Source organism: Gordionus sp. m RMFG-2023, chromosome 1 (assembly GCF_954871325.1).
Source record: "Gordionus sp. m RMFG-2023 chromosome 1, tfGorSpeb1-WG-v2, whole genome shotgun sequence".
Classification (NCBI taxonomy): Eukaryota; Metazoa; Nematomorpha; class Gordioida; order Chordodea; family Parachordodidae; genus Gordionus; species Gordionus sp. m RMFG-2023.
Genome location: NC_088775.1, coordinates 41,918,440 through 41,990,528, shown reverse-complemented (window position 1 = coordinate 41,990,528; position 72,089 = coordinate 41,918,440). Strand labels below are relative to the sequence as shown.

Here is a 72,089-nt window from a genome sequence, read left to right as displayed (position 1 = left end):
TCAATATATTTGCATAATTTCTTCTAAAGATTTTTAATGTTTTTCTGATATGAGCTAAGTTTATGTATCATTAAAAATGGAAGATAAATCTTTTAGAAATTTAATATCTCACAATAATTTTCTCGGCTACTTATCTAGCTTCCATCATATCATCTAAGAGGAAGCTCTAACCCCAATATAATTTGATGATTTGGAATGGTGGTTTGTATTATCTATTTAAAAGATGGGTTGATTTGGTTAGGCGTATAAATTTTTCATTATTTGTCCATTCTACAAAACATTGTCTAAAATGGTAACAAAGAGTTATATTAGTTTCATGAGCTTTTGTCAATGTAAGTTGCTAAGAATCTTATTATATTATGTGGTTTTTAAAAACCATTATCAATTGAAGCATATGTATGAATTAATTAACTCTTTTTATCACTTGTAATTCTTTAGACGTAAAATTTTTTATATCAGCAATCGAAAATATTTTATACTGTAATAAATAGATTATATATTAAAAAATATTATTTTTAGAAATGTCTTTTTATAATTAATTATATGCTAGTTAATTTTGTTATAATATGATAAATGACAAAATATGAAATTCAGAATAATTGTTCAGAGTTAGCAAGTTTTAATAAAGTTTGATATTAAAAGAAACAAGAAAGAAACAACTTTGTATTTTGGTTTTAAATTACTTTTATTTCTACTTTTAAAAAATAAAATAATAATAATAATATGTATAATAATCAACTAGTATATATACTAAAACATTTCAATAGATATTTAAATTAATACTCAATTAATATCAAAATAAATTATTTCACAAATTTGAATAAACAACACAATTAACATTCCCCTCCTCGACAAAGTATAAAGTTACTGCTCGGTGGGCGCATAAGTCTGTTTGAGTAGCGTGAGTCCATACGTTTTCTTAGGTTTGAAAAGTTGCTGTACGTTATCATTATCATAAGGAATAATTGATCAAATTTGAATATATGGAATACGGAATAAAATTTTAAATTTGGAAAAAAAGAATTTGGAAAAAAAGAATTTGGAATAAAAATTTTGGAATATGGAATGATAAATATTTAGAATTCCGTAAGAATGATATTATATAAAAATTTTGGAATATGGAATGATAAATATGTAGAATTCCGTAAGAATGATAAATCAAAAAAGATTATTATATAATATTTCGCGTTTTTTCAAATTTTGCGTTTTAAATATTTTATTTTAATAATTTAAGTTATAAAATCTTTTAAATAAGAAGATTTTTGTTTAATTCTTAATGGTCTGAAAGGTATCTTACTATTTTCACTTATATCTACACTTCCCTCCTTACAAGAATTCTTAGGGTCACTTTCATAATATTTAAATCTATTATAACATTCCCTTTTTCGTAACTGGTCTATATGTCTCCTTACTAAACCTTTATCCGTATTAACTTGGAACATGGTGTCACTCTCTTTGTGCCTGATGTTGCCTTTGCACCACGTGTCGTCACTCTGTTTCTTGTACCAAACGAAATCTCCTACATTAAAGGTTCGATTTCTCGGTAGCGATATGTTGACTTTGTCAATTTCATCCTCCAATGGTTTCAATAAGTCCCACTTTATTCTAATATCGCGGTTAAACACTCTTTTGGATGGTGTGACACCTGTAGTATCATTCGGAGTGTTTCTGTAGTTAAACAAGAATCTGTCCAGTGCAGTTTCTAAGTCAATTTTTATGTTTCTTTTCATGTGAGCTTTGAATGTTCTCACCATACGTTCAGCTTGTCCATTAGATTGCTGATGGTAGGCGGATGTTAGTACATGTTTTATTCCATAGTTACTACAAAATATCTCAAAGTCTTTGCTTGTAAAGTTGGTACCGTTATCTGTAACAATGGTTTCAATGCCAAATAGTGAAATAGTTCTAAAAATTTCTTTCAACGTGAATTCAGTCGTGATGTTTTTTACGGGAACTATAATTGGGAATTTACTATAGGCATCGACGATTATTAACCAATTTTTTGTAAAAAATGGACCCGCATAGTCTACGTGAATCCTTTCAAAAGGTTTAGTCGCTAATACCCATGGATTTTGTATTTTCTTTGAATTGTCGTGAAAAATATTACAATCGTCGCAACTTCTAACTTCCAAATCAATGTCGTTGACCATACCAGACCACCACATGCGATCTTTGGCTAAGGATTTAATTTTACCTGCTCCCATGTGACCTTCATGTAGTGCCTTTAATATGTTTTTTCTCAGACTTGTTGGAATTATTATTTTGTTGCTTTTGTACAGTCAATTTTTAATAATACTAAGTTCATATTCAATATTTTCATAAGTTTTGTTTTTAATAGGCACATTATTTCTTATATCATTAATAACTTGAGATAATTCAAAATCTTTGGACGTTTCATCGCGTATTCGATCAAAACTAAGAGGTATATCGCCAAAGTCATTTATAATTGCGATATCATCAATAACGTCATCATCAATTACTTGTGGTAGTCTTGAGAGGCAATCAGGAACAACAATGTATTTACCAGCTTATAGCTGATGTTAAAGTCGTAACCCCCCAAAATTATACTCCACTTCTGTAACCTCAATGACATAGTGCTATTATCTTTGAGCCCTTTGGTGAAAATATGGATTAGCGGCTTGTGGTCCGTTACAATAGTGAACTTAGTCCCTATCAAGTATTCTTGAAATCTCTTGATAGCAAACATAATGGCCAGAGCTTCACGCTCAATATTGGTATAATTTATCTCGGACTTTGCTAACGTTCTCGAGGCAAAAGCTATTGGCTTTTCTTTGCCATCCTTTTCGGTGTGAAACAAAACAGCTCCTAAACCTCTTTTAGATGCATCAGTCGCAATTCCGATAGGTAATTCAGGATTAAAGTACGTCAAAGCTGGAGGAAGACTAATCAACGTCTTAAGATCATCAAACTTTTGGAGTGTTCTAAATTCCACTCCCATTTTTTCTTGTTGACATTCTTGTATAAAGGATCAGCTATTTCAGCAAAGTTGTTCAAAAATTTTATGTAGTAGCCCACCATACCCGGAAACGTTGACAATTCGGCAGCTGATTTAGGTTCCGGCATACTAACGATCGCCTCGATCTTGTCATGGTTGGCGTAGATCCCATTGGCGTCGATATCGTGTCCTAAGAACCTCAGACTTTTTTTGAAGAATAAGCTTCTTGCAAAATTAGGCACTAAGCCATAAGATAATATTCTTTCAAAAACTCTTTTTATGTTGTTGAAATGAGCTTCGTCACTACTTCCCGTTATTAATAGGTCATCAATATAAAAGATGACATCTTTCATGTCACCGAAAATTTGATCCATAATCTGTTGAAAAACTGCAGAAGAAGTCTTTAACCCAAAAGGAAGTCTAGTAAACCGGTAGTATCCCCTGTGTGTAGATATGGTTAATATGTTTCTGCAGTATGTCGATAGGGATTTGTAAGAACGCGTCTTTGAAATCGATCTTGCTGAATTTCTTCCCCTCCTTGAGCTTAGCTATAAGATCGTTTATTCTTGGAAGTGGGTATCTGAAATCTTCAAGTGCAGGATTAACAGTGTCTTTGAAATCGGCGCAAACCATAACGCTCCCATTTTCTTTGTAGACGGCGGTTATAGGACTTGCCCATCGAACATCCGTCACCGGCTCAATGACTCCCTCGTCTAGTGTTGTTAAAAAGTCGAGTTCACCCGACTCCGACTCAGAGTCTGAAGTCGTTAGTCGTGAACTCGAGTCGAGCACATGAGTTTTCAACTTGAGTGAATTTAAGTCAACTAGAGGACGAGTATTTAGAATTAGTATTGTATTGTATTATTGTGTTTGTGTATATTTTTGTTTGTTACAATTAATTAATGATTTTCAAGCCCAAATTTTAAGCAAAATTTGCTTTGATAAGAATTTTAAATCTTCTTTTTTGTAAAATAAAATCTAATTTAATTTAAATATCTTTTGACTCAAAGCATTCATTCTTGGTCTTGAGATGATGATGATTTGATGAGTATGACTTGGTCTGGGGGGTGGTTGAAGAGGGGGGGGGGGGTATTTTGATATGGGTATCAAATAAAAGCTAATTTAAATATCTTTTGACTCTAAGCATTTATTCTTGGTCTTGATGGGTATGACTTGGTCTGGGGAGTGGGTGAAGATGGGGGGGGGGGGGTAAAAAATAAGTTTTTTTGATATGGGTATCAAATAAAAGTTAATTTAAATATCTTTTGACTCTAAGCATTCATTCTTGGTCTTGATGGTATGAATTGGTCTGGGGGGTAGGTGAAGAGGGGGGGGGTAAAAAAATAAGTTTTTTTTGATATGGGTATCAAATAAAAGCTAATTTAATGACTCTAAGCATTTATTCTTGGTCTTGATGGGTATGACTTGGTCTGGGGGGTGGATGAAGAGGGGGGGGGGGGAAATAAGTTTTTTTGATATGGGTATCAAATAAAAGGTAATTAAAATATTTTTTTATTGTATTAATGATAATCACTTTAAGCGGGTGGGTCTATGTCTTGGGGGGTCAGGAATATTTTTATAAACATAAAAATCGATATGGGTATCAAATAAAAGCTAATTTAAATTTCTTTTGACTGAAAGCATTTATTCTTGGTCTTGATGGGTATGACTTGGTCTGGGGGGTGGATGAAGAGGGGGGAGGGGTAAAAAATAAGTTTTTTTGATATGGGTATCAAATAAAAGGTAATTAGATATCTTTTTATTATAATAATTATAATCACTTAAAGGGGTCGGGTATAGGTTTTGAGGGGTCAGGAATATTTTTATCAACATAAAATATCGATATGGGTATCAAATAAAAGCTAATTTAAATTTCTTTTGGCTGAAAGCATTTATTCTTGGTCTTGATGGGTATGACTTGGTCTGGAAAATGGATGGAAGGGGGGGGGGTGTTAAAAAAAATAATTATAATATTTTTTTATTGTAATATAATAATAATCACTTTAAGCGGGCTCGTCTAGTCTTGGGGGGTCAGTAATATTTTTATCAACTTAAAAATGGGACTATTAAATAGAAGCTAATTAAAATATTTTTCTACTAAAATATTAGTATTCACTTTTGGTCTCTTAATGGGTTGGATTAGGTCCGGAGTAGGGAGAGTTAAAAAATAAAAATTTGATATTAAAAAATCAAATATAATATAAATGAAACCTCTTAAGACTATAATATTAAATAACAGTAAATGGTCGGGTCTAGGGCTTAGGAAGTCAGAATTTTTCTAAAATTTCTATAATATATAAATCGAATGTTAGACGAAGTCATACAAATCAAGACCAAGAATGAATGTTTCAGTCAAAAGATATTTAAATTAGCTTTTATTTGATATCCATATCGATTTTTATGTTTTTAAAAATATTCCTGATCCCCCCCCCCAAGACTGAGACCCACCCGCTTAAAGTGATTATTATTATTATAATAAAAACATATTTTAATTACCTTTTATTTGATACCCATATCAAAAAACTTATTTTTTACCCCCCCCCCCCTTCTTCATCTACCCCCCAGATCAAGTCATACTCATCAAGAACAAGAATGAATGCTTAGAGTCAAAAGATATTAAAATTAGCTTATATTTGATACCCATATCAAAAAAACTTATTTTTTTACCCCCCCCCTTCACCCACCCCCCAGACCAAGTCATACTCATCAAGACCAAGAATGAATGCCTAGAGTCAAAAGATATTTAAATTAGCTTTTATTTGATACCCATATCGATAATTTGTTTATAAAAATATTCCTGATCCCCCAGACCTAGACTCGCCCATTACGGGGGAGAGATTGACCACCAGTTGAATAGATCTTTTGATTAGCTATCGATTGATACCCTATGTTAGACATAATCTATTTCATAAGGTCAATAAAACAACATTGAAAATTAATAAATAACAATAAAATTAAAAAGAAATAAAACGAAACGCGCGTAAAACGCTTTTTAAAATAAGATTCCTCTTTATATCACGGTTCAAACTGAAGTAATTTTATTAAGGAGAGGTAAAGGTTATAGACACATAGGCCTAGACAGGGAGTTAAATAGAGAAATTCTCCTACTAAACCTTTTTTTTAAATATAAATTTAACATCCCCTATAGAGCAGTTCCTCCTTTTCTTTTGGTAATCGAGTCAGAAGTGTCCTGGACATGAAGATCCGGACAGAGTACCTCGGACAAAAGTACCCTAAAATTCATTGGACAAAAATAAACCCGGAGATTCATCCGGGCAGAAAGGTACCAAACATAAAGACTCTTGGATAAAAAAGACACCATTTAATCATTTTTTTTTTAAATGTTAAGAAAAATGGAAAGTTTAAAAAAAATTTATTAATTTTTTCCATACATTCACTAAAATAAATATTTGGTTAATAAGTTGTAGCAGTGTTCGCTGGTTTTAAAAGATGGTTCACATATGTGAATTAATGGGATATTGTTATTTAAAGTTTGTGACTACAAAATAAAACTCGTTTTAAAGGCTATAATCCAAAATTTTTAAAAAAAATTCGAAAAATTTTAAGATTGTATATATTTAAGTATTAAAATTTAAAAAATTGTCTAGTATGTTTTGTAAATGTTTTTATTTTTATGTTTAAAAATATAGACTTATCTTATTTATATTTTTCATTAAAGTTTCGAAAGTTTGTGAATTTAATTTTTGATAATTTAGGACACAACCAAATGAAAATTTTTTGCAGTTTGATAAATAATTAATAAAAAAGATATACAAAAAAGTTGTTATTTAATTGACATCTGGTAGGTAGTGAGTTCCGTCAGAAACTGTTTTTAGGGATCCCATTTTTCTGAAACTAGCCGGCACTAGCAGTTCCAAGGATTATCCTGAATTCACAGTAAGCGCGAATTCGTGGTGAAGTATACAAAAATATGCTATATAATTAATGCATTTTTGTCACGTGTTTAGAGGGTTATGAGCGGGTAAGCCTCCCACCCACAACTATAGTTGGGTAATGACTAAATGTCCGCTCAATCTATAAGCGCCTGCCGGAGAAAGTCCGTTAACATTAATGCGTTATAATTTATATTTTTTTCTTTCAAATCTGAGCCGCTATATTTCAAAGAAAAAATCCCAAGGTCAAAGTGATAGCTTTAGGCTAAAAACTAGGTTTAGCCGATTTTTTTAGTCTGCTAAAAATTGACTTAAGCTGCTATATAATTATTACCCTACAACCCACCGCTAACTTTGAACTTTGAAAAATCCTGGATACTCCTATTGTGGGCTAGGATAAGTCTGTATAAAATTTTTGGATGAGTTGACGGTAAACCTATTTCATTTTTTTGGTGGGTAAATTTTAAGATTGATTTGTTTTGTTTTTTTAAATAAATTTTTCCATACCTTGACATTTCAAATATTTTCTTAACAATTTTAAATAAAATTCTTAAAAATCATTTTTTAAAAAAAATAATGATTAATTTTTTTTAACCCCCTTCCAGAAAGATCATATATCAAAAAATAAATCATTTTTAAAAAACAATTATCAAAAAGAGAAATAAATTTATTACAAGGGGATATTTGAGTTAAGACCAAAAGCTCTTAATGATGGTTGCCTTCACGTGGCTAAGAGCGGAAACAGAAAACATTTGTAATTTAAATATTTTATGGCTAAAACTATCGAAAATATTTATAGATTATAATAAATAAAACAATTTAATTCGGATAGAAATCAAAAATTTAGAAAATTCAAAGAATTTTAAAAGAATTTTAAAAAATTAATAAACAAAAAGATAGGATTTTAAAAATATTATCTTCTAGATTAAAAAAATCTCTTACTAGGTGATCTCTCAAATTGCAGAAGAAATTCATGACATTGGTGGATATTTGCCTAAAGAGGTCTAAGCAGGTTAGTTAAAAATCATGGGAGTCGACAGATTATGTATCTATTGCACTTAGTTATTAAAAAATGAATAGAATAAGGCTAAATATTACATATATATACTAAGCATATAATATCTAATCTGAGTTCAATAATATAAATATATTCAAAATTACTTTTAAAATGTTAACCTTTCCCCTATAAATGTCTTTCGCGACAAAATATTTATTTTGTGAACCGGAAACGTAAAAAAATACACCTAAGCGGTTTTGGATAGAGAATTTAATTCTGAGTTCAATGATATAAATATTATAAAAATTACTTTTAAAATGTTAGCCTTTCCCCTATAAATGTCTTTCGCGACAAAAAATTTATTTTGTGAACCGGAAACGTAAAAAATACATCTAAGCGGTTTTGGATAGAGAATTTAATTTTGAGTTCAATGATATAAATATTATAAAAATTACTTTTAAAATGTTAGCCTTTCCCCTATAAATGTCTTTCGCGACAAAATATTTATTTTGTGAACCGGAAACGTATAAAAATACATCTAAGCGGTTTTGGATAGAGAATTTAATTCTGAGTTCAATGATATAATATTATAAAAATTACTTTTAAAATGTTAGCCTTTCCCCTATAAATGTCTTTCGCGACAAAAAATTTATTTCGTGAACCGGAAACGTAAAAAAATACATCTAAGCGGTTAAATTCTGATTTTAATGATATAATTATATTCAAAATTACGTTTAAGATGTTAGCCTTTCCCCTCTTAAATGCTTCAAATTAAAAATACCTTAAAAAATTTATGTTTCTCATTTACTTCTTTATCAAGTAATTACAATATATTTATACTTAATAAATATATAAAATCATAACCAAATATTAATTTAATTAAAAATATTAATTTAAAAATTAATATAATAAAATTAATTTTTAAAAACCACAAATTATTTCAAAGAAATAAAAAAATTGAAAAGATCTTAAAATTTCCATATTTTTAATATATTATAATGTAATGTAATTATAATATTTTTTCTCTAAAAAAAGCAATAAATCAATCAAATATCTCATTAGACATTTTCTTTGTTATTTTTATTTTCAATATTATTTTTTAGCCTTTCGAATTACCAAGCCTTTCGACTTATAGACCTTGCGGCCTTTCGACTTTTAGACCTTGCGTTTTATTTATATTATATATATTGTATCTTATTTATTGTATTATGTTAAAAAGTTATTTTATGTTTACAACAAAATAAATAAATATTGTGTAATTTATATAATTTGAAGATATATGGTAAAAATCTATTTAATAAAAGATTATAGGCTTTTTAACATCTAAGGTTTCACAAATTGTATAAAATCAAAAAAAAAATATCATAATGTTCAAATGAAGATATTTGATTATAATTTCTTTAAAATAATTCTTTGTATAAAGGGATCCCTTTAAAACCCGCGATGATCCCGGATAGTTCTGATCCCTTTAAAAATTACGACAATACTGGGGTTTTGAAATCTTTATGATTCTAAAACGAGAAACTATTTTTTTTTAATAAAATTCTGTATTAGTATATTGGATTCGAACTTTCATATCATCATTTTCTTTTGTAGAAAATTGAGTAAAATTTAACAAAAAATAAAATTACCTAAAACGAATTATTCACAATTCGATTTTATTTCATAAGATTCGTATTTTATGAATAAAAAAATTATTTGATTCGAATCGAATAAAGAAAATATATTATCTGTGGAATATTTTTTTTTATCTATTTATTATTCGATCGAATTTTTCTTATTATTTGAAATAATTTATAAATATTAGAAATTATTCGTAATTAAATATTCCAAATTATTTGTTAATATTTCAAATTATTCAGAAATATTCAAACCCAGAAATATTTGACATGATTCATAAGTATTTAAAAGTTCCTTGAAAAGTTTTTACTTTTTTTTATAACTTCTATAAATCACTTATTAAATTTTAATATCCTTTTTGAATATATTTTTGAAGAATTTAATTTTTGGCATCGAATATTCGATGAATCAAATCCAATAATGTTTTCATTATTCGAACGGATACAAATAAGGAATTATTTAATTCGTACTAATAAGAATAATATAATTATTCGATTCTAAAACACGAATTATGTAAATATTTGATTTGATTCGTATTTTTGTAGGAGATTCAAAGAATTTTTTATTTTTATATGTAAAAAATTTTAAATAAGAATATTAAATTTAAAAACTTTTTTTTTATTGAGGAAATATTAATTAAGCAGAAGAAATAATTATAAGAGTCTTCTTAAAAATTAAAAAATATTAGATAACTTTTTCATAAGTTCTATATCTCTTTTAAATTATTGAGGAATAATTTTGATCAAATAAATTTATGCTCGAATTTAAGCTCTTCACGAAAATTAGAAAGTATTAATAATAAATTTTTATCTGTTTTATATTAGCATTGTTGAACGGCCCAATAATTATATTTTGTAAGCCTGTAGATTTTACACATATATGGCAGAAAGTTTTTACCTCTATTTGCCAAATCTCTAATCTTGCATAATATTAATTTGGCTAAAATCTTAATCAGGCCGTCCAAAACATCACTATTATATATATCTCTTATATTATTCAGGAATTTGTTGATTAGACCATAATTACTTCTTAGATTTATTAATGTTTGAATCTTTGAATTATAGAAAAGTTTTTTTTTTAAATAAAAAATATTATAAAAAAATAATACAATAGCAACAACCAAAAATGATTTATATTTTAATTTCTATACCTAAAAAATAAATTCTCATCATGTACATAAAAAAATTTATAAACAAAAAATAAAATATTATTTGAAAAAAAAACATGATCTAACTTTGTCTGTTTATAAAATAAATAAAAAATATAAAAAATGTATCAGACAGGATTTTGCAAAAAAAATAATTATATAAAATAGTTAAAATTAAATTTTATCCACACCTTTATTTCATTTTTTCTGGAATTATTTAGAAGGGTAAATAAATGAGAAAGCCGTTTATTTTAGCTCGCTATAACACCTGGTTCTTAAGATATAGGGGCTCAAATCTGTAAAATTTTTAAAATGCTTATATCTCAAAAATAATTATATATCATATTGTAAGTAAAAATATTCTCTAAAGGGCTATCAAAAAATAATAAAAATTGGCGCCAAATTGAGTCTTTAACATTCGGTTTACCTATAATGCTTTACCTGTATTTTTAAGCAAAAAAGGGAGTTTGTTTTCAATGATATAATAAAATATATATTTATTAAATAATGTGAACAGGAATTCCATTAGTGTTGTTAAACGGCTCTTTTTGAGCCGATTTTTAAAAACGGCTAAATCAATATTTTAACCAGAAAACAATTGTCTAAGCATCGAGTTTTCGATAATAGATGTCTAAACCTTTGTGCCATCTATCCGGATCTGGACCTTGGGTCTGAACTCTGGGTCTGTGCTCGGGGTTCGTGCTCAGAGCTGGTTTTGTCGATATTTTAGACCCAAACACCGGGTCTGGGCTCTACACAACCAACCAATTAACAACACTACTTATGCAGGTAAAAATAATTTTATATGTAAATAGAAAAATATCAAGTGCAGAAAAGGCTAATTTTATGTAATATTAAAGAACTTTTCATTCACTTTAGAGAGACTCATAACGATATACAGTTAGGTCTGAGTAGATTTGCCTTCTTACGACTTAAAAACTGTGTAGCAGGTGGTCCAGGTACACATACCATGTGTATCTGCACATTACATTAAAATTTTAAGCTTATTTTAATAGGTGGAAAATTAAAACAGCTAACAAACAATATTGGTCATTATAATTATCCTGTGTAAAAACAGAACATATAAATTAATTAATAATAACTAATTTGAAATATTCGTCCTCTAGTCGACTCAATTATATATTTCGTATTCATGGTCATGAAAGTCTAAAGTAAATAAATGTAAAAAATAGATCACAAATATCTTAATTAATAAAATTTGAAATATTCGTCTTCTAGTCAACTCACGTTCATATAAGTATAATTATTCGTCCTCTAGTCGACTCAAGTATATATTTTGTATTCATAACTCAAGTTGGAAGTCTAAAGTAAATAAATGTAAAAATCAGAACAAATATCTTAATAAATAAAAACTAATTTGAAATATTCGTCCTCTAGTCGACTCAAGTTCATAGAAAACTATTTATCCTCTAGTCGACTCAAGTATATAATTCCTATTTGCAACTCAAGTTGGAAGTCTAAAATAAAAAAAAGTAATAAACAACAAATATCTTAATTAATAATAACTAATTTGAAATATTCGTCCTCTAGTCGAATCAAGTTCATAGAACTATTCGTCCTCTAGTTGACTAAAGCATATAATTCCTATTTAAATCTCAAGTTGGAAGTCTAAAATAGAAAAATGTAAAAAACAGAACAAATCTTAATTATTAATAATTAATTTGAAATATTCGTCCTCTAGTCGACGACAAGTTTATAAAAATATTCTTCCTCTAGTCGACTCAAGTATATAGACTTGAGTTCACGACTTGAGTCGACTTGTTCACGAATTGAGTCGATTTGAGTTCACGACTCGAGTTCATAACTCAAGTCAGTTTATCTTGATGTTAACTTTGTTGATTGGTTTGGTAGTCAGTTTAAATTCACAATCTTTTATTAATTTATTTATTCCATCTTCATAATTGATATCGATGTTTGCTATAAACTTGTTCAAAATATTACTAAAGGCATTGATCCACATTCGTCCCAATAATGCATTTTTATTAGACTTTACGATCACTGCTAGCAAGTGTTTGGCGATACCATCGTAGCTTACTTTAACTTGAGTTATGCCGATAATTTCAATTAAGTTTCCATCATAAGCTGAGAGTTGTAGAGTGGACTTTTTAAGATCTTTAATACCTATTTGTTTAGCTATTTCATGAGGTAAAATCGTGAATTTAGATCTATTATCGACTTGCATAGTAACGGTAACATCGTTTACTTTTAAGGAAGTCATAAATGCATTGTCATTGAGTTTATGCTCGCTTAAATTGTTGACATTAAAATCACTATCATTATTATTTTGTATAACATCATTTTTATTTTCCACAATCTCTTCAATATTCATATTGCAATTGTTGCTATTACTTTGGCTCTGATCATGATTTTGTATTTGTTTTCTTAGATTATAGTTTTTCCATGTATTGTTTCCTCCATCACTATTATTGTAATGATTGTAGGACTCATATCGGTTACCATTTCGATCATCATATTGATTCTGATTTCTTTGGTTGTTGTAAGACTAGGAGACGTTTCTCCCAAAGTTATTATTATTTTGCCAGGCATTATTTCTATCATAATTGTTTGAATTGCTATTATCGTGCCACCTGGAGTTTCTTCCGTTATATTTTGAATTGTTGTTGTTTTGCCAGGCATTGTTTCTATCATAATTGTTTGCATTATTGTTATTGTGCCACATGGAGTTTCTTCCATAATAGTTTGAATTGTTGTTCGAAGATTGGTTATTACGAAAATTTCTAGAGTTACCCTCACTGTCTCGAAAATTATTGTTTTGATAGTTTCGGCTAGCATTATCATTAGGCCTAAAATCATTATAATTCCTCTTCTTAAAATCAAAATTTTCCCTACGAGTGTTACGTCCATTATAATTAAAATTATTTTCTCTAAAATTATTACGTTCATTATCATTAGAATTATTCTCATTATTACTAAAAGTACTTTTGCATGTTTATAAATATTTGAATTAGAAATTTTTTTATTTTTATCCAATTTTTTATCATTGTATACATAATTTGTATCGCTAACGTCTGGTTTAATATTACTACCATCTAACTCAACTCCTAATTTCATTATCTCATCTACAGTCCAGTCCTTATGCTTATTCAGCTTCCTTCTGATATGATCGTTTAAAGTAGACGTTATCGATTTCTCCTTAATTCTACAGTCATCTAGGAAATTGCACTTCTTATGTAATTTATGTATTCTATAGAAAAATGTATAAAAAGACTCGTCGTCACGTTGTACCGCTAATTTAAAATTTTTTATACATAAATTTATATCTTCCCTCGGAATTAATAATTTGAGTTTATTAAAAATAACCTTATAATCTTTTAACTGTGCCTTTGAACACACAGATGTGATTTTGTCATAAATGTCAATTGATAAGTTACCTAATAAGGTCCTAGCCTTAGATACGTCAGACGAAATGTAATCCTCAAAGTATGTCTCAACCATATCAAAGTATGTGTCCGTCATCTCTCCAATAAGTTTTGGAAATCTGAGATAAGGATCGCATATAGTAGTAAGTTTATTGTCCATAATTAGCATTAAGTTTATTGTCCATAATAAAAATTTTACTTTAAGAAAATACTATATGTTTTAAGTTATGAATTTCATATCGAACAAAAAAATTATGTTCATCGTCAAACGGAATTAAATAATTCTATGTCTTTAAATTTTATATCGTCAAAGCAAATCAAAAAAAAAATCCTATGCTTTAATTTTGAGTCGTCAAAGGAAATTAGATAATTCAATCTCGTTGAATTTTATGTCGTCAAAGGAAATTGGATAATTCTTTAAATTTAAGTTTTTAAAGAAAACTAGATTATTCTAAATCTCTAATTTTAAGTTATAAAAGAAAATCAGATAATATTATGTCTTTATATTTAAATTATCAAAATAGATCAGAAAATACTATAACATGAAAAAATGTGTAATTCGTATTCAATTTATATACTATAATTTGTAGCATAATAAGCGTATCAAAATATAAATTGGCGTAAAATTGTAAGTTTTAACTTTTACCTTTTGTTAATGTATATATCAGAATAATATTTTACTATATATATTTATTTTTTTTTAAAAAAAAAGAAAAAGACAAGTCATGTCCTTCGAATTTACTTTTTTTTTAAATTTAAGGCAAATTTTGTATGTTTAAATTTTTTTTTTAACAAAAACGTGCCGGGGCACCATAAAAGAAACAAGAAAGAAACAACTTTGTATTTTGGTTTTAAATTACTTTTATTTCTACTTTTAAAAAATAAAATAATAATAATATATGTATAATAATCAACTAGTATATATACTAAAACATTTCAATAGATATTTAAATTAATACTCAATTAACATCAAAATAAATTATTTCACAAATTTGAATAAACAACACAATTAACAGATATATTAATATAAAACCCGGCCGAAGGCCCGCAAATTAGGGGCTATGGGGGGCGTCCCTCCCCCATAAAAAATTTCCTAGGTTGATCTCCCTGAGATTGCAAAGGCTAGCGACGCCCCTGGATCTATTGAGAAAAACTCATTACAAAATGCTCTTTCCATTAATAATTTTTTTTATTCTAATGATGATTCAGTGAATATTTTTAATAATTATGTTAATTAAAAAAAACATTTATTGAATATAACACACCTTTACCATCAAGCGCTCTTGTGGAGCGCTTGTTTAGTAGAATAAACATGTACTTAATGAAAAACGTGGTTGTTTAAATGATGATAATTTAGAAAAAAGTTTATTATTAAAGGCTAATTTAATTATAAATAAATATATTCTAATTGTTATACTTATATTATATTATTCAATTACAATAAATTTATACCATATTTATTTATTTTTTATATTAGTTAATTTTGCATAAATCCGAAATTTAAATAAGAAAAGGATCGTGATCGCGATCGCCTGGGTATAATATTATTAATAATTTTTTATCAAAAATGAATATATGCTTTTTTATTTCAACTTAAAGTGTATGAGCCAAAATAAATCATGGGGATCTTAGAATACCCTTTTATTAAACATTTATTTTATTTTTTATTTATAATTATTTTCTATATAATTATATTTCAGATAATATACTAAATAATATATGTGAACAAAGTAATTTATGCAGTTTTCATCAAATAAATCAATAGCTAAATGTTGAAATGAATTAGAACAATTTTTAGGCATGCATCTTTTTTCTTCTTTAATTAGAGTTCCTTTATATAGACATTATTGGTCTACGGAATTAGCGTTCTCTCAAATTACGGAAACTATGTCTCGTATCAGGTTTCAAATATTGCGAAAATATTTACATTTTAGCGATAATTCTTAACTTATCCAGAGAAATCAAGATGGATATGATAAATGTTTGAAAATTAGACTCTTTATTTCAGGTATTCAAAACAATATGCGAAAAATAGAGATGGAGGAAAGAGTATGTCTTGAAATAATCAACCCATTCAAAGGGCGGAATACTTTAAAATAATATATAAAATCGAAGCCTAACAAATGTGGTATCAAAGTTATTGCATTAGCCAGATCCTCCGGTATTGATTGATTTTAAGATTTATGCGGGAAAGCAAACTAATCCAATACCATCAGAAATAAGGATAAGTGGTGATATAGTTTTTCAATGGCTAAAAATATCCTGAAATTTCAAAATCCTAAACTCTCTTGTGATAACTACTTTTCTTTAATAGCATTGGCTAAAAAATTTAAATAAATCGGTATATTTATGGTAGGAACTATTAGAAGTAATCGGATGAAAGATTGCAATATGTGTGTAAAGTTGATAAAAAAGAAAATATAATAATTGTCAAATGGTATGACAATAAGTTTATACACGTCATCTCATCCTTTGTCGTTGTTTATGTGATAGTAAATGTAAAAAGATAGTCATTAAGTAGCAAAAAATTATTGAAGTACCAAAATTAAATATATTAAAAATATATAATAAAGGTATGGAGGGAGTTGATTTACATAATATGCTTGTTGAATGCCATCGAGTAGATATCAAAGGTAAAAGGTTTTTTCTGGGAATTATTTTTCATCTCATTGATATGTGTGTAGTAAATTCATGGCATCTGTATAGGCGGTAAATATGCCACGAAAAAGAGAACAAATTCATGAACCTATCAAATTGGCAGGCAAAATTAGTAAAAGAAAATCAGGGAAACCTTTAAATGAACCAATAATTTAAAAAAAAATTCTTCTATAATGGATCCTATATCTGATATTGATATGACAATATTAGTCATTAGCCGGATGCCTGCGAAAGGAGGCCAAGATGCAAGTTATGCATACTCCTCAAAATGTGCAAAATGTAATATATAATTATGTTTTAATCTGTCAATAAATTTGGACTGATTTTATTTTATATTTTAAATTATATTAACTTAATTTTTACCTCACGGACTTATTGTATTATTTCTTTTACTTTACATAATATTAAGTTTCATTGATTGTTATCACAAAATTGAATTTGGAAATGTATATATAGACAGGAAATTTATTAGATAGATAGCTGTATTTTAAAATAAATAAATTCAATATAAAACCTTGTCTTATTTCTTGTTGTCTTATACAATAAATCCCACGATATCAGCATGGTGGCAGCGGAGGGATCTATTGTATAAGACAACAAGAAATAAGACAAAGTTTATTTTGAATTTATTTATTTTAAAAGGATAAACCAAAAGATTCATAAAAGAATGTATAATAAAATTACTAATATATTTGGCCTGATCTTATTTTATATTATATTAACTTAATTTTTACCTCACATACTTATTGTATTATTTCTATCACTTTACATAAAATTAATAGTTTCATTGATTGTTATCACTAAATTGAATTTGGAGTATATAGAGACATGAAATTTATTAGATAGAAATAGTTGCAGTTGCATTTTTAAATTAATAAAATTAAATAAATTTCGTCTTGTTTTTGGTTATTTATTTTATTCGCCACAACGTTAGCAATTTCTAGCTTTTTAAGAAGTTAATTTAGATTTAATATTTTACATATTTCTTTTTATTTTATTATTTGGTTCAGCACTATAGTAGTGTAGAATCCCTACGTTCACCATGCTGACGTTGTGGTGGATAAAATAAAATAACCAAAAAACAAGAAGAAATATATTTTGATTTTATTAATTTAAAAATACAACTATCTCCATCTAATAAATTTCATGTCTATATATACTTTAACCAAATTCAATTTAGTGATAACAATAAAAAAAACTATTAATATTATGTAAAGGAAAGAAATAATACAATAAGTCCGTGAGGTAAAAATTAAGTTAATATAATTTAAAATAAAATCAGTCCAAATATATTGACATTCTTCGACCTTCTTATATGTTTCTCGGAATAGTCATAGAACTTGCTTCCAATCGTTTGTTGTACGTCATCCTGTGGTGATCTTCTCGTTCAAATCTTTATTATAAACTCGTCATTTGTTTAGTAATTGGAATAATTTATTGAATGTCGAATATTGAATGGAATGAGAATAATTGCTATATGATAAGTTTCATGTTTTATATTCATATTAACGTTTATGAATATTAAACAGGAAAATTGTTATGTTTTGCTTGTAAATTAATGTTTTTTTTATTTTTAATAAAATACGCTATTTATTAAGTATTTTTCTAAGTCGTGTATGAGATCTTTTACATATCTCATCCACGGACATAATAAAATCTCTAAACCTCTCAGGCTTTTTTATGTTTGAAACGGCCTCAGTGTCAAAATATTAACTATCGCAATACTCAGAACAGCACAACAGGCGTAGCACCAAGCAAATTATTATTATCACATAACACTGGAATAATGGGATCTATAAAAAAGATAACCACGAATATAAAAACAGCTAACAGGGTGATAAATAAAGGAGATAATGTATAGTACAAAACATTTTTTGAAAATAAATGGGACAAAGGTATTGTCACAGGAAAAGAAAATGTTTTTATTCTACAGGATTGATACCGGATACAAAGTAATAGACGTTATTTGAATCAAATAAAAAAAGATCACATGGCATGACCAGTATTGACGATTATGATCAGGACTCATCCGCCAAAATCTTCTTTAAGAAGCGAAAGGTTGAGGTTAATATTTCGACACCGAGACCGGTTCGAACATTAAAAAAACCTGAGAGGTTTAGAGATTTAATCATTTCCGTAAATGAGACATGCAAAAGATCTCAATATACAAACCAGAAAAATACTTAATAAATAGCAGAGACCTGCAAGCCCGGCCCTAATCCCGGCCAGGGCCGTATTTTAAATTTAAAAAAAAACCCGGGCCGGGCCTGATAATTTTTTTTTAAATACTCGGTCCAGGCCGTATTTTTTTAAAAAAATTTATACAACATGAATTATTATATTCGTCAATTAGATATGGTTATAATGATTATTATAGTTATGATTAATATAATGTTTGGTGAAAGTTAACACTAGCTAACACTCATAGTATCTATTACATAATATAATTATAGTTTTCCTGCCTTGGAATAAATACGCAAAGGATTAAATACATTATTATATAATATATGTTATATTTTTTATTAATTAAAATATCATTTTTATTTTTTTTATAAATACATAGTATATTCTCAAAATATTATTTAAACAAATTTTTTATAGTATCAATTTGTAATATACTAAATATCTGTTTAGAATAAAAAAAAAAATTAGTGTTGTTAAACGGCTCGTTTTGAGCCTATTTTTAAAAACGGCTAACTCAGTTTTTTATCCAGAAAAATATATGCAAGCTTGATTTTGCTCATAGAAGGAGCAAAGATCTAGACATATAGTATAGTAATTTCGAAGTTTAGTCAATATTTTTCTGGCGAAAATATTGAGTCAGCCGTTTTTAAAAATCGGCTCAAAACGAGCCGTTTAACAACATTAGCTAATATGCTTGCTTATTAAATGATAATACTCGCCGAAAAGTATGATAAAATACCAAATAGGTAAATTTTTTGTATATACCAGGTCGAATATAATTTTAAAAAATTCCGAGCCGGGCCTAAAATTTTTTAAACCCGGACCGGGCCGTTTGAAAAAAAAATCCGGGCCGGGCCGAAATTTTTTTAATCCGGGCCTTGTAAATAGTACCTCTGCAGGTCTCTGATAAATAGCTTATTTTTTAAAAAAAATATTAATTTACAAGCAAAACAAAACAATTTTCCTGTTTAATATTCATAAACGTTAAAATGAATATAAAACGCGAAACTAAAATACATATAAAACGCCAAACTTATCATAGAGCAATTATTCTTATTCAATTTAATATTCGACAAATTCATTCTATTATTCCAATTCATTTCTATATTCGATAAATTCCTTTTATTATTCTCATTCCATTCAATATTCGACATTCAATAAATTATTCCAATTACTAAACAAATGACGAGTTTATGATAAAGATTTGAACAAGATCATCACAGGATGACGAACAACAAACGATTGGAAGCAAGTTCTACGACTATTGCGAGAAACATAAGAGAAGGTCGAAGAAAGAAAACAAAGGGGAGAATGTCAATATATTTGGTCTGATTTTATTATTTATTTTAAAATAAATTAACTTAATATTTACCTCAAGGACTTATTGTATTATTTCTTTCACTTTACATAATATTAATAGCTTCATTGATTGTTATCACTAAATTGCAGAGTTGTTAATCGCTACTTTTAAAAGTAGCGCGCTACCACTATCGCTATTTGTCAAAAAAATTAGCGCGCTACCGCTATCGTTATTTATCAAAAAAAGTAGCTCGCTATTAGCTATTATTTTTCAAAAGTAGCTTTAGCTACTATTTAAGCTACTTATTATAATATAAATTTAGAAACAAATTTGTTTTATTTTTTGCTTATAATGTTATTGTATAATAAATATATAAAAATCAACATTTATAAATATTAAAATATAGTTAGTTTTGATTATAAAAAAAATTTATGTAATAAAAATAAATATTTTTGGTAATTTGTTGCATTTTATAAGTTTTTACCTAGTGTTATGTGTCCAACTATGCCGTGGTACATATATTTGATATCTCTGATAACTCTACTATTATAGCATCTTTCATCACTTTAAAATTATCTGCTATTTTATTCATTAGTGTCTGGCGACATAAAATTGTTGTACCAGAGGATAGAGTTTTAGTCATCAAGGTAAATGATGGATTATCAACCAAGGACATTAACTGAACTGATCAATTATAAAATCAACAATAACTTTATCAGCCAATTTTTGAGAAATATTGGCATTTGGATTATTAATTAATTTGATTTGAATTAGTCTTTTTGGATGTAGAGTCGCCTATACCAAAATTATTTAAATGTTTCTCTATTTCCTTAAAGTTATTGGTATGAACAGTCTTATAAAATAAATACTATTAGAATGTAAAAATGACAATTTACCTTTTGGTGTTTCTTGAGGTTAAAACTGGATTGATTTGAGGAAATATTTTTTTTACATTTTAAACAAATAAATTTGAAGCCAGTTTTGGTTATTATATTTTTTAAAAAAATTTCAAATCTAGGGAATGGAAAATTTGTATTATAGTTTTAAAAATATTTTCTTCCCTGGTATTTCCCATTCCATTAATATCATTGTCTGGATCACTTTCAACGATTTGGGTATCCATAGACGATGACATTTTAAATTATTAACCAGTGATTTAGGTTTATAATACAAATGAAAATATAAATTACAAATTGAAGATAAATTTCAAAATTAAATAATAAATCATAAAAATTATAATTAATTATGATATTATTTTTAAATTTTCATGTTTATACTTGCCTTCATTATATTTTTTAAAAAAAGTAGCGCGCTAAAAAATTAAATAATTACAAAAAAAGTAGCCGCTTAGCTATATCTACCAAAAAAATTAGCGCGCTATAACAACTCTGCTAAATTGAATTTGGAAAAGAATATATATTTATATGAAATTTATTAGATAGAGATAGTTGTATTTTAAAATAAAACAATAAATCCCACGAAATCAGCATAATCAATATAGAAATTGTTTTCGAGATTTTCATAATAAATAGATATTTATATTTTTTTGTATTACAATATGCCTGACGATGTCACATTGCATTATCATTTTTTTTACCTGTCTATTTAAAATTAAAGTTGGAAAAAAATTTGATCTATGGAGTGTATAAATGAATGATTTATAGAAAATTTTTTTTTTTAAAATTACTAAAAAGTTAGGCGTCAAAGGGTTAAATTTAATTATAATTATTAAAATCAAGGAGGATAGCAAATTAATTTATTAAAATATTAGATACTCAATAATCATTGTAAAATAAAAAAAGAAAATTATAAAGTAAAGAAAACTAAAATATAAAGTAAAAATTGTAAAACTTTATTCTTCTTTCTTTACATCTTCGATTTATCACTAAAATCTATAAACTATCAATAATAATTTCACATAATTGTCATTTGATATGATTACAATATAAACATTTCAATTAACCTTTATAATATTGATATTCGAATTAATTGTCTTTCAAATAATTATACAATAACTTTTATTTTCTCATGTCTTTAAATTCTATTTCAAATGCATGTGCCCACTAAAAAAGCTTTATATTGGAAACCTTTAATTTTAAAAAATAATCATTTTGATTCAAAGCCACATCCTATTCTATATAATAGTGATCAGGAATAAAAATAAAAAAGTCAGAGATATTAACATTAGGTCTGTAATTTAAAAATAGTAAAAAATAATATTAATTAAAATTATAGAATTATATTTTTACTCATGATATTAAATATTATAATTCAGATTTAACTTAATTTTCATTATATAAAGATTGTTAAAGGTTTAAGAAAATTAAAATATAATTATTAGAAAAAACAAAAATGATATTAATAAATGATTGTACATATACGTTATTTTTGCTGAACAAAAATTTACATGAATTTTAAATTTATGTTATTTTATATTATAAAATATATATAATCATAATCAGTTGTAAATTAAAACGCTCTTTTACTAATACAAATCAATTTTTTTTATAAATGTCCCTTCTTGTTGAATTTTTAGTTACTTTATTTTCTTATTATAAAAATTGCTTATATATTTTTAATTTTCTATATTATTCATTAAATTCTGAATTTTTAAAAAATAATCAATTTTTCTATATTAACGATTTAAATAAAAAATAAAAAAATTCATAAACACATGAAATATTTAACGTTAAAACTTTTATAAACAAAGATTTATTAAAATAAAGGTTGCTATTTTGATGGCTGCAAAATAAAAAACGTTTTTATATAATTATAGAATTGGGCGTTGAGCAGTTTGTATTAATATAAATCTATGACTTCGACAATTTTAATATTTTATACTAGATGATTTGGGTTTAAAAATTTTGATATACTAAAAATTAAATAATAAAATATAAAATTATAAATAATTTATATTTCAATTTTCGTGTGTAGAGTTATAGCTATTTAGTATAGTTGGGTAAGGCTAAAAAAAATCGGCTAAACCAAGTTTTAGCAGAAAACTATCATTATGGCCTGTGGGTTTTTCTTAAAAAGATAGCAGCTGAAATTTGAAGGAAACTCATAAAATTAAACGCCTGAATGTTAACGAATTTTCCCGACAGGCGCCTGAAGACGAATTAGCCGACATTTAGGCATTAGCCTGTGCGTCGACAAACTATCGGCGGGGCGCAATTTTCAAAAAATCGGCGCACCGATTTTTAGCCGCCGTCAACAAAATCGGGGTAAATCGGCGCAGTTATAAATTTTTATAACATAAATTTTTTTAATTGCCTATTATTTAAAAAAAAAACGAATGTACATTATTCTACAGGTATCTCAGCATATTTTTTAATATTTATTTAATAGAGAATTCATTATAAATCCAAAATCGATTTCGTAATTTTATAATTATCATGTATAAAAATTATTTTATTTAAATTTTCGGTATAATAATGATCCCCTTGAATTTAACGTCAATCCAGCGGTAGAGAAAACTCTTTAATTAGATGTGCTAGTCACCCGAATACAAAGAATTTTTTGACGAGCCTGGAAAGATTGGGAAGTTTACTCTTCTTTTCTCTCCAAAAATTTAGAACGTTCATATCTTGTGAATATCGTTTTCTAAGAAAACTGTGGCATTCTTGTTCTAAGTCACCTAACTTGGAATCATAATTTATATTTGTTGAATGTTTATTTGCCAATTTTGTCAAATAACTTAAATTTAATAATTCACCTTAATCCATTAGCTATATTTACTACCTGATTATCATCATTCTCTATATGTTTAAGATGTTTTATTATAAATTCCAAAGCTGAACAATTTTGCTCTATTTGACACAATTGTCAATTTTTGAAATCTTGGATCTAAAAGAGAAGCCAATACCTAGATAATTTTAAATAAAAAATAAAAGAATATACTTATATATTATTACTTACAGATTACACACCGAAAATCGTAACGCAAGTTTTTTTTTAGCATATTATCCTTAAGTGAAATGATTTCAGAACTATCACTATCATTTACTATTAAATTTGTTTCAATTTCATTCTAAAAAGTAACGACAAGTTTAAAGTAGGCCCTTTTTGTACTGAAAAAATTTGACAGTTTCTTTAAATTGTGAAAGAAATGCTAATCGTTTCTACCAGCTCAGATTCATAATTTGATAATTTTAGAAAGTGGTTCCCTTTTCTTTTCAAAACATTATTAATTAAATTCTTATTTAATCCAGATATGCTTTCTAGCATAATTAATATGATGCCAACGTGTTGGGACATTTAATTTTAAAGTTTTCAAATGCGTGGAATTATTGTTATTATTATCATTGGAATTGCCAATTTGAAAACGGGCATCCGGGTATGGATCAATGCTGGTTTAATCTATTGTACTTACACATTTTTTTGTCTTTCTCGAATTCAAATTCAACCTGTGCAGTTTTATATCTTAGAGCAGTAATAATTTCTCTAATTCTTTTGCAAAAAAATTTCCAGACTATGGATTTTATATTATCCAGAGTTAGGATACTAAAATTATTTATAGAATTATTAAATGTAGATGCATCCATTTTAAAAAAGTGTAAAATTTTGGTAACTTTTGGAATTTTAGATTTTTATGACGTCAAATAATTATGATTTTAAAATAGTAGAAAATAAAAATTCATCAAAACCCTGATTGACATTTAAAAAATTACAACAGTGATGTTGATTAATTATTAGAGTAAAAAGGTATGAAATATGAAAGAAAATTCTGCGCCGGCCGTGCGCCCTCGATATAAAAATAGGCGGCGCGCCGGCGTGATTTTCTTAAACGGCGGCGTTTTTGGCGTAATCAAAAAAGGGGCGCACAGATCTAGGCATTACCCAACTATACTATTAGCTACCTTATTTAAAAAAGTACCAAATTTTCGTATTATTTTATTTCTATATATCATATAAGTCGTTTTATTTGTGATTGAGATAATCATAATTTTTAATCTTTTGAACTTAAATTTTTTTAAAAAAAATGTATATTCAAATGTAGCCTATATATTTTCAGCTTAAAATACATATTTCTCGTTATAACATTTTCCGCATATAATGTTCAAAATTTTTTTCCCTTGAGAAAAATTATATCGAAGTTTTACTGTAATTTTATTAATAATATATATGTATTCGTAATGATTTTATTAATAATATAAAATGCATTCTAATAAATGCGTATAAATTAAATGCACAGATTTCAATTGATCAGTAAAAATTTTCATATACATTTCAAATTAATAGTCATTAATACTATATAAATTTGTTGGCATGACAAAATAAATTTAATGAAAGTTTTACAACCGTTTTTTTTCTATTAGAAAGCAGTGTTAAAAAGTAATAACAAGTAATAATAAGAGAATCAAAAATAAACAATTATGCATTATTATAGATAATACTGTTCTCTAAAATAAAATTCATTTAATATTATAAATTATATAGAATTGTTAGAACAATCATTACACTAGTCGTGGTGAAAATTTTCACCAAGGTGGACATGGATTAGGACATTCTCTTAAGTAAGTTTCGATGGTACCAGCTTTGACATTCATAAGAGAAGAATATACGGTTAACTTATATTTTTACAAAAGAAATATCAATATTATGAATAATAAAGGTGATACAGATTAAAAATTTAGTAATCATATAAAAATTAAAAAAGTTTTTCTTACTTTGTTTAAAACTGGTTGAGTAGAGAGTACGTCATAGAGGGTTGAAAAATTTATCGTCTATCAATAATATATGTAATAAAAATGTGTTTAAAAAGAATTAAATATCTATTTTAATGGTCAAAAAATATATATTTGTTTGGACCTAATAGAAATAATAATAAATAATAAAATTCTAATAATAAAAATTTGAATTAGCGTAGTTAAAAAGAAAGTGATAAAAAATTGTCACATCTCTTTATTTAGCCCATGAAAAATAAATTTTCTTATCCTATTACATGAAAATAAAGAACCTATATATTTCCATAGTTGTTAAAAGATCTAAGATATAAAAATGTGGTATATGTATCTGTATCTAGATAGATTTTTGATTAAAACATCTGTATCTAGATATTATTTTAGACGATGTATCTGTATCTAGATCCATTTAAAAAGTATCTTTTAACAACTCTATATATTTCCATATCCATGAGACCTGAATTCGATAATAAATTAAAATAAAATTTACAATTTAATCAATAACATTTCACATATACCAAAACAATATTATGTAATATTGTATGGAAAATCAATACCCCTGTTTGCTTGGTATATTTTAGGCAGTTAATAGCGGGTGTCCTTCTATCATCGACGAAAAAAGGCTTTTTCCACCAATCGTAATTAGTCTCCAACAAGTACCAATTGGGCGCCCTAGATGAATTATGCCAAGCAGATAGATTTCGATCATTTACCATCTGCATTCTAGAACGTGTTATAACATTGGCCTGAGCGTTTTATGTTATATATATATTTCTAGACTTAATCATAATTGTAATTTAGAAGAAAAACACTTCAAACTAATATATAGAAGCCTACAAAACCCGACCCATGGGTTGAGTAAAGAAATTGTGGTTATATTTATTCAAAATTTAATCAGTAATATTATTTATGTTCAGGTTAAGGGAATTTGTTTTTAAAAATAATTTGTGTTGGGTAGGTTTTCTCTAAAAAACAGAGACCTTCGTGGGCCTTAATTTTTTGTCAAACCCAGCCCAGTTATTAAAAAAATTTTTAGGTCCAAACCCGGCTCATATCCAAAAAATAATTTATTATATTTCATGAAAATAAACAATATTTAAGTGTATTTAGGCAATCATTTAATTTAAAGATTAAAATTTATTATTATTAGAAAAGAATGGCAATATATTTTTTTAAGTTAACAACTGTTTTAAATAAGCTAAATTTAAATTAAAAAATTTAGGCCCAAGCCCATAAAGAAATTTTAAAAACCCAGACCTGCTAGAAAATATATTATGGGCCGGGTATGGATCTATTGATCGTAGGGCCTGTAAAGGTCTCTGTGAAAAAATCTTCTCTTGCAGGTTTCTAAAATATATTTAGCCTCCAAAAAACTAACCCAAGTGAACTTTCTTAATAGGATTTTTAGAGATGGCAATGTATGTTAGAACCTTATTTAGCCTGCAGGATAAAATTTGAACATCAAGTAGATTTATCAAAATTTTAAAAAGCATAATTGTCAATGTTTTTTATTAAAGATTAAATGGTGCAGAGACTTTTGACTATCATGTTTTTTTAAAATATCATACTAATAAAAAAATTAATTCTTTGTTTGGAAATAATAAAAGAAAAATTGCAGGAAACATGTCTCTGCTTTGATAAAACTTTCCATCTGGAAATAGCATATGATATAGATTTTTTTTTAAAACTACGTAACGAATGGTTTGTGGTAAAAAAAATAACTCTAAATAATTTTTTTTAAAAAATGAATTAACTTGCGTTTTATCAAGACCGCCTATGATAAAATAAACGGGAGCTATTAGGGGCGCCAACTTAAGCTGTTCCCTGGCTTCCTGGAAAGAAAGAGCATTCGCCATTAGGTCCCTCGTGAAAAATGATAGCCAATTCATTTCCCTACACCCAATGAGCCATAAAAGTATACCTTACATTATTTAACGATTAAATCATTTATATAAATAATGATAAAATAAGTAAAGATTAAGTTAGCTATTTTCGACTATGCCGTAGCATATAAAAATGTCAATGGCTGATAGCCGTGGTCATTAAAATTATATAAATATACGATTAAAGACAAAGCCAATTTCAAATGTTCTAGACGAAGTGTGTTCTTTTTAAATTCTGTGCCATATCTAGCCATGACTTTTAATTTTGCATAAAAATATTCTATTTCTTTCATGTTTCTTTTAATAGGTCTGGTTATTTATTTGAAATATTGGGAAAAAAGAAATTATTAATATTTGGATTTAAAAAAATAACAAATTTTTAACAAAAGGGCAAAATACTTTATAGGACCCCCCCCCCCCCCCAAAAAAAAAAAAAGAAGGGACAAATTATGTAAAAAAAATAAGTTTCCAATTTTTTGTTATTTATAGATTACTTTTTACCATCGTTCTTTTTTTAAATTATATGAGTATTTGGAGTTAGTCAAAACCTATACATTATTTTGTTCATCCTTCATTTAAATGACTAATTATACCATATATTTCTTTTTACTTAATATTTCCATATATTTGGTGTAAAAAACATGATAAAAAATAAATGCACAAAAAATTTAAAACTAAAAAAAACTTTTATCCAGACTCATTTAAGGTTATGGCTATTAGTCGTAATTATTTAAATTTAGCCATATCTCTGGCTAAACTATGCCGTTTCCTCATCCATTCTATAAGGTAATTATGTGTGCTTTATAAATAATGATATAAAAATTAAAACTCAATTGCAACATTTGATTTTAAAAAATTATATTATAATAAAATAGAATATTCCAGAAAAATTAAACCTACAAATCCACCACCGTCCGTTGTAAAGCGTTCATTAACGGTGAGCGAAAACTTTCCCTATGAGAAAATAACATAAGAATAGTGTCATTAGCAAATGCCTTAATTTTCAATACAAATATAGAAATTTTAAAAAAAAACTTTAGCCCGTGTTGAGCTTATCATTTTGTATCATCTAAAACCGAGCGGAAGTGGTTCATATTTGGCAGATCTCTTCAAGGTTTCCTATCCAAAATAAGGTCAATCAAAAAAGAAGGGGAAGGACGTTTCTACCCTCAGAAATTTGTTTGAATTAATATCATTTTTAGCTTATAACAAATTTATCCCTACACTACCCCCCACCCCTTCCAAAAATGAATAGTGTGTAACTATAAATAATAGTGCTGTAAACGAACGCGTTCAAATGAAGTTAGTTTTTGTGATAAAAATGATGAACGGCGTTCCTTTTATCTTTGATGAACTTTAAACGTGAACGTGTCCCTTTTTTTGACGAACGCGTTCGAATTTAAGGTTCTTTCAATTTTAAAAACACTTTTTATTATGTTATTTGAAAAATTTAATATTAATCCGAATTTTTTTAGAAAAAAATCTAATATTTTTTAATCAGCTTTTTTTCCTTTTTAACATTTCAATTTTTTTAACAAGCCATTATTATAGTTTACAACCTATATTGAAGGAACTAATTCAATACTTACCAAATGTAAAATGCCTAAAAAGTATTATATCAGTTTCATCTTCAAGTTCCACTTTAAAGCGACATATTGTAATATTAATTATTTTATTTTATACAATATAATTAAGTAGCCAGTTAACAATTTATTTTAGATTGTTCAAGTAAAAATCATTAAATTTTATATATAATATACATAGATAGAAAATGGTTGATATCATTTAGAATTTATTTTTAATGTCAATTTTTGAAATTATAATATAATCACTATTATAATCAACGATTTTATATTTTAATTGTTGAACACAATTTGAAGTATAAATTTATTGTAGAAAATTAACTTTTATATGATATATAAAAGTTATAAAAATAATTTCTTTGAATCTACTATACCTAGGATTTTATATTTTTATTTACAATATAAAAATGCTATAAATGACAAATTTAAAATTTTTATAAAAATATTTAATATGAGGAAGTTAGAGGATGAATTGGAGGAGGATAACTTATCCCAATTTTTTAAAGCGGACAAAACAATAAATGTTTTTAATAAATTCCCCTCGTTAAAAAAGTTGTTTATTAAGGCAATTCCCTGATCTGCCCCTGTAGAGAGCGTTTTTAGTATAGCTAATGCCGTATTAACATTCAAGCGTTCTATCGGATAAAAATTTTGAAAAAACAATTGTTATTAAAAATTAAAAAGAAAATTTTTTTATAAATAAAAATATCTTTTTATTCACTACTTACTATATTATATTATCAAAGAAAACTATATTATTTTTTAATATGGCTAATATATTGTGTTAAAAAATATGACATTTATTTATATTTAAATTTTAAAAAAAATTATCATAAAATTTTGAACGAACGTGAACGCGTTCGATTTTTGTCAATGAACGTTAAACGCGTTCGATTTTTTACAAGAAATGTTTACAGCACTAATAAATAATAATTTTTAACAAATAAATAAGTTACTAATTTTGTAAAAATAAAGCATTTTAGTTATAAAAAAGATTAACCCGGCTATAGACCTGTAATAAATGGGCCCACAGTCTTCTAACAAAATTTGTTGGGAAAAACCCCTTATGGAAAAGCCCCCCCCCCCCAAAAAAAAAATTTGGATTTGCCATGAATAAAAAATGATAAATTATTCACCATTTATATCACAGATTATAACAATAACAAATGAGGGTAGCTGTAAAATTTAAATTTCACATAATATTATCGTCAAATAATCTTAAAATATTTAAGGTTAATATGCGAAAATATTATTGCCGAAAATAGTTGTGAAGATGGTTACCATTAAATATTAATAGATCCTGAAAAATTAAATAACCCATTTATATTTTGAATGACTTATAGATATTTAAGAACAAAACTAGTGGACGTGTATTCCAGATTTTAATAAAATTTACTGGATTTATGATCTAAGATTTACTGAATTTACGATCTAAGATTTATATAATCGTAAATGAATTTATATCATCAAAAAAATCAGCCTAAATTATTTTTGTAAAAGCTGTATTTGTGTTCTCTTATTAATTCTATTATTTTTAGACATAAGTGAATAGGCGTCTCAAGATATAGAGATCATTGCTTTATTACTAATCTTAGTTTTTAGAGGAAAACTGTGCAAAATAATGGACTTCCCTCAAATATTTTGACGTGGAAAGGGGTTTTTCTGAAACGAATTATTTGTAGGCGCTAAAAAAATTTACATCTCCATAGATTCAACATTATGGACACCTTTTTCAAAATTGGTATTTTATTTAGATTATCGATATGCATATTACGAATATGAGTATGGATAATATAATTCATCGAAAATTTTACATATTTTATTTGTCGAATTATTTGAAATTGCTTTATAAAATTATTTTATAATATTCGTAAATATTATTAAATAAAAATATTTGATTTGAAAATTATTCATGAAACTATTCCTATTTAATAATGCGTTCTTAGTGGAGAAAAGAAGAACCTATTACCTTAATTTCCTACACCAACCATTTTGATGTAAAATGACAAAGTATAATAATATCTTAACAATTGATTTATTATGCTAGAAAGAGCAATTTTTACAATTGGCTTAGAGGGGGGTTAGGGAACTGGCTAAGTTTTTAAATTTATAAAACAAATTTATTATATATATCATATGCAATGGCATTTACTATATCTAGAATGAATATTAATTCATTAAAATGCATTGAAGCGTCGCTCAGTACAAATCAGCTGGTGACAAGCCACGTTAATTTTCACATTCGAATTTTTAATAAATAAATGAGGCTGAATTTATTTTAGGTTACCTAAAATTCAAATATAAATTATTTACATGGGAAACCAAAATGGCGTGTCACCAGCTGATTTATATTGTTATACATATGAATGAATGATACGACAGCCTAGGTAGTATTATTGTCATTAATCATACACCATATACATATATTAGGCCACTGGCTATTTTTGATTGTATGCATGTTAAAATTTAATAAAAATCAAACAAAAGAAATTAATTTATTAATTAATATGAAATGGCGTTGTAATTTTATATGATTCAAAATTACATCTACTCATCAAATATCATTAAATGTAGTGCATTTTAAATGCATTCGTTTAAATTGGGCACATTTCCGTTTTTTGACACTTATTTAAATTTTGAAGTTGTAGAATATAGATACAACATCGAAAAGTAAGAATAATTATATTAAATGATACAATAATATTTTTAGCCAATGGAGAAAAATATTGTTAAAAAATTCGCCGAAAATAAAACCTGATGAGAAATTATAAAATCAAGGACATATATACCATAAAAAAACATTTATTGTATGGAACATTTAGCAGTCATTATTTCCATATATAAATATATAAGATTATTAATTATAATAATTTAATTAGCTTAGCTTTAGAGTTCCCGGGTTTTGATACCAGTACTTTATCTCTTAAGAAAATATTAAAGAATTTCTAAGTCCAACTTAATAAGGAGAAACTATGCAGGTCTTCAGGTTCAGAAGGTGGCAAGAATCAATATAAATATCGAAAATATATACATTTTATGCAATGGACTGTTGCTGATGAAGTATTAAAAGGAGCAAAATAAATCTTTGAAATTGAAATATTTTATTATATCCTATTACTACAATTATCTATTATATATATAATCAATTAATATTTTTAAAGAAAATAAATAAAAATTTATACACAATTAATTTTATATAAACAATTTTTAAAATAAAACAATTAGGTTTATCTAATGTGACACAGTACATTTTTTCCAAATTTTAGGTTAAGATTTTAACAATCTGTGTTAGTTGAGCTTATTTAGTAATAAAATAACACAAATACAATCAATATTAAAAAGAAACATTAGAAAATCAAATTGATCAAAAATTTATTTTATTAAAATTATTATACCTGGTGTTTTTTATTTAATTTCAATGAATTAATAACAATAAATATAATCACAAATGTTGGCTATATTATTTCTACAATAAATCAATTTTTAAAAAATATAATATAATAAATTAATCAAAACTTAGCTTTCACTCTACTCAACAGGAACGTTTTCACTTCATTTGAAAAAAAAACAACAAAAAAAGCATGGGGTAATGATGTATAGCGTCATGCAACGTTATGAAAATAATGTGAAAATAATGTGAATATAATATTTAAAAAAATCGAATCGGCCTTTTTTTGATATTTTCCTCTGATCGGCCTCAAAAATCGACATTTTCTCACGGTCTCGTAATGCAACATCCTATACTACCAATAAATAGTAAATATGATAAATTATATTATCGAATGGTAATATGTGAAAAAATTCCTAAAAAATGGACTACAATAAAACTAATATGCGATAAAGTCAAAGCTGTGTACTGCTCAATCTGCCTGGCATTTGCAATAAGTGAAAACACATTCACAACAGTCTCAACAATTTCGATATATGCATTCAGTAATTAAAATACATGATAATTCAAGTGTACATATTAGTGAAATCGAGACCTCCCTCAGAGCATCAAAAAACAAATCATTTGATAATTCAATAAGTGTTCAAATATTAAATAAAAAAAATAGACAAATTTATAACAATGTCTACATAATAAAAGCGAGATAATAAAGTTTTTACGCAAACAAAACTTACCCTCAGAGGATCAAATGCTACTGAAACACTTAGCCACTTGAAAATGAAAATTTGAATCCTGCGAATATCCTGGAAATGTTTCATATTATATCAAAGCATGATCAAATACTCAGAGATCATTTAGAGAAGGCTATTTTAAAGACTCTCTGACAAATTAAAATCGAATTAACAAAGTTATTGATGTAGTTCTTGATCACAGGAATAATAAAAAATAACAATGGTTTAGTTTGCTAATGAATAGTACTCAAGACATTAATGTTTATGATCAAGCAACCATTTACCTATGATATATATAATGGCAAAATAACAGAAAGGCTTTTCGCACTTACAAAAGTTACAAACTCTTCTGGAAAAGGACTTTTTGATATCTTGAGTGAATGCTTTTTAAAACATGGAATTCAAATGATAAATATAATTGGAGAATCATTTGATGGTGCGCGGGGTGAATGTGTTGGGTTGCAAGATCTTATTAGAATTGAGGCCAGGTACTTTGTATATTTTTGGTGTTACAGTTTTATATTAAATCTCTGTATATGTGATTCATGCGATAATATTGAAGGCAAAAATTTATTTGGATTATTGAACAGACTAGCAACTTTCTTTGGTGAATCATATAAAAGGATGGATGCTTGGATGAAACAGAGTAATTCATCTGAAGTTGAGAAAGCTGCAAAAATTAGGTGAGACAAGGTGGTGGACACGTGAAAAAGCCCTTAAATTGATATGGTAAAGAGAGCTTGCTCTCAATAACCATAAATGCACTTCAATTTATAATAGATAATAAATCATTTGAGGCAAAAACCTCGTCAAAAGAGCCATCTTTGGTCAATAATGAATAAAATTTTCCCATAGGCCAGAGTTAAAACTTTTTTAAATGGCCTAAAAAAGATTCCCAAGGGTAAGTAGGCCTAGTTTTATTTTAAAAAACCCAGCCCAAGCTAAATATTTTAAATAAAAAACAATATATTATACTAGCTGATAGTCTGTCAAGAATGATGGGGAATCAAAATATTCACCTGAATTTAATGATGGATGAATCAGATATTTATCTTATGAGGTGATTCAGAAATTTATTTTTATATTGATGAGAGGTTTATTCTAAAATTTTCCATTATTTTTATAAAACATGTTAATAAAGTATATATTTAGTATCTTTAATTTGTGTGCACAATAAAAAGTTTTTTAAACTAAATTTTTATTCATTTATATTTGTAATTTATAATCTAAAAAACATATTCTTGCTAGAAAAGGGTTTTGTGGAGTAATATTAAATAGAGAATAGTTATGCAAACTCTCAGCTAGCAAGAATATATATTTTATATTATATAAATTACAAATATAAATGAATAAAGATTACGTTGAAAAGAGTTTTTAGGTGCACACAAATAAAAATACTAAATGCATACTTATACAAAACCATCTTCTAGCAAGAATACATGTTTTTAAATTATAAATCATAACTACAAATGAATAAAAAATTAGTTTAAATTTTTTTTTATTATGCACATAAATTAAAGATACTAAATATATATTTCATTAACATATTTTATAAAACTAATCGAAAATTTTAAAATAAACCCCTCATCAAAATAAATTTCTGAATCACCACCTCATAAGATAGGAAAATATCTGATTCACTCCCGTCATTCTTGAAGGGCTATCAGCTAGTTAATATATATTTTAATTGACCCATAATAATGTAACAAAAATAAAATAAATTGTATTTCTTTATTTTATTATAAAATTTGAATAAGAAATTAAATAACAAAAGTGACACATCATAACCACATATAAATCTGGATATTATATTTAAAAATAAGAAATATATTTTCAAAACAGTTAACTGATCGTAAGCATTTATAACGGTTCTGTTTTCCTCTTTCATTTTATTATCAAGGTTCGGAAAATTATAACAGTTCCGATGTAACATATTATGGAGGGTTCAAACTAAAAGTTAATTAATATATAAATGCTTTTTAATTTTATATAAACTAAAATCTTGTCCTGAAAAATGTTTCCAAATCTATAAAGCACCCTTCGAACTTCTTAATAGAGAGAGCCCCATAATAAATATATTATACTTTTTATATTATATCTTTTATTATTTTTTAAAATATTATAAGTGAAAATAATATTTAATTTTAAAAAAAATTTATGGAATATAAAAGGTTATAATTTTATATTTTGAGATGCATTACTAAAATGCATATATTGGGTAAATTTAAACATAATAGTGCCTTTAATTTAAAAATGGGAACAAATGGTCTGGTATGTCCCATGGTCAAACTTATATTGAGAATAAAATTATTCATAAAAAAAATAATGAGCATACAGGTTTCATGGCGGTCAAAACTCCTAAGTATCCTACAAAAGATACGGCTTTATATATGGTAACATTGCCCCTCCTGTAATCCAAAGCAACAGTCAATGGCTTGAGAGCTTCCGATATCTTCCAGGTCTTATTAATTGAGTTCCATCTTAAAAAAAATTATAAAAATATTCCAGGCCAATTAACTAAATTTTGCTCATCTCTTATGGGGTTCAAAGCAAATAGACTAAAAATAAGGTAGGTATGAGGAAAGGAGGTGGGGAGGGGGGGGGCTAGTAAAATTAATTAATATTTTTATGTATTAATTTTGAAATTCAAATCATATTAGCAACGATATAACACGATGTCGACAAGTGAGATAAGATCTAAGGTAAGTATATCTGATTAACATATTGATAAATTATTTAAGGAATATTGATGTTAAATATAAAAGAAATGATGAAGATATATAAAAAAAATATTAATAGCTTATTTCAGTATTAACATCAGATAAAATTTAAATAATATGGTTCCATTACGCGATCATAATTGCGTAAATGAAACAATTACGTGGCTAAATTATTTTTATTATATTAATCAAAGTGTTATAGAATGAAAAACGCACACACTTGCCTTCCAGGTTGGGTCGATTCGGCGCAGATCTCAACGATTTATTTAAAAATCACAAATTGATTATTATATATCATTTATAAAATTAAAAGGAGTGTTGATCGTTGAACTATAGTCCTATTAATTATTGCATGTTTATATTTTATTTTGATTAAAATGATATTTCATTAATTATAAACGATTTTATACATTTGAATAAGATCAAATAAAAACTTAATCGAATACCCTGATTTCTTTGGTGGACCAACCAATAATGTTAAGATATTGACACAAAAAAAAATTTAATAATTTTTTTATATTATTGGCTTATTCAGGTTCTATCGATATGCTCGCTCTCCCCTATTTGCAAGATAATATATAAGTATTATTTTTTATATATCATAGGGTTTGTTTAATTCCTAAAAGAGGGCCAATAAATTTAAAATAAACCAGGGCTGAAAATTATTTTTCACAAACCAGGACCAGATAGTGGATTGATTTTTATCTAAAACCTTTCAGAGATGTTTATAGTACCAGAATTATATAAAAGGTTAATTATTATGATTTAGAATTTTCAGTAGTTTCATTACATATATCATGAAATGTATGCTCCAAATTTTATTTAATTTGGTAGAGTAGTTTTTAAGATATAAGCACTTTGTTACTGATCTGGGTCTGTGAAACTCCACTAGAGTATCGTAGGCTTTATTTCGAATTTAGTTAAGATGGGAAATTATTATTTTTTAAATTTTTACTTAATATTTAGAGTTAAATTTTTTTTTCTTTCTTAGAAAATTTTGGCACATGTTATAATTATCCTGAACATTTTTTATCAACGCATAATAAATTGTAATCAAATATATATAATCTCCATAATCAAAACATGATCGTTTTCGCATCATCTTAAAGTATAAAAATTTAAGACTATATATTATAATGTTAATTTTTTAGTACCAGTATGACCCAAAGATACCAAACACTTTATGTCAACACAATTACGAGTTTTGTTAATTATTAAAACATTTTGATGATAATAAAACTCAAGAATTTTCAAAATTAATGCAATAGGGGAAATGTGCTATAAATGGCCATGTGTGAAGACTGACCACCAACTTTTTATCTATTTGACCAATTTCTCTCATAATTGATCAAAATGTGTATAATTATGATATGTATTACTTAAGTTCATTTATTGAATAATGCTATTAAAAAAATATTTCAAATAAACTGTTTTTAGTACCTCTTCCTGGAAAAATCACGTTACACATTTTTTTTGTTTGGTGAAAAGTGAAAAGATTACTAATTTAGATTACTGATATTTTATATAAAAATTATCCTTAGACATTTAGCATTGCCACAATTCGCACCATCACATATTCATATTAAAATCTCTTGCAAAACAACATTTGGTGAAATAAAATGATGAACAAGCTTAAGAATGTTTAGTAAAATGATAATTAAGATATTAATTTATAATATTATCATTAAATAGATGTGGTACTAAAATGAGATTTTAATACTAATTAAATTAGTGTATAATTAATTTTTTATATAGCTAAAAATGTAGAAATATTAATATAGGTCTTTTACAAGAATTTCATATTTATAATAAAATTCTTAAATAATATATTATGGCCAGTTAACACATAGTATATGGCCAGTCAATGCATAGTATGTATTGACTGGCCAGAAAAACAACTTTTACATAATAAAGTTTAATATTTAGGCTACACATTGATATAAAATTTATTTGGTTAAACATAATTTTAATACCTTTTTTCAAAAAGCAAAAACATGGCCATTCATGGCACATTCCCCTACTTGATTTTATTTGTCCAATAGATAATGGATTCATGGCTCATGTAAGATCTTTATTATTAAATTCATAACAGTCTTGAAAATTTTATCAATACCATACCAATTTTATGAAAATGAATAATATATTGGTTATCCTTTAATGTTACTTTTAGGTTTTTGATTGAATTATTAATACTATATATCAGAATTATAATTATTTTATTTTTGTTATAATTAATATTGTTATTAACAAATTAAATGTTTCATTATTTAATTGTTTAAACAAATCCATTTTGGTTTTATCAATAATGATTATAGAAATGTCACTCTGATATTAAATATTTGCATAATGGATAACCATCAATATTTAACTTCAGAGCAATGTAATGTTTAAAAATTATTTATTGTAATAAAAAAAAATTTTGATCAGGATGAAAAATTTAATTCTAATAAATGGTAATAAAAAATAAGAAAATATATTTTTAATGTTTTGCAAAAGGTACATTTTTATTTCAACTTGCCAAGTGTTTATAAAACTTTTGAAATTTGTGATAAAATAAGCAATCTTTTTTTTAAGTTGGCCTAACAATTTATATTGAATCTTGCCATTTTATTTAATTTCATACTCTATACAAATGGAACATTTTTAAAGTTGTAAAATGTGAATTTTTCATATTTAAGGGTAATTTATATCCGAGGTCTGAAAAATTTTTGCCCTGCCAAGTCCGGCTCTAATTTTTCATTAAGATTGTCCAGCCCGGTTTTTATATATAGACCGGCAATATATTTAAAACCGAATATTTTAAATCGTCTATATTATCTGTAAAAATTAAAAATAAATGTAATATATATAAAGAAAATCCGGAAGAGGCCAAATAATTTTTTTTTAAATCCGGGACAGGTCAAATTGGGGCCAGGCCATTCCTGAAAATATAAAACACAGGCCAGGCGGGGGCAAAAAAATTTTGTTAAAAAAGAATCCGGAATGGGCAAATGATACCTCTGCAGGTCTATGAAATAAATATTAATATTTATAAATAATGAATATAATTTCATTATATGTATTATCGACCTACAGACTCAACAATAAGCCCAGGTACACGGGACAACCAGTTTTTTAAAAACCAAGGCCAGGGTTAATTTTTTAAATAGCCGGTTTGGGCATAAAATATTTCCAAAAATACCCAGGCCAGGGTTAAAATTCTTTTCTTAAATGTGGGTGGACCTAAAAAAAATTTCCAAAAACACCAAGACCAGGCCTAATTTTTTTTAATAATAGCTGATAGCCTGTCAAGAATGATGGGGAATCAGATATTTATCTTATGAGGTAATTCAGAAATTTAATTTTATTAAGGATGTTCCGATATTTTATATCGGATCGGGCCGATATTTCGCCCATTTTAAAAAATCGGTTATCGGCAAATATTATAAAAATTTCTGATCCGACCCGATAAAAAATGGCGATTTAACAAAAATAAAATATTATATAATTTTTTAAAAAAGTTATATCTAAAAAACTATTATTTTTTTTTAATGTTTCAAACAAATTTAATGTCAATGTTTATATAAAAAACTGTATAATAAAAAAATAATAATTAGTATAGTAAATTGTATGTTGGGTGGGAGGAGGTCAAGAAAGAGAGCCGTGGATGGCAATGCAGTTAGATCTGCATATATCAATAGATATGCACTGTCTGAGATAGAAGCCTTCCTGTGAGTCACCAGTGATGGCGCGTATTTTTCTACCAAGGGATTTGAAAAAGGTTAGGGCATGATTGCCAAAAAACCCGGTTGTGTCGGATACAATTGGTATGAGATTGCAATTGGTTAGGGAAGTGTATTTATTAATTTTAGAGTTTTCAGCTCGCATGAATGAGTTGTTATTAAAGGAGGGAGCAAATCGAGTATAGTCCCATGCTAATGGAATTCCATTACTCCATGGTATTAATGTCAGCCCATCTGGCCGTATATTATTCTCGGTTGAGAGGCCACAGGGTTCGAGGGTTGCTGGAATTTGAGCTGAGCGTAGAGCACGGAGAATGGTGCCGTTAACTGCACTGCGTCGAGAATGTCCACCTTTAGAATGTCCAAAACAATTAACGGGTTGGGAACATAATGTACATGTGGATTTTTATAAATAAAATCGAAATCCATTTTTATGTTTAATTTTTTTTAATAGTAATAATTAGTTAAAAAACATTCTGCCATATAGTTATTTTTTTGGCATTCTGTTTAAAAAAGTGTGCAATAATCTCTTTAGAATCCGTTTTTCTTGATGCTAGTGATATTGACAGTCCCCAACACCGCAGACTAATCTCTGGTAAATTGGAAATTTTGGTATTTCTAAAAAGAAATCTTCGATAAATTAGTTTCAAATTTCATAATATTTTTGTTTATTACTAAGTATGTATAAGTAATTTATCAATAAAAAATTTTTATATACTTTTAAAATTGCAATTGAATTGAAGATAAACTATAACTGATCATTATAATATATTTAAATGACATATGTTATATAGTAAAATTATAGATGTTATACTAATAAAAAGTATATTAAAAATTAAAACCATTGGTACTTTACAGAATACAAAATTAGATATGATATCGGATCGGTAATCGGCCGATATAAATTTAATAACTGGAATATCGGATCGGATCGGCCTCCAAAAAGTGGTATCGGTTACACTCCTAATTTTTTTTTTGATGAAAGGTTTATTCTAAAATTTTCCATTAACTTTATAAATTATGTAATGAAGTATATATTTAGTATCTTTAATTTGTGTGCACAGTAAAAATCTTTTAAACAAAATTTTTATTATTTGTATTTGTAATTTATAATCTAAAAAATGCATTCTTGCTATAAAAGGGTTTTGTGGGGTAATATTAAATCGAGAATGAGTTGTGCAAAACTTATAAACTTTATGATTAATTTTATCTTATATCAAATTATAAAATAAATATAATGAATATAAATGGAGAAATATTCATTTGAAATTAAACTTCACTGGAGCATTTACGTTAATTTTTAACCGTAGTATTAAAAGGTTAAATAATATATTTCCAAAATAAGGTAGATATAATTAATAGTAATAATCTATTTTCCATATCCTTCCATTCATAATTTTTTTAATATTAATTATTGCTCATTTTTTATTGCTAAGATATGCTTCTAGTCTAGAGTAATTAGTCAACATGGTAAAAAAAAGAGCGATACATATTCAAGAATGAGAGGACTATTGCTCAAAAACTATATGGCGATATGTAGAATCTTATAATTCGAAAGAAAGCTTAGCCGGTGCAAAGGACGATGCCATATCTTAAAAGAAGAAGTCATTCTTCACATAAATAAGCACAATCATGTTTTAGATGGTACAACAAGATGCCTAAACAAGATAAAAAGAATTGCGCCATAGAAGTAATTGATAACCACATAAAACATCATGCTACACTCCCACCCATCGTAGCAATAAAATTACCATTCAGTGGGCTATATAGCTTACTGGTGCCCCTTCACCAAGTTGCGATTTTCTTTAATTCGATAGATTTACAATCTCAACTGCCACGAATTTTAATATTCTCTATCTGAATCTTACATGAAGACAAAATTAATCACTGATAAGCAGATGGTACATTTAACCATCCCAGTCATTTTTCAACAACCTACCTGCATGTTGTCATAAAAAGTTGTACCAACCATTTTTGAAATAAAACCCAAATAACATATAAAAGGATCTTGGGAAATAAAAAGATGGAATAATAAATTTATTTATTTTGATGTCTAAAGATAGGCGGGGAAAAAAATATAAGAAATTGTGGTAAAAGATATTGATTTAAAATGTATATTATTTTTTAGATATAAAATATTTTTCTTTTTCATATTATAAGGTTTTACTTAAAAATGTTTATTTATTGAGAAATATAATAATATGTAGAATAAAAATATTCTTTTTGTCTAAAGTACGGCGGGAAAAATATAATAAAATTATTATTCGCAAAAATAATGAAACTCGATAAAAATTTTCGTGTATAAATATCGAATTTTTTAAAAATATTGTTATCAGAGACCTACAGAGGCACCAATATCACAGCCCTGGGTTGTAGATAAAAAAAAATTTCGGCCCGAGTTTATTTTAAATTTATTAGCCTTAATAAATGAGTTTAAAAATATAACAAACCCTATATTATATGTATATATAAATAAAACTTATATAATATCTAGCAATTAGGGGAAAGCAGCCAATAATTTAAAAAAATAATTTGATTTTTTTGGATCAATACCTTATAACATGATTGGATAGTACACCAAAGTCACGGTATAAAATTTATTTGAGAGTCAATAGATTATATGCAACCACGGCCATATAATAATTTTTTATATTAATAAAATTATGATTTTAAATAAATCGGAGCTTACTCATATCCATCGAATTGATGTGTAACATCAGGTGAATGCTTTGAAGGCAAAAACAATCCGATAACTTTCATTTTTTTTATCGAATCTAACGTTGCCCATAGAAATAAATTATTTTTAAATAAACTTTATTTTATAATACCAATATATAAAAAAGACAACTATACTGATGATATCCAGACTAATAATATTATTATGTACCAATGATAATTCGTTAAAGACATTATAAAAGAGGATGGCGCTACTGTGGTAAAAAATGCACAATTTAAATGTTTAATGCAAATTTCATGTCATGGTGCCCTGTAAATTTAATTTTTTAAACCCAAGCGTAGCTCCATCTTTTAATTTGGGGCTTGGCCCAGCCCAAATTTTCATATATGCCCAAACTCGGCCCGTAATTTTTACATAAAAATTGCATTTTTTATCATATTAGAATATGATGTATTATAATCAGAGAGCGCAGGCCCGGCCCTAAGCCCGGGTACCAGGGCCGGGCCGTATTTTAAATTTTTAAAATATACCCAGGCCTGGCCGGGCCGGGCTTGAAAATTTTTTTAAAAATACCCAGGCCGGGCCGTATTATTTTAAAAAATTTATACAACATGAATTATTATATTCGTCAATTAGATATGGTTTCATTTATAATGTTTATATATAGTTATGATTAATATAATGTTTGGTGTAAAATTATAGTTTTTCTGCCATGCAATAAATACGCAAAGAATTAAATACATTATTATATAATATATAATATATTTTTTATCAATTAAAATATCTATTTTATTTTTTTTATAAATACATAGTATATTCTCAAAATATTATTTACACAAATTTTTTATAGTATCAATTTGTAATAAACTAAATATCTGTTTAGAATAAAAAATAATGTGTTGTTAAACGGCTCGTTTTGAGCCGATTTTTAAAAACGGCTAACTCAGTTTTTTATCCAGAAAAATATTATGCAAGCCTGAAAATTTTGCTCATAGAAGGAGCAAAGGTCTAGACATATAGTATCGAAATTTAGAGGCTTAGTCAATATTTTTCTGGCGAAAATATTGAGTTAGCTGTTTTTAAAAATCGGCTCAAAACGAGCCGTTTAACAACATTAGCTATATACTTGCTTATTAAATGATAATACTCGCCGATGAATTTTTTGTATATACCAGGTCGAATATAATTTTAAAAAATTCCGAGCCGGGCCCAATAAAATTTATTTAAATATTCGGGCCGGGCATAATTTTAAACCTGGGCACCGCCGTAAAAACCCGAAAATTTTTTAATCTGGGCCGGGTCGTACAAATGGTACCTCTGCAGGTCTCTGATTATAATAAAGGATGAACATATATCATTTTTTATAATATAGATCAAACAAACCCAGCCAAAAATATTTTTAAAATTTTCGACCTCTACATAGATATAAAAAAGTGGACATTTTTTATTATCTACATACCATCTATTAGTCTTGCAAAATAGTTCGATTTCAGCCCAATTACAAAAATGTTTAGCTCAGGGCAGTTCTGCTTTACATTATAAATGAAACTAGTGAATATATCTCAAACAAAATTAATACTCATTGTTTCTATAAGATTATTTTAAATGATTGATACTACTAAATTGGCAGAATAATATGGCGGCGTTTTATTTACAGGAAGAATGAAAAACATAAATTAATATTTATTTCCTAATTTAGATGATGATCCAGTCCCACAGGACTAAGTTAATAAAATTCATCAAAAATCGCGATAGGCGAATGTATATGTCTGGATGATGTAAATATAAGTCAATATGCAAAAATATTCAAGATAAAGTGATGATAATGTTAATGACCTTTCGGTTAACCATCCTATACGAATCTAGTCGGTATATAAGAGTTGAGTACACATAATAATTACGAAAATCCTATTCAAAATTAAATTTAAAAGAGCGCTAATATTTAGTGGATAGTAAAATATATATATTATTATTGTTTTTTAAACATATATTGATATTTAAAGAGACTAATTATAAACATTAGTCATTAGTGAAACAAACCATACAACTGAAATTTTTTCAGGCACATTGTGATTCTTCAGCTTTCTAAATAAATATAAAATACCCTAAAAATAAGCCAAAATCCAGATTACGAACGTGATATAAATTTTGTTCCGAAGAGTTGTCAACTGCTAAGATGGAGGTGCAAAACGTAAAAATTTCGTAAAATATGTTGTAGGCAATTACTCTCCCTAATTTTTTTAAAAATAAAATATATTCATAGCTAAAAGATGAGATATTATTCGTAAATATTTACGTACTGAGATCGTACTTATGATCTTATGGGTTTAATGATTTTACATCCCTTTACTATTTAATGTAATTAAAATATCATATTATATATACATTATATAACTCGTTAAATATTCGAATTTTTATAAATCTCGAAGGTTTTTAAAATATTAGTTTTACACATTCAAAAAACGATTTTCACAAATAGTTTAATGTATATGAACCTTGCCCCATATTGGTTTATATCTTGTAATGAAAGAGTCGTCATACATAGATTTTTAAGAATATTATAGACCTAAGAAATTGAGATGATTGCATTAATCATTTGTAAAAAAAATCTTTATACTAGCACTGCTTTTGAATTTAAAATTTAAATGACTGACTTTAATTTTTTTAGAAATTAGAAAACATGCTTTTTAATACAAAAGAAACACAAAAAAACATATCTCCAACTGTTAAAGAACGAAACTAATATGTCCTCGCAATCGTCTCACTGATTGCCTAGTCTAAAAACTACTTTACATATATTGAAAGAACTAACAAAAAGGCTATTGAAAATTTTTATATAAAACATCCGTCCATTTAATTTTTCTTAGAATTGTACTTATATAAATTAAAAAATAAATATTTTATTAATATTAGGGTAGTTTTTTTAATAAAAACTTAGGTATCTCTTCATAAAATTAATTAGTGTAAAGCAGACTTCCGAAACGCTTTAGATTTCTGAGGGACGGAATAGAATTTTAAAAAATTGTTCTGGAACGTTCCAATGTTAAGAAAATATTTTCAAATTTTAACCATTCTTTAAATTTGATTTCATTAATAATATAAACAATTGGGTATAAAAAATAAGCTTAAAAAAATCATGTTTTGTTCATTTATCTCTCCAGTCCCTATATAACTTTTCATTCGTATTAATAGTTTAATCTAACTTGGCTTCCCAATCTATATGTTTATCCAATTGGAGTTTAGTTTATGATAAAAAAAACTAATGGAATCAATTTAACCAAATTTTCGACTTTTTCGAGCTCATATATGTTTGAAAAGGCTAAGAAAATTTCCTTATTTGTCTGATATACTATAAAAAATATGATAGCTAGTTGAATTGGGTGTGTAGGTAATTGGTGTGGAATTTGTCATATATATATTTCTAAAAATATTTTGCTTTGATAAAAAATCTGAGATTAAGTGTGAGAAAGAAAAAAATTGAGGTTTGAGGAAATGTCAGAGAAATGAGGAATGATTGTGAGAATCACAGTTAAATCATAAGATAGGGCACTGGTTAATATCTATCTCATAATAATGATAAATTTTCTGTGCTAATTTTCTCTAATGAAAGCCTACCCATTATTTAGCAAAACAATAAAAATAGACTGATGCTAATCTTAACACTACTTTATTTATCAAAATATTCAACTTAAAGAATGATAAACATAGGATGGAAAATCCTCATATTATATTACAATTATTCAATAAATTGCTTATTTAATTCATATAAAATTACATTGATAATTTAGATCATAGGCGTAACCAGATAGTTTCTCGCTTGTAAATTTTCTAAAAGAAATTCCCCACCCCGGCTATGCCTTTGATCTAAATTATTTTGCCCATATTAATATTCAATATAACTCAATATTACTCTACCTTTGTTTAGGCCTGCTTCTCTGGATATTCCATTAATTTCTTCTCTATAAGGTGATGGAATTTTTTTATCCAATAAATTCTTCATTTACATATAAATTATATATCATTTAATTTCAAATGATAAATAATATTGATAAGTTTCAGTCCAATAAGAAATAATACTAATCAAGATCATAAGTTAAATTGAATATACCACTCTGCCTCGACAAAAAGGGACTCTTTTTAATTTCTCTTAACATATGATCTTTGAAATTAAAAATACACATGAAGAACTTAATTTTTAATGGCCTATAGAAAATTATAGTACAATTCTCTATTAATATAAAAAATTAAAAACAATTATTTTCCTCTAGCCATATCGGAATTATCATAAAATTAAAAAGTGAGGCAAGATTCAATAAAAAAAATTACCAGCACATAAATTTATAAATTTTAAGACTTTTATAAAATTTAGTTCTGTCGCTCTTAAATATTAGATTTAAAAGAGTTATTTGACTGTTAAACTCTGATGTTTTTTCAGTTGAATCTGTCTTTGAATAAGAACGCTGTGTTCTTACCTTTCTCTTCATAATTCCTCATATATTTCCTATTTGAACGTGGAGATTTGGTGAAGACTATTAAATTAGAGAGTTGCAAAATTAAAAAATTTCAACCTAGGCGTGCCTGGCCGGTGAAAAAAAATTCGATTTCGACCTGGCCTGAGTATGAACGAATTTTTTAAGGTTATATAGAAGAATAAATCTTAAACTCAATTAATAATTTTATGCTATATATAAATGATTTGCATTAAATTTATCAGTAATAATTTTGATAATTTTAAAGGGTATTTCTTAAATTTAAGAGGTAAGCCATTCCATGACATATCGATCAAAAAAGGGCCATTTTATAGACCTCGTTCAAATCGAATGAATCTTTGCATGATGTTAATATATGTTGTGAGGACAATGCAATTGAATTTTTTATGCTCTAATAATTAGTTCCGAATATTTGGCGGGTTAAAGTTTAAAAATAGCGTCCTTCCTAATAACCCAATAAAAATAAAGATTACTCAAAATATATAAATGATAGATACCTATATTTGCTATCATTATATAGTCTGGGAACCCCTTTCTTAAGAATTTTTTTAAAAAAATCTCAGGTGTTTTCATTTCCGGAAAGAGTAAAGGTTGATTTTTTTAATATCAAGCTTTAAATTTTCTAAAAAAATTTTATATAAGAAAATCTATATAAATTTATATTAAAAAAAATTAGGTTGGGAAAAACAATTATTTTTTTAATGATTTTATTGTTTATCGATAAAAAAAAGTAATAATAGATGGTGACATGCTAGAAAATCTATTATTAAAAAAACAATATTTACTTAATTTTGAAATAAAATATCATTATATAGGCACTAATCTCATTTTGTGTAGTTTTCAAAACGTCTGCGGATAGAATATAATGTATCTTCATTAGGTGGAAAATGAAGGATGGAGAGGGCCCATGTGGATACAGAAAACTAACTTGCACATTAATATAATTCATTCTAAATCTCGTATATTGATAAGTGATAATTTCCACTTTACCTTCGTGAAAACTTGAATGAATTTTTGTTTCAATACTCCTGACATAATGGTAAACACATGTATCTTTTGCGTGCCAATTATTGCGTAATTCAAATTCGTCTCTGGTTGTTCCATACCAAATACTTTTTGATTTAAACCCTTGTAATTTTTTTTTTCTGAATTTTGGTATGATTTCCATATTTTATGGGAGATTCGTCTATATCTTGCAATGAAACATTAATATCGCCCCAATGATACTTTTCGTAAAATAAAAAAGTTGTAACTACATTTGGCATTAGTTTCCTTAATTTTTGCTAATTCCTTTCTACGTAAGTCACAAAGATAATTCAATTTAGTTTAAAAAAGATGTTTCATTAAAACATATTATTTGTGACTTTTCTAATTTAATTAAAATATAGTTAGTGTTGCAGCTGTTAGAAATCGAAACAAAATAAAATAATAGATTATAAAATTATCAATCATTTTTATTAGTTAGAAAAAGAAATATAATGTTTATAAAAAAATACTTTTACTTTTTGATATTTTATTGACTTTTTACTTTTTGACTTACATTGTTTTTTTTTAAATTCTTATATTAATTTGAAAATATATAATTATAATTGGGATTGAATAATAAATGCTTAATTAAATGGTACACATGAGATTTTTCTTATTCTGGGTTAAAAATGTGACAAGGTTCAAATCGTGGAAGAATTCTAGGACATGGTTTCTAATAAATTATTCTCATTAGGATTTACAGGTAAAAGAAAATTTTTTTTATATATACACAACGCAAATTTTGAAAGAAATATAATTTTGAAAGATAATTAATCTCTCTAAACCATAAATTAAATGTAATAACGCTCCTCCGACACCTTTATTAGATGCATCTACGGCGAAGATTATTTCTAATACATTATTAAAACACACTAAAATCGGTTCTTCATCAATTTTTTCTTCAAAATCTCAAAAGCATTTTGTTGTGCAATTTTCCACTCAAAATGAACCACTTTCTTTAATAAATTATATAAGAAAGATTCCTTGCAAAATTCTCTACAAAACGATAATGAAAATTTACCATACCCAAAAAAGACTGTACTTCAGCTGTACTATATGGCTGATTCATATCAGAGATATTTTTTAAATTTTTATCAAGAGGTTTCACTTCAATTCCATTAATTTGATGACCCAAATACACTATTTCAGTTACAGCAAGAACAATTTTTTCTTTGCTAGCTCTCAAGCCCTTATCACGAATTCTCTTAAATACTTCTTCGAGACGTTGATTATGTTGCTCTGGTGTCATCCCAGTTATATATCATCTATATAATAAAATACACCTTTTAGCCCCTGGAAAACAGATGCCATGGTATGATGGAAAATAGATGCTGACACACTTAATCCAAACGGTAACCAACAAAATGCAAATAATCCTTTAGAAGTCGTTATCGTTAACAATATGCGAATTTCCACCTTTAAAGGTAGCTGTAGATAGTGGAAGAAAAATCAACTTTTGAAAAATATTTACCTTTTTAGCCAAAATCTTTTCAATTCTGGGCAATGGATATTTAACTTCAATGGATTAGAGCAAGCATATTTCCTTTTATCCATTTCTAACTAAAAAGGGATTGATATATAAATGCGAATATTAAGAAAATTCACTAGATTAAATATTTTAATTTTGCGGAAACTCTTTTGTAAACTTGGAAGAAAAAAGGAAGGTTTGTTTCTTTATAACTGACATAAATGCAAGAAAAAAGTTCACCCATCCCCTTTTCAAGGGCAAACTATATACATATTTTTATTATAAAACGTTTTATATTAATTTTATTTTTTAAAAAACTAATAATTTAGATTTTTTTAGCACATGGCCATCTATAATGACTCGTTTTTTTATCGATAAACATTTATAGTCTGTATATATTATAACTAAAAAAATATAATTTTAGCCCCCAACTCTAAACAGTGGCTGAGACATGGACCTATAAATGTCGAAAAAATGGGTCATTTTAGGCAAAATGCACTCTATTTAATATTAAAAATCTTTGGAGCTTGAAGAGTCATTTAAATTTCTTTATATAGACTAAAGTTTTATTGTTATATAATGTTATAATATTTTAAATGTCAAAAACCAGAAATAGAAAACTGGTAATGGCATAAAATCAAATCGGAATTTTTTTTCTCAATTTTTTTTACGTATAAAATTGATGAATAAATAAGCAAATTTTCAAGTTGCACTGCGTTCAAGTTTAGATATGACATTTTAATCATTAGTCTCTTGTAAATATTTTTAATAAATATTTGATATTAAGCAATAATTGTAATATAAGTCAAAAGCTATCAAAAATTTTATGTTTATTATTTAAAAGGATAGTGATTTATGATCTGGGAAAGTATTTGGAATGGGGAGGGGGGGGGGGGTGATTAATTTATTTGATGAATTGAATTTCTCTCCTCATATAACTAGAAAATAAGAATCAATTTTTTCTTATAATTTCTTGAAGACAAAATTTAATTTTTATATATTGTTAATTCAATAATTTTCACAATATGAAAATAATTTAATTTTAATTTTTCCTAACATAAAAGCATTTGTATTACGGGAATGTCTTTTGAACAAGATATTTCTTCAAATTCATCATCTTTTACATATGAATAATTAATTAATTCTAGAAATATGTGCTTTATAAAAATAAAATGAATCTAAGGTATTTCATATTTTATTCTCATATGGATGCTGAAGGTTGCTCTATCTGCTAACCTTATGGTAAAGTTTGCCATGGCTGTTACTAGAAAATATCGTTCCGCTTTGATTCCAAAATCAAGTATATGATGGCATATATTATGAAATTTATTCATATATTGAGTACTACACCATCAGAAAAAAAAAACATTTTTGATAAATTAAATAATCTTAAGAAAATCAATCATTTTAGTTTTTAAAAAAATGATCTTAAAACTTCAAATTTATTAAAGCTCATTTTTATATCAATATGAGTTTCTTCAAAATTAGAATATAATTCCTTATGATTGCATAAAATGAGTATTTTTTCAATTGGTTCCCTCTTTTAACCTTTTTATATAAAACGGATTTTATCAAGTATCATACGACCTTTTTAATCGGAATTATGAAAGTGTCCAATAATATCTATAGTCTCGAAAAACACTTCTAGCCTTTATAATATTTGAACTAGATAAAACACCCATTTTCTTGACCAATTTTTTGCTATCCTTGCCATGAATTCAGTCTTAGAAAATTCTTCTTGAGGGTCCAAGAATTTGTTAAAACCGTAAATATCTGAATTTTTCATTTCGAGAATGTGTTGTTTCAATTTTTTTTAAATTGCTTAATGATTTAACATTAATCGTTAATATTATAATTATCTTATGAAAAAATATTCAAAACATATTTCTTAATTTTTCACGTCAGATAATGCAAATTTTATCATTAATGATTTATTCTGGTTAATCATCCAACGAAGTACATTTCTTAGTACTTCACAACGTATATGTTTATCCAAATTGTGCGAGTTTTAGGTACGAAGTAAATATTTACATAAATTAACAATAGCCCCCCCCCCCCCACCTTATTTAATATTTTATTTAAATACATAAAATGATTTATCAAATAAAATGCTAATTTTTAAAATTGACTAATGATTAAAGTGCCCTATCTCCTAAACCTGAGCGCACATTTATTAATTAGTTCTATATCTATATATATAAAAAATAGAGAGAAATGCCGATTTGATTGATTTTATGATTTCTGGTTTTCTATTTTTTACAATGTTTAACATTTTATAACTTTAAGGCCTACCATTAGGCTAAATAAAGAAATTTAAATGCCGCTTCTGGCTCAATTATATTAAAAACTAAAGGGAGAGCATTTTACCAAAAATGACTTATTTCCCCAACGATTTAGAGGTAGTATCTCAGCCGCTCCTTGGAGTTGGAGGCTAAAAAAAATTTTTTCTTAGTTATAATATATATAAACTTTAGAAAAATTTTAGAAAAATTAGTGGGAGTCGGGTTGGCAGTCATATTAATTTGTCATGGAATTGACCATATATAAATTTACATTAAGGCGTATAAATAATAATATCAACTGTATAAAATCAATCAATACAAAAACCTTAAAGAGTATTAACAACTCAATTTGTATCAATTTAATTAAGTGTAATATAATTATTTAATAACTTTAGACTTTAATAATAATATAAATTAACGCCAGGTTGATCACCTCAACATATCCCCTTTTTAAGACTTCATTTTACCACTAAGAAATTTGGTTCGAGTGGAGACATATAAACCAGTTATAGAAACTAAGAGAAGAAAACACTAGGGAACACAAACAAAAAGAATATACAGAGAGCTGGAATTAGATGGTCAAGCTGGATAGAAAAGTATTGTATCGATTACGTTTAAAAACAATAATGAATTTTATTTGTATTTCTTTTGTAATATATATATACTTTTATATAATTATCAAATTTAACTTCTAATAGTATGCAATTTGATTAATCTCGATAATATAATATTAAATTAGAGTTATAATATTGTATTACAAATATAATATTCAAATGATAACCTTTTAAAATATATAAGATATTAAGGTATAACAAAAAGAGACCTAATTTCTTAGAGGTAAAATGAAGTCTTAAAAGGGGGGATATGTTAAGGTAGTCAACATGACGTTTTTAAAAATTATCATTAAATAATTATTAATTACATTTAAAAAGATCTTCGAATAGATATCTTGAACTCAGCGGCGATCTTTATTTATGAATTGGTACATCAATAGGTAATTAGTGAGCATTCGTCTTTCGATGTCTTCCGAGTCACTCGATAGAGACCGGAAGAATAAATAAATTGGAAAAAAGCGATTATCAATATAAATGATACCATTTTTTTGGCAGATACCAAATCCAATACTAAAAAATCATTTTATTATATCTAGTGTTTTTTGAAAGAAAAAAATAGAAGATAATTTATATACTTCTATCATTTTTTATTTATAATTAAATTATGAAATTTATAAGATTAAGATAAATCATAAGCAAAAAGTAATATAAAAAATAATTAAACAACCCTTGCCCTTTTTAGGTCCTATTTATTTACTAACTTGTAATTTTTTTATCAATTCATTGCCTAATGTAGGCTAAAAAAAATTTATAATTTATGAGGATTTTATCAATTTCAAGTATCGACCATCTATATTGGTTAATATTAAAAGTGTCTGCCTATAATGACACTGGACGATATCGTTAGTATCGACTGCATTATCGTAGCATCTATAAAAAAAAGAAGTTAATGTTTTTTATTATTCAATCTAATAAATAGCAAATGGGTTTTAAAAAAAAATAAATCAAAAATAATGCTAGAAATACCATTATCCCTATCGATTTCGTTATGTGGTCGTTTTTAATAAATCACATCACTTTTTAATCTTACAATAATTCTGATGGCTGGATGAAAATAATTTTTTTTTAAATATATGCAAAATATTTATTGCATACTAAAATGTCCTAAAGGTTTTTTTTTAAATTAAGATAGTCATTTTTTTAATTAGGTGAGTAGTATATAAATAAGTGTGATGATAACACAATATCGCTCTCAAAAATAACCCAAACACTCTTATCTTTGAGCTTAAATAAATTTTTAATTTAAAAATCATAAATACAAAATCAAAAACTCCAATAATATATATAGTGAACAAAATTTGGCATAAATCATATTTAAATTATTAAATTCGAAAATCTGTAATGTTATTGGGTAGTTTTATTTTGTTAAAGCCTTCATTTTTGGTGATAAATATTGTTTTTTGCTTATCTTGCGCAATCATTATTTTATTATATTATTATTAATATTTAAAGAAATAAAAAAAGAGTAATTATAAAAATTGTTTATGTCATATGTTTTAAAATTAATTATATTATTAATCAATTTATATTTATTTGTAATAGATATAAAATGAGGAAAAAACGAAATAAATCATTATTGTTTTCCTTCCTAAATTAATTTTTTTAGCTTCCAAAATTATTATTTGTCTTCAAAATTTTAAAATAAGAAAAACAGGGTTCACACAAAAAAGTAAGAGAAATTTAAAATAAAAAGTGAAAAACAATATTTAAAAATTTATATACCCAATAAACAAAAACCCCCAGATTTTCTTCAGAAGTAAGAATTTAGAAAGACTTTCCCAACTTAGCAGTTGTAAAATACTGGTGGCCAAGACAGATCTACGATTTTTTTTGTAAATTAGAGATTTATATTAACGCAAAGAGGCGGATTCATATTAAGGCCAAAAGGGTAGATTATTAACGTAGCAAAGAGGCGGATTTATATTAAGGCCTAACTAGAGTCCTCTTATTTGTATGACACCTTCGCGCTAATATTTTACATTAAGGCAGAATTACATGGAAGTGCTGCCCATTTATACAGAAGTCTGTTACATGGAAGTGGTACCCAAATTTTTGTCATATAGACCTGTTACACGAAAGTGCTCAATTTTTTTAGAAGTCTGTTACGAAGTGCTGCAAATTTTTTCAGAAGTCTGTTACACGAAAATGCTGCTCAAATTTTTGTCATAACTAGGCCTATCGTACAGAAGTGATGCCCGTTTTTTTCCTCTCAAAGTGAGATAGTTGAATAAACCGTCGTATGCGTGAATTATATAACTTAAAGACGTAAATTTGGCAACATCATATCGAAAATAAGTTTATTTTTCTTTTAAAAATTGTGGATGTATATGTGTATTGTTGGATTATTTACTATATTGATAATCATATCTTTTAACCTTACAAATAGTTAAAATATTCATTTTAAGTGATAGTTAATTTTTTTATAAGCAAACATAAAAACATTGAAATTTGTAAAATATTGGGAAATAGAATATAAAACTATCATTTATAATTCTATAAATAATATTATAGTACAAAAAGTTGATGATATTATAGAGTAAAATTAAATATGTATTATATATTTTATTTTTATACACATATCTTATTTAATAAAATACTAGTAAAAAATTTATTCCTTATTGATATTGTACTGGCATATAAAAGAATAGTTTAGCTCAAGTTAAAATAAATGATTTCTATACACATACAAATAGATCTATTTATTTATTTAATATATAATGAAAATGTTAAATTATACATAAATTCAAGAATTAAAATAGTCTTTAAATAAATCTCTTATTTATCTTGAATTGATACTCGATGCATTTAAAGTTCTACTGATCCCTAATTTTTCTAATATTAGCTGTGTATTAAATTTTATCATAATCAATAAATTGCACATATTATTTTATCAGCATTTTCAACTGAACATCTATAGCCTTAGAAAGAATGGCAAATTTAGCAGTAGCTATGCCAAATGTGCATTCAATGCACAATCAAGCACTACTTAACTTATAATTATAATGTTTTTCTTCAAGACTGATATTTTTCATAGAATAAGGTTTCATAAGATATTTTTTTAGGGGGAATACTAGATCAGCAATAATTACATGTGGAACAATGATATTATTTTGCATAGGTTTAGGAGGAGAATAAAAGTGTTTGATTTTTTAATTCTAAAATATTTAAAAATTATTTATTAATATTAAAAATTTACCATGATATAAACTACTATTTCAGAAAGAGCCATCATCACTTTGTTTTCCATAAAATTCTACAACTATATATATATATATATATATGAATTTGCAATATTGATTTATAAGATCTATAATTGTAAAAAAGGGTTCCAGATTTTGATGACTTTTTATTTTTATGTGCATACCATCCAATGAGCTAAGGTGGAAATCATGTTTCTCAAAATATTCTTGTGCAATCTAAAAATATAAATTATGGCTGTGCCGGTCCACATATTTTTTACCAATCCGATCCGATATTGGTTCAAAACCGATCCGATCCGATATTGGTTCAAACCCGATCCGATATTTATATTGATTTTTCACCACCCCTCTATGAACCAAATGTAATTAAGAAATCAACATTTTTTATGCAAAAGAATTATGCATTTAATTTAATTTTTTTATTTCAAAACAATAATTTTAAAAAAATTATATTATAAAAGATAAAATAAATATAATAATATATCCATTTTATGTTGGTATGAATTATAAAATTATAATATATTTGATTTTTTAAAATAATTTTCAGTATTCCTCCGCGTGAATTTAGAATTCCGCAGATTTTGCAAAATTATCTTTGTCTTTTTTTAAATATTTCCATAATTCAGAAATCATATTTAAAATTATTCTTCTATTTAGCGTATAAATAATAAAATTGGTGTTATTTTTTAAAAAAATTTAAAATAAATAAACTTTGGGTGTTCCTTTCTATTTTTATAAAAAACTTTTAAAATCTATTTAAAAAAATAAATAACATTTATTTTATTTATTTTTGAGCATATCTCCTCTTCCGGTTTTTATATTTTCTGGATTTTCTTATTCCCTGAGCCTCTACTAATGCCCGATCATAGTTATCGAAATTGACTATTCTTTCCTACGATGATTTTCTCCAACAATTTCTTATATAAGGTCGTAGATAATGTTCTCTCCATTCACGGAAAATATCGTCTCTTTTCAATTCTCTCAAAAAAAAGACATCTTGTCCAATTAAAATGTCGATTTCTAAAATATAATAATCTACACTCTTCAAAGATGATATAATATTATACCAACATATTCGAAATAATCAATTATCGCTCTTCCAACTACATATCAACATTCGCGTAAAGCACCATCGAGGGAGGCTTGTCCTATCAAAACTTTCTTTTTCAAATAATAGAAGCGCTTAACTTCTTTTGTGTAACGAATAGTGCTAAGACAACCTTAAGATTTCCCTATTTTGCGGCCGTAGAAAAATTTCCTTAAGTTTGAATTCTTTTTACATCACCACACCCTAAAGATTTCCCCGACAAAGTTTAATTTTTTTTTTTTGCATTTCTTGGTTTACCAGTATATTCGATTATTTTTTTATTTGCCAAACCTTCCCACGTCTCCACACCCCAATAATTTTCCCGACAAAGTTCGATCCGATTTTTACTTAAATCTCCATTTTATTTGCCAAACCTCTTCTTATCCCCACACCCTGAAAACCCCGTCGAAGTTAAATCCTAATGATATGATCCATTTTATTAACCAAACCTTCTCACTCCACACTAAAAATTCTCCCGGCGAAGTTAATTTTTCCTTAGCGATTATTCCTTTTATTCCTAACTCCCCCTCCCCCCTATAACATCACACCCCGAAAAATTCTTCTATTAAGTTAAACATTAATACCCCTTATACTTTATGCATCTAATTTTTTATTATTTTAAATTTACCAACCCTCCTAATTTATCTTCCTCTTTTTCCAATTTTGATTTTTTTCCCCCATTTTCCTAGTTAATATCTTCTTTTTTTTCTTCCATTCAAAATTATATCCGTTAATATATTTTTTCTTTTTTTTTGTTTTCTCCCTTTCAAAGCCATCCCATGGTTAACTCTTGTTGTCAAGTATGCTTAAAAATAGTTTTGCTTAATTTAAATGGCGTGTTTAGGAAACATGGTTCACCCGCTTGCCACAATTCTGGAAAATTTCCCCTCTCTTACGGCCCAGATCCCTTAATTAACGCTCCTCACTCGTATGACCCCAGTCCACCTTGTTCCTCAAGCTCTGTTGATTTATTCCTTAATTCACATAAGCCCCCAGTTCTTTCTAGGATCCCTATAGCCGCCCGAGAATCTATCTCAAGGTTCCTCACGTCACTTATAAATAATTTAAATTCGGATTTCTCCTCACTACCCTTATGGTTAGACCTGGTTAGTTTTTGTTTTCGAGTCCTAGTTAAACCCAAAAATAAAAAAAATAACTTATCTGCCTTAATTAAGGAAAAAGTGTCCAATTTTGGAAATTCGATTATCGATGAATTTTCTCCTTCTTACGCTTTAAACCCCAACTCCTTCCGTCACAAATTGATCTCCGAAAAATTAGATCTTGGAGATATTAGCGGTGCTGCCCGAATATCTTCCGATGATTCTATTTCACCTATCAACGTTACTATATTTAAACAACTTCATGAAAAACATTCACTAGCGTCCCCTTTTAACATCCACCCGCATGCCTCTTCCCCTATTCCCTTTACCTGTGACGAACTACTTAAGTGCTTAAAGTCCTTTGAAAAAGGGACGACAGTTGGGTTGGACAGCTTCAGACCTGGTTTTTTTGTGGATTTAATTCAATGCTCTGATAGTGGCTTCATTGACCCTTTGTTAAAAGCATTAACCGAACTTTGCAATAATATCCTCGTACGCGAGTTCCCCTTATTCGTCCTATTATTTTTGGCGCACGTCTTGTTTCCTTGACCAAACCGGATGGCGGCGTTAGACCCATAGCCATAGGGTCATTCTTTCGTCGTTTAGTCGCCAAGGCTATTGTAAATAGGATTCGGCCTAAAACTAGTTCCTTCTTATTTCCTTCACAGTTAGGATTTGGAGTGAGAGGTGGGTGGTGGCCTCTCATGTTGCGCGTATTTTTATAAATACTGAGGCCGATAAGGTTTTCTGCAAGTTATACTTCAGAAATGCCTTCAACACCATCCATAGGAGGGCATTCTTACCATCTTTTTTACACCATTTCCCCAAATATAGGAATTTCCTTAATTCCTGTTATGGATTCCCCTCGTTACTCAAATTCGGGGAATTTCCCATATCCTCCGAAGAGGGGATACAGCAAGGTGATCTACTAGGCCCCCTGCTCTTTACTATAGGAATTCATGATTTGATCAAAAATTTAAAGTCTAATTTCAAATTAGACCTTAATTTATGGTATCTCGACGATGGCTCTTTTGGCGGTTCTTTATCCAATGTTATGTCGGCCATAGAGTACGTTGAAATGGAAGCTTCGAAAATTGGTCTTTCCCTAAATACAAAAAAGTGTGAAATTTCCTCAACAATAAGGATATTATTCCTCCCTTAGATTTTACAATCATTCCGCACGAGGAACTCTGTCTTTTAGGTTCCCCTATCGGTTTTTCAACCTCCTTTTGTCAAAAAACTTTTGACGATTTGATCCAGTCCCTTTCCAATTCACTCAAGAATCTTCCTCATCTCCCCAAGCATCAGTTCTTCTTTCTCACCAAAAATTGTCTTTTTCTACCGAAATTCTTGCATTTATTTAAATCTTCCCCCGTTTTCCAGTACAATACTCTCCTTAAGGTCTTCGAATTAAAATTTAAACATTTTATCGAATCCCTTTTAGGCTTAAATTTTTCCGATTTCAATTGGTCCCTCGCCTCTATGCCCGCTTACCAGGGTGGACTGGGATTGTTACCCCCCTTCCTTATGGCAATTGCGTGTTTTCTTTCATCTCGAATATCCTTCGCCGATTCTATTTCCTCGCTTATCGAGTTGGACGATCCCCTTCTATCTTCAGCTAAACAAGAGTGGCTTACTCTAATCACCCAAGGCTCCGAGCAGCCAATTTCCTGCCATCTAAAGAGCTTCCTGGTCCCTATGCTTCAATGCTCGTTTGAAAAACTTTGTATGTATCCTGAGCTAACTAACCTTCAACTGCTCAGAAACGCAAAAAAAAACTCTAACGGCCATGAATGGCTAGACGCGATTCCGAGTGGTAAAAAGGAAACGTTACTCACAGACGATGAGTTTCAAACTGCCATTGGCCATAGGCTTGGTTGCCTTATCCCTTCTGTGGACACCTGTGCCGCCTGTCACAAACAGGTTGATCCTTTCTTTAGACATTGTTTCTCGTGCCTTAAAGTCAGTGGCCGTTTCCTGAGGCACGACAACCTAAATAGGTTAATCGGCAAAGCCTTGATTTCGGCCGGTTTCCCCAATAGCTTTTAGCCATTGGGTCTCCTAAATGCTGACGGTAAGCGCCCTGACGGCATGTCTTTAACGTCTTGGCACGGCGGCAAAAGACTTGTCTGGGACGTCTCTTGTGTTACCTCCTTTCCGGCTAACGGAAATACCGACCCCTTGGAACTACAAGAAACCAATAAGTTTAATAAATATAGATTCCTCCCTAACTCTTTTATATTTATTCCCCTAATTTTTAGCGTCCTTGGAAACCCCGGTCCCCAATCCCTAAAGTTCTTAAATCAATTGGGTAGAAGAATTTCGTTAAGGACAGGGGACAAAAACGAGTCCCTATCTCTTAAACAAGTCCAATTTGAAATCCTAAAGGGGAACTACAAATGTTTCTGCGAAACACTCCCATTTCCCTCCTAGTTTATCAAATATAGTCATTTGTTTTATATTAAAAACTTTTTTGTTAATTTTATTTATATTTTGCATCGCAACTATATTTAGATTTTAATCACAAAAAAAAATATTTTTTCGTTATAATTAAACATTTATGTTTTAAATATCTTATATATATATATATATATATTTTTCCGATTATGTACAATATCAAGAAATGTTATAATTTAATATTTTTTTATTTTTTATTTGTTGTATTGTAATATTATTTTTTTTTGTTACAATTTATTAGTGATTTTCACGCGCCCACCAAATTAGGAAATAATTTAAGGTTGATTTTTTTATAAAAATTTTTGGCCTTAAAATATCTATTGGGAATCCTTCAAGAAAAGATATTTGCTTTAATGCTTTTATGCGAGAAATAAAAATTGTTTAAATAAAAAAATTATTTAGAAATTATTAATGTAAAATATTAATCACTGAAACTCTTAGAAATTTTTTTTTTAAATATTTTTTTTTTTATTTTTTTTTTATTTTTTTTTTTATTTTTTTTTTTTTTTTTCTTTTTTTTTTTTTTAAAAAAAATTTTTTATTAAAAAAATAATAAATATTGTAATAATAATTCAAAGTTTCATTACTCAAAAGTTTTAAGAATTGCACTTTTAGTAAAAAGATTGGATCGGATCGGTTTTTACACGTATCGGCCCGATCCGATATTTTTGGAAAAGGCTAAATATAAGTTCCGTTCCGATCCGATATTTAATATCGGCACAGCCCTAATAAGATTATCTTTATAGGTTTCTATATAGCATTGCATACCTCTAGAATGATAGTAGCAATGCAGCCTTTTCCTATTCTGCTACTATAGGATGAGAGTAATTAAGGCTTGTTCTTAAGTATATATATTAATAACTAAATATATCACCTTAAAGTAACAAATAGTCTCCTTTCAGGAGATATTATTTTTTGCATTTGTTTGTATATACATAATTTTATTTTCAATATTTTCGTTTGTCTCAAAATAAAATATTTAGTGATAAGATTAATTTGCATTTGTATAAAATAATCAGCTGCATAATATAAATTGTTGCTAGTTTGGAAGTAAAAAATATTGCAAAAAAGGGCCTCCTAAAACGTTTTGAAAAAACGTTGTGCTTGCAAGTGGCCTTACATTGGTTCCATAAATCGTCAAGATCCTTTACAAAATTTTTAAAATAAGATACAAAATTTCCACTAATATCATTTCATTTATTGAATATTAATATAAAAATAATTACTTGTTCATTTCAATCGTATCAGGTGCCATTAAATCGTTAAAAAAATCAAGCTAGTTTGTTATTAAAAAAACATATATATCGCTTTGAAAAACGTCGTGTTTGTAAGTGGCCTAAGGTAATGATTTTAAAACAGTCATATTTTTTTATAATTGATAAAAAAAATTAATGTTAGAGCTATACTTCTGAAGTGAAGAAACTATAGGAGTCAAGCATATAGACCACAAGGAGACATGATATAGCAAATATTACCAAGACAGACAGAATAAAGGCAAAAATAAGGTTGATTGCAAAGTAAAGAATAATGTTACTACAAGTCAGGTGATTACGATATACATAATAAGATGTGTAACGTGGCCAAATAACAACAATAAGAAATGGCTATATTTTAGGATGTGAGTTAATAAATAGCTTATAAAATATGGAATTTAGTAAATTGCAAGAGGCTACTGGGTATGTGTTGATGAATGTATGTATGTATTCATAAAAATAATTATCTGGAAGAGTGATTTCTAAGTTTTCATCAGGTTTGTGAAGAGAATGATACATGGGCTAGGAAGTAGTCAGAGAAGGTTTTGTGACTCTGATTACATTACCAATTAGTGTCAATGGATTATTGTGTAGGCAACAAATATATCTCATGTTTCAACAATACCGTAAGTTTATGGGCAACATCACCAGCATTAACTATATTGATGAAGTGTCAATCATCGTGAGTAGTTTACAAGAGATAAAGATTACAAATTATATGTGACTTTTAATTAGAATATCATTATTTATTGCGATATTGTATTTATATCTAATTTTTTGTATATTTACATGAAGAATCTATTTGTTTAAAGTTTTTTTTGAGATAATTTATATTGATGTAAATGAGGATATTTTAAAGGGGAAAAACGAAAGAGTTATGTTAATCTTAAAAGATATGATATATTTTTTATGATTTAAGATTTTGATGTTTGTACTTACCACTTATTTTTTATTATTGGAAATAATTGTACTTTTTATATTTCTTATAATTTTTTAAATTTATTTTATTTTAATGTTTTTATACATTTAATTTTATGGTTGCAAATTTAATTGGATTAATAAAAGATTCCAAATCAATATTTTTACATCTTCAAAACCCTCCTTATTCAATTCTATCATCTTCTACAATGGTGTTCAAACTTTTAATTTCACATTATTTTACTTTTATCTTGATATATTTGATATTTTAGCTGCGTTTTTCAATGAGCAAAGGCCTAAGGAGGCTAAGATAATATTTTTATATAATATTATTTATATAGCATTAATAAATTATTTTTTAATAAGTTCAAATGTTCAAACTGGTGTTTATACTATTCATACAAATTGAGCAATTGGTTTTCTATAAAGCATCATGTAGAGTAGTATTTTATTATAAAAGAAGAAAAATGCTATCTTGAGTTTTTTTTAAATACAAAATAATATGATTATCAATATGGACAATATAATAATATAATGCATTATTTGAAATTTACAAGAAACAAAATGCTTTTTGTAACTATTATCATTTTTTAATTTGAAAATTAATGCAAGCTAAAAATCATGAGTGGATAAATCAAAAAGTAAGATAGTGTTGTATAATCAGCTAAAAAGCTTAATTAGGCTTTGCCTAAAAATCTGGTAGGAATTAGTCAAAAATTAGGCATCTGCTAAGGAGCTCAATTAATCGTCAGTCAGCATTACATAAGATAAGTCTATTTAATTATTTTTTTTATATTTATATATAAATTAAAGCTAGACTTATCTTACGTAACCCTGATAGACAATTAGCTGAGCTCTTTGGGCCCTCATATAATCATAATTCAAAGTTTCATTCACTGAAAGATTCCCAAAACTAGAGCTGTGCGATCCACATATTTTTCAACGATTCGATATTGGCTCAAATTCGATCCGATACCGGTCCGATATTTATATTGATTTTTAACTACCTCCCTTTGAACCAAATGTAATTAAGAAATCAATATTTTTTATGCAAAAAAGAATTATGCATTTAATTTTTTTATTTCTACAATAATTAAAAATTTTTTAGGTAGATAGGTAGTATTAAATGAGTTTTTTTTGCAAAATTATCTTTGTCTTTTGTAAAATATTTCCATAATTCAGATATAATATTTGAAAAAATTCTTTTATTTAAAGTATAAATAATAAAATTGACGTTATTATTTAAAAAGATTTAAAATAAATAAAACTTTGGGTGTTTCTCTATTTTTAAAAAAAAACTTTTAAAATACTATAAATTAGTGTTGGTAAACGGCTTGATTAGAGCCGATTTTTAAAAACGGCTAACTCAACATTATAGTTCGGAAAATATTGCCTAAGCGTCAAGATTTGGCCAATAGATGCTTAATCCTATTGCCATCTATGAGCAAAATCTTTAGGCCTGCATAATATTTTTCTGAATATTATTTTGAGTTAGCCGTTTTTAAAAATAGGCTCAAATTGAGGCGTTTAACAACACTACTATAAATCTATTTAAAAAACGAAATAAAATTTAAGGGGTTTTGTGCATTTGGATTGTTTTAAAAAAAATTATTTAGATTATTAATGTAAAATAAATATAAATAAAATAACAAAAAAAAGAAAAGTAAAAAGATCGGATCAGATCGGGTTTTTACATGTATCGGCCCAATCCGATATTTTTGGAAAACGCTAAATATTGGTGCCGATCCGATATTTAATATCGGCATAGCTAGTGTGGTAAATTAGTTGGTTTTACACGACCACGACCCTGGTTTTTGGTCGAAAAAATGAACCAAAACCAAAGCAACCAAATTGGTTGACCAAATCCATCGACCCGAGCACCGACCCGCACCCGAGCAAAGCATCGACCCAATTTATTTTATTTATATTAAATATTTTATTATTATCACATCAATATTTATCAACAAAAAAACATGATATTATATAATATTTTTTATTTATATAATATTATATTATCAAATTAAATTAATATTATGTCATGAATGGTTTGATGTTTTTTAATAAAAAAATGATATGCTGCTAAATTGTAATATCATTTTAACAATAAATTTGTGATTTCCACGCCCAAAATTTTAAGCAAAATATAATCATAGTTCATTTGATAAGAATTTTAAATCTTTTTGTAAATAAATCTTTTTTGTACGTGATATATAGCGCATATACCCTCTGACGTTGAATTAACAGAGCTACGCTAGGTTTTCTTCATTTCCATCTAATTAGATCATAAGTTAATTGGGGTGTAAAGTTAAAAAATATAAGGAGCCCTCTACACGTTTGTGGGTAAGCCGCAAGTACTTAAACAATCTTTTAGGTGAATGAAATCTTTTATAGTTTTTTTTAATCGTTTTTCTGAAATTTTTTTTAAGTATATTAAAAGAAGTGGTAATTTCTAAATAATTTATTTTTAAATATTTATATCAGACTTTTTTATGTTATTTATAAGATCTTTTTAAGGATAATATTTTAATGTGATAAATGTCATAATATTCGTCATTTTTTAACCTTTTTGAAATTTTTTGGCACAAATGTGTAAAAATAAATTTTTATTATAAAGAAGGTACGTGAAATTGGCCCCCCAATTTTGGATTTTTAATGGTTTATCAGTTGGACTGATGTGTACCCGCTTTGTACCGTTTTCAGATCGATTTGTAACATCACCGTTTTTGAGATTTTCAAATAACAAAATGGGGGGGGGGGCAACTTCACGACACCCCACTCCAACTTTTGAATTTAAAAATAAAAAGTGTATAGGTCGATAGAAAATGATTTGTCAATTTGTAACGTTTTCAGTTTGATTTGTACCATTACCGTTTTCCAGCTACTGACCATTAAAAATATGGCGCCAAAAATAAAAAACACTCAAATTTTTTTTTAAATTTCTTAATGTACAACGATACAGAATTTTTTTCTCTTCCTAATGATGCCTCAAATTAAGTCTTATCTTCATTATTTATTTCGGAAATCAAATTTTAAACCTTATATTATAGCGTGAAGTTAGCCTCCCCTCCCCCCCGATATTCAAATTTTAACATTTTTCAATAAAACTTCAGTTATGTACCCTGGATAAGTGACAATTGTCATAATCGTTATTTTTAAGGTTAATAGAATTTTTATGACGCAAATTGTCAAAAATAAATGTAGCAAGCATGTTTAAATAAAATTTCAGGGAAGATGTACCCTAAATAAGTGACAAGTTGCATAATCTTTAATTTTAAAATTTTTTTAGAGTACCTATTTTTGCCAATTTGCATCAAAAAATTCTATTAACCTTAAAAATAACGATTATGACAATTGTGACTTATCCAGGGTACATATTAACTGAAGTTTTATTTAAATGTTTGCAATATTAATTATTTCCAATTTGTGACAAAAAGATCTAATATCTTAAAAATACAGATATAATTATCATTTATTATAGGAACATCTTCATTTAATTTATAATTTATTATCTTTATAAAAATATTTTGATTTTACCCTTTTGTGCCAAAAACTTTCAAAAATGTTAAAAAATAACAATTATGACAATTATCTCATTAAAATATTATTCTTAAAAAGATCTTATAAATAACATATAGAAGTTTTATATAAATATTTAAAAATAAATTATTTAGAAACTACCACTTCTTTTAATATACTTAAAAATAATTTCATAAAAACGAAAAATAAAAAAACTATAAAAGATTTCAATCTAAAAGATTGTTTATTTATATAAAAATTCACAAAAGAATTTCTCAAAATAGATTTATTTACAAAAAATTTAAAATTCTTATCAAATGAACTATGATTATATTTTGCTTAAAATTTTAGGTGTGAAAATCATAAATTTATTGTAAAAATGATATTACAATTTAGCAGCATATCATTTTTTTTAATTAAAAAACATCAAACCATTTTCATAACATAATATAAATTTAATTTCATAATATAATATTATATAAATAAAAAATATTATACAATATGTTTTTTTGTTGATAAATATTGATGTGATAATAATAAAATATTCACATTTAAATAAAACAAATCGGGTCGATGGATTTGGTCAACCAGGTGGATCAATTTGGTTGCTTTGATTTTGGTTCATTTTTTCGACCAAAACCCCAACCAAAAATTATGCTAATTTGACCCAACCAAGCAATTTTACCACACTAGGCACAGCCCTACCAAAAACCCTGAGCAGTTCATAAACAATGACTTATAGATCAAGTTTTCAGCTAAATCTAATTAGGTTTAGCTCTATGTTAGGTCTAATTAGCCAATTTTTTCACCTAAAAACTCATCTAAGCCATTTTGGGGTTGACTAAAATTAACCGATTATATAATAGGGTATTATATAGCACATTAAATTTGATTTTGGATCTATCATCTTTGAAAGCAATATCATGCTATCATCAAACTTACTATAAATACAGCCTAATGAGCCAATAGCCTTATATTGGTAAAAATTTCTACATTCAAACATAATCGAATGTTATCTTTTTAATAAAAGCTAAAATAAATTAATATACTCTCTATCATTTAAATAGGGTTTAGTCAAGCTATTTCATAAATATAGTATTTAAATAAATACTTATATAGACAATAAAGATAAAAGTTGCTAAACACCCCTTTATACATATATTATCTGAAAGCTAATTATAGAAATCAAATTTTAATCAATGTAAAAATTCATACTTCAAACTTACTAGATATTTATCTACAAATTTCATTAAATATCCTTTAAAATATTCATTGTCAATTTCTGAGAACACTTCAAATAAATGTAAAAGCTAAAAAAAATAAAAATTGTAAATTATAATTAATTTTAATAAACTTCTTGTTTTCTACCATTAACTAAAGCATCCCATCTGCTTTCGGCCGGCGAATCAAGATTGATTATATATTCTGACATTTTAAGGCTATAGGTTTAAATCAATAAAAATAAAACATTATATTTAACTTGTCATCATTTTCAGGATAAGTTTTAACTGCGCAATTATGTGCCTAAAATTTATTTTTAAACTTTTAAATGTATATAAGTATATTACAACATAAGCTTTGCCATGCCCTAAAATAAAAACAATTAAAATTGCTATTCGCATCGCAATTAATGTCTTTTAGGAAATTTAGTTATTTGATCTGTGTCACATTTTAAAATGTCATATATCAAATCCTAAAATATTTAGTTAAAAAAAATTTTTAAGATAATGATCATTTATAAATATAAATAAAATAGAGATTATATGCTTTTTAAGTATATTTTTGATATCAATAAAATCACACCATAATCCTCTTGAACTAAAACATTAGGCAAGATAAAATTTTAACAAATTATAAAATTAATAATATTTATTTTAGATGAATTTCTGAATTAAAAATTTTATTAATAACTAGCTAATAACCCGTCAAGAATGACGGGGAATTAGAATTTTCTCCTTTATAACTATTTTTATATCTTTAAAAACTCAATCTATGAAAGGATGATAGATATTAATGCTCCCAGGTTCTTAAATATAGTCGAGACATCCCGGTGCTTGAGACATTTTAATTATTGTCAATAAAGGACACAAATATACACCTTGCTCACATTTAAAAGATAAAAGAAAATTTTACCCAATAATTAAGATTTATTACATGGAAACAATGTCTCTTATTGGAACCCCAAATACTACATTATCCACCAGAGCTCCTGTTAGTCAGCATTTCTGTTCACTCCCCACCGCGTGAATTTGATTGTTTATTTCCAGTATATTCAAGATAGTTGGATGTTGAAGGAATAAGACTTTGCTCGTGCCTTTTCTTGCTATGACAAAGTGCCTGTCTCTTTCTAGCTTTCTCCTTATGTTGATTTATTATTAAAATTTAAAAATATAAGAATTACTCAATTTTATAAAAATAAGTTTATTTTAAAATATTTATTATTGTGGACATAAAATAAAATTACTAAATATTTACTAAAATCTGATTCCACGTCATTCTTGACGGGTTATCAGCTAACATACAATAAAATTAAAAAATATATAATTTACTCTATAGCATGTTGAAGCAATAATGCCTTGCTCTTTAGATTTTGGTAGTATGAAACGTTCCATTGTTTGGTTTTGTTGAATGGTATCTTGTGTAGGAATCTTAAAAAAATAATAAAATAGTATTTTAATGGCCCACAGTAATGTTCAACTTGTTCTTGATTTTTAGTATCTTCAAGATGATTGGATGTTGAAGCAATAATACATTGATTGTTTATTTCCAGTATCTTCAAGATGGTTGGATGTTGAAGGAATAAGACTTTGCTCGTGCCTTTTCTTGCTACGACAAAGTGCCTGTCTCTTTCTAGCTTTCTCCTTATGTTGATTTATTATTAAAATTTAAAAATATAAGAATTACTCAATTTTATAAAAATAAGTTTAGTTTAAAATATTTATTATTGTGGACATAAAATAAAATTACTAAATATATACTTCATAAACATATTTATAAAAAATAATGGAAAATATTAGAATAGCCCCTCACCTAATAAATATATATTTCGGAATCACATCTTATAAGATAGGAAAAATCTGATTCCTCGTCAATCTTGACGGGCTATCAGCTAACATACAATATAAATTTAAAAAATATAAAATTTACTCTATAGGATGTTGAAGCAATAATGCCTTGCTCTTTAGATTTTGGTAGTATAAAACGTTCCATTGTTTGGTTTTGTTGAATGGTCCTTGTGTAGGAATCTAAAAAAAATAATAAAATAGTATTTATAAAAATTTTAACTTACATTGCCTGAGATAACCTTAAAAAACTTATTTAATATTATATGTATTTATTATGTAAGTTTGTTTTTTGTGCAGGAATATAAAAAAATAGTATTTATAAAAATTTTAACTTCCCTAAATCTGCCACTTAACGTGGGTAAAACAGAATAGATAAATGAATTTTCAAATATAAAATTGCTCAGATAAAACGTAAGTATATATGAGGTATATTATACCTCTGTCTTGCTCTTTTTCTATAGAATACTTAAATATCAATTGTAGCTACTGTATAAGTCGCAAATATAACTTAGAAGATTTTTATAAATATGACTATAGAAACATAAACAGTAGTAGCATAAAATTAAATTATAGCAGAATAGCGATTTTGACATAACTGTTTCTAACATGTCATATTCAATGTGCCTTTACTTTTTTTCACTTAGTACAAAAGTTACTTTATAAATAGTATCATCTTTTATTATTATTACAATACTAATACCAATAAAAACCAAAATATAAAACTAATACCACTTAAGCCAATCTCAATAACTGATAAATTCATCTAAAAGTAGAGATATATACATGTTTAAAAGCAATGTCAATATTATTTACAATTATACGTCATTACCTATTGATAATATATTTTATTAACCCATTCAAGTAAATAAAGCAATGACCAGTTAAAAAATATATAAACGATGTCCAAAATAACATATATTTTAAAAAAGTAAAAATAAAAATTTAATTAATACAAATATTTTATATTTTTAAATTTATTTTGTGTAAGTGTGAAAAATATTTCCTTATATATCTTACCCAATGATATATTTGCAAAATATATTTGTGCAATTATTGGTGCAATAATCATTATAATTCATAAATGTTAAATAACTTATTTTTATGTTTTTAATTTATTATAAATTTATCTACTGTATTTTATTTTTTTGTGCAGGAATCTAAAAAAGTATTTATAAAAATTTTAACTCACATTGCCTATGAGATAACCTTAAAAAACTTATTTAATATTATATGTATTTATTATGTAAGTTTGTTTTTTGTGCAGGAATCTAAAAAAATAGTATTTATAAAAATTTTAACTTACATTGCCTATGAGATAACCTTAAAAAACTTATTTAATATTATATCTATTTATTATGTAAGTTTGTTTTTCGTGCAGTTTCCTTGCTCGTAACTTGCCGTAAATAACTGAAAATAAGACGTGTAAATTGAAAGTATAAAATAAAATTTACTGATGATGATGATGGTATCTTGTCTATGATGGTTTTGCTCGATGTGGTGTCTGTTAAAAAATATATCTAATTATTTAATAATGATGATGATGGTATCTTGTCTATGATGGTTTTGCTCGATGTGGTGTCTGTTAAAAAATATATCTAATTATGTTAATATTGTAATTATATTTATATTATTATATGTTTTGTAATTCAGTATTGTTTTTTTTTTGAAAATGGCAGTTCGATTTGGTTTATGAATGCGTGTTTGATATGGTTAAGCTATGATGATTTTTATTGAATATATATTATAGACTTGAATTCCTTAGCTCTTGTAGGATTGCAAACATTTTTTTCATACTAATGTTCCTTCCTGCTTATTGCCTCAAAATACTTCTGAAATGCTTTCCATGATTTATAGGAGATTAAATCCATTTTGCTAATATGATCTAAATTGGCTTAAAATTGCTATGATAGATAGATAAATTATAGATATATAGAAAGAACAATATATTTGACATCAATTAAGACAAAACATTTACATTTCCACTTTGAAATATTATGCTATTTAAAATAAAATATAATATTATAGGTGGCGCTAAATATCATGGAGATTAAAACTACAATTTAGCATAACTTAAATACTTCCGAATTTAATATTAATTAAATATTATTAAAAATCACTCTCTATTTAAGTAGGATAAACGTCCTATAATTAATAAAGAAGTGGAATATTACATAATATATTAACAAAATTATAATTGACTATTATCAGGTACAAATAATTGACTTGATAAGGCACGAATTTTTTTAAAGAATTCTATTGGCTAATCGTGTGACACAGTATATTTTATGCCTTTTATTAATATAGATACTAGAATTGGTATTGAGAAAGATTTTTTTGCAGATTGCTGCAAAATTGGCATTCCAAAATATTTCTTAGCCGCCACATTATTCGTAGTCATGGCTGTATCCAAGATTTTTCTTTAAGGGAGGAGGGGTAGAACCAGGGATTCGAACCGAACCCGGAGAAGTGAACTAGGGTTTTTAGAAAACAAATCTGAACCCGAACCTGAACCCCATTTATAAAATTTTCAAAACCCCGAACCGAACCCAAGAATTTTATTTGAACCCGGGTTCAATCGGGTTCAGTGTATTATTTAAAATCATATATTAATATATGTAAATACAAATATTATATTTTCAAATTTCCAATTAAATGAAGTCTTAATAAATTTTAAACAACTTAATTCATTTATGCCATTTTTAAATTTATTCTCGATTCCTATTGGAGTGTTAAAAAATTTTAAACAATAGAATTAATTTACGCCATTTATTTTTAAATTTTTATCTTATTATTCTTAAAGATTATTAATTAGAAGAAAATGGTTAACAAATCAAAGTAAAAATTATTATATTGTTAATTTAAAAAATTCTAAACATCTAACTTAAAAATTGTTAAATGTAGGGCAGTTTTTGTGAACTTATTAAAATGATTTTAAAATTAATATATGCTAATCATTTATTTTTGGTTCAGTTTAATTTTTACAAGATATTAATGAAGTGCATATTATAAATGAAATTAAATTTATAAATATCTCTTTTTTAATTATAAAATCATTGCTATTTAAAAAAA

The 72,089-nt window shown here is 26.7% G+C and overlaps 3 protein-coding genes across 6 annotated transcripts; all 3 read right to left on the bottom strand.

Annotated features, from left to right (window-relative positions):
• Positions 1-1,229: 1,229 nt before the first annotated feature.
• Positions 1,230-3,330, bottom strand: LOC135925708 (uncharacterized). Its single transcript, XM_065461168.1, has 4 exons — positions 3,042-3,330; positions 2,583-2,976; positions 2,367-2,490; positions 1,230-2,222 (listed from the first exon to the last, which is right to left on the bottom strand). The coding sequence occupies exons 1-4, from the start codon at positions 3,328-3,330 to the stop codon at positions 1,230-1,232; spliced, it is 1,800 nt and encodes a 599-aa protein (XP_065317240.1).
• Positions 3,331-13,137: 9,807 nt separating this feature from the next.
• LOC135925696 (probable serine/threonine-protein kinase clkA) lies at positions 13,138-14,183 on the bottom strand. Its single transcript, XM_065461146.1, has 3 exons — positions 13,956-14,183; positions 13,690-13,820; positions 13,138-13,573 (listed from the first exon to the last, which is right to left on the bottom strand). Exons 1-3 carry the CDS (start codon positions 14,181-14,183, stop codon positions 13,138-13,140), a joined length of 795 nt encoding a protein of 264 aa, XP_065317218.1.
• Positions 14,184-25,464: 11,281 nt separating this feature from the next.
• Positions 25,465-67,637, bottom strand: LOC135922650 (acid ceramidase-like). Of its 4 annotated transcripts, none has more exons than XM_065457077.1 (12): positions 67,527-67,619; positions 67,436-67,479; positions 67,310-67,394; positions 67,182-67,265; positions 46,460-46,538; positions 44,649-44,775; positions 35,761-35,905; positions 28,620-28,677; positions 27,595-27,761; positions 26,398-26,586; positions 25,826-25,882; positions 25,471-25,726 (listed from the first exon to the last, which is right to left on the bottom strand). In XM_065457077.1, the coding sequence occupies exons 1-12, from the start codon at positions 67,575-67,577 to the stop codon at positions 25,637-25,639; spliced, it is 1,176 nt and encodes a 391-aa protein (XP_065313149.1). In that variant the 5' UTR covers positions 67,578-67,619; the 3' UTR covers positions 25,471-25,636. The 4 variants fall into 4 exon arrangements, with proteins under 4 accessions (XP_065313150.1, XP_065313149.1, XP_065313148.1 ...); XM_065457076.1 differs by having other exon boundaries at positions 25,472-25,726; positions 67,524-67,637; XM_065457075.1 differs by lacking the exons at positions 44,649-44,775; positions 46,460-46,538 and having other exon boundaries at positions 25,473-25,726; positions 67,171-67,265; positions 67,524-67,637.
• Between the last annotated feature and the right edge of the window lie 4,452 nt (positions 67,638-72,089).

Excerpts from the sequence above, each read along its gene's own strand:
- LOC135925708 (XM_065461168.1), bottom strand. The coding sequence starts at position 3,330 with ATGGATCAAATTTTCGGTGACATGAAAGATGTCATCTTTTATATTGAT. Across the intron at positions 2,977-3,041 it reads CGAATTGTCAACGTTTCCGG|AATGTCAACAAGAAAAAATG; the intron begins GTATGGTGGGCT and ends CCTTTATACAAG. Across the intron at positions 2,491-2,582 it reads AATAGCACTATGTCATTGAG|ACTACCACAAGTAATTGATG; the intron begins GTTACAGAAGTG and ends TTGCCTCTCAAG.
- LOC135925696 (XM_065461146.1), bottom strand. The coding sequence starts at position 14,183 with ATGCTAATTATGGACAATAAACTTACTACTATATGCGATCCTTATCTC. Across the intron at positions 13,821-13,955 it reads CACAGTTAAAAGATTATAAG|AAGTGCAATTTCCTAGATGA; the intron begins GTTATTTTTAAT and ends AAATTACATAAG. Across the intron at positions 13,574-13,689 it reads ATAATGAAATTAGGAGTTGA|TACTTTTAGTAATAATGAGA; the intron begins GTTAGATGGTAG and ends AACATGCAAAAG.
- LOC135922650 (XM_065457076.1), bottom strand. The coding sequence starts at position 67,577 with ATGCGAATAGCAATTTTAATTGTTTTTATTTTAGGGCATGGCAAAGCT. Across the intron at positions 67,480-67,523 it reads GGCATGGCAAAGCTTATGTT|GCACATAATTGCGCAGTTAA; the intron begins GTAATATACTTA and ends AATAAATTTTAG. Across the intron at positions 67,395-67,435 it reads TATCCTGAAAATGATGACAA|CCTTAAAATGTCAGAATATA; the intron begins GTTAAATATAAT and ends TTAAACCTATAG.